General features: G+C 40.8%; 1 protein-coding gene across 1 annotated transcript; it reads left to right on the top strand.

Moving 5' to 3' along the window:
• Positions 1-31,269: 31,269 nt before the first annotated feature.
• On the top strand, positions 31,270-61,747 carry cdh3 (cadherin 3). Its single transcript, XM_002935998.5, has 16 exons — positions 31,270-31,467; positions 34,050-34,164; positions 47,438-47,649; positions 48,632-48,778; positions 49,418-49,573; positions 49,678-49,822; positions 50,150-50,325; positions 51,217-51,345; positions 51,518-51,700; positions 53,844-54,088; positions 54,438-54,580; positions 54,770-54,994; positions 55,316-55,534; positions 56,444-56,574; positions 56,751-56,894; positions 60,491-61,747. Exons 1-16 carry the CDS (start codon positions 31,405-31,407, stop codon positions 60,701-60,703), a joined length of 2,646 nt encoding a protein of 881 aa, XP_002936044.2. The 5' UTR covers positions 31,270-31,404; the 3' UTR covers positions 60,704-61,747.
• Positions 61,748-72,089: the final 10,342 nt, after the last annotated feature.

Below are 72,089 nucleotides of genomic sequence, written 5' to 3'. Positions count from 1 at the left end.
GGCGGGTTTATATAAATGTAAAATCATAGTTCACCACAATAAAATTCCATTTATCTCTTTTCATTTCTAAGGGTTTTTTTAGAGGCGTATTTATCAATGGGTGCAAGTTAGTGTTCACCATTTGATAAATATGCCTCGAAAAATCCCATAGAAATCAATAGAGATCAGTGGAATTTTACTGTGATTAGTTCTAATTTAACACTGATAAATCTGCGCCTATTTGCAGTAGTCAGCAGCTTTGCCTGTTAATAAATAAGATATGTTAGAATTAATTTCATATGTAGTATTAGCATTTTTTATACTGATTCAATTAAAATCTAATTCCCATGGCAAAACATGACACAGAGCAACTTGTAGGGACAGCTGTGAAAGATTAATATTGATGGAATTGTTGGATATAATAATATAATAAGAAGAATAGAAGCATCTAATTCTAATCCTTTTAGACGTTGTGTTTTGATTTATATATAGGTCAAAGTGCCAGGTTCTTCATGCAAAATGTTAGTTCATAACATCGGGACAAGTTTTAAATCTACATTGAAGTATTTATAGTATTTAAATACATATTTAAATCATACAGATTTATACCACATAAAAGGTAATTATAGAGCCTGGTTAAGCATAATATGAAATGTTGGAATATTACTAACTCTAATCATTGCGCCAACACCACAAGCAGGATAGCTAAAGCTGTATTTGTGCACCAACTAGAGAGAGCAGAAAGCATATAAACCAAATTCATTTCTCTGCTCCTCCCTAATTAGTTCATGTTTGTTTATTGTTCAAACATGGGTAAAATTTGGCCTTCAGGTGGCAGATTCTTAATGTTGGTTGGCATCACTGAGTCAGCCAATAATGCTGGAAGTTGTAGCTCAATTGCCAGAAGAAATGATCTCTGATTATTTGTACATAAGCTGTTTCTTTCCTTGAATGCAATCAAACATCTGTTTTCTTAATATTAATGAAGTTGTGCAGAGGTGCTAAAAATCACGTTAAAGATCATCTACCTGAAATTAACTCCGAGTTCAGGTATTCTCCTTAGTTAGGGTTTTGTGCCACCTTGAGGCAGAAACAAGTCATTTATAATAAAAACTTTTTCCAGGCAGTGGTTTAGGAGGCAGATGCTGACATCTAATGGTAGTGCTGGGGACTACTACACCTCCCACCAGAGGCTCTTTTTTGCACGTTGAAACGAAAGACTGGAACCTTCAGTAAAACTGTTTATTGGTACCCCTTTCCCCAGTCCTCCAAAACATATTTATAATGCAAATGGATTAATTGATGAAAAATTTTCCCATCTAGATTTCTCCAGTGATTTTACTGCTATCTAATCTAGGGAGGCTGTACAAAAACATAAAGACAAGTTAATTGACTTCTGATAACACTGACAGAGCCAGACTAATTTCCTTTCAGTCTGTGAAATCAGATGTGGCTGTAAGAAAATATGTTTGTATTTATTTTTGGTAGTTAACCCCCCCCCCCCCCCCCCACTGGGGGGTTAGTAATTTTCCTTTTAAAAGCCAAACGTTTTTCCCCCACAAAGAACAATAGGTTCTCTCCACCATTATCAATATATATGGGACATTAAGACATTCTGTGCATTAAGCTACCAAGAAATGCCATTGTCTTTAAGCAAAACAGGGATTGTATGTTGCAATATACTTCAAGCTGGCCAACTATGTCAAAGTCATCCCCTGTCTGGCCAGTCCTACACTCACTGTTATTTGATTCATAAAGGAACTGGCCACTGCTCCTGTAAAAACTATAGCAAAAAAGGAAAAAGTTGTGCTCACTATTACATTTTAAACCATAAGGTGGGGTGAGTACAAAGGGCCCCTTGTTCTTTGCATACATATTTTGGTCACAGCTTCATTGCACCCATAGCTTCATTGCACCCATAGCTTCATTGCACCCCTGCCTAGTTTAAATTTAGTGGTGGGGACAACTTCCCATGTTTTTGCCAACCTTTTTTCCCCTTTAACTGGAAAGTCCAGGAGTTGATGGGTGGTGAACAGACTCTGCACAGGCTGTACACAAGAGAGAGGGAAAAGGACACAGAAATGATCAACATAAATAAGAACACCAGCCCTATCTTGCCAAACCAATGCCAGTCACAGTGAATAACAATATGCTTTTTTGGGGTATTGATCCTTATAACTATTTTATTTACAGACATATCTTCTTTTAAAGCAACTTTATATACTCTATTCATACGCAACATTTCACTCCTATAATTCTCCAAAGTGGATATTTAAATATTAGCTGGTCACTGTGTAGGATCCTGACCCTATTTTTGTATGAAGAGGTCTAAACGCTATGACTAGTGTATTATGAAGGCAGGAAAGAGCTGCAGAATGAAGAAGCTGGTGAGTAAGGAGTAGAAGTAGTCTTAGGTGTTGGCTGGACCAGGAGTAATTAGTAGCATGAGCATTTGGTACCAAATGAAAATGACTATTACCAATACCTACTAGGTGGTCTTATGCAGCTCCCATCATGCTCTGCTCTGTCAAGCATGTAACTAGATCAAGATTCTTCAAAATAGGGAATGGAAGACAGGATAATGCAGATTATCCTGCAAAGAACAATATATTTACACATTTGTTAAATTGCACCTTGCAGTATATTCTGTGTTGTCCTGTCTCCTATTGTCTATTTTGAAGCATTTTGGCTCAAGGTCTACCTGTCACCGCTCCATGTGCTTTTATAACCATATTACTTTGGGAGGGATTGTTCCAATATCATGATATGGGTAGAAAAGAGTGGGGCAGCTGGGAGGACTCTGCCCATGCAAATGATCCAGGAGTAAGGGATGGAGGGATAGGAATAGGCTGTACTAAAGAAGAAGACTATGGAAATTATGTATGGAATAAACCTTATCTCTAAAGATTTGAAATGGAAGGAGGAGGGAGAAGTAGCAGGAAGGAGGAGAAGAAAGTCAGAGACAGAGAAAGAGAAAACTCAATGTTTTTATTTCAAATTTATGATCAGCCTGACTACAGTAAAGGGTAGGGAGAACTGGTGTTCTGCAGATACAAGTGCAGAATGGAAGAACTTAGTCTGCGCTTGACATTGATATTTAGTTACAGAAAGTAGCTGAGCTGACCTTAGTGGGAAAAATATATCATTATAACATTTTATTTTATCAGCATTTATCTACCAAGATCTATAGTGATACAAATATTGCTACTGTTTCTTGTTTAAGAATAAGGCTGCAAATTGCATGCATCAGCTTGTGGCTGTTGCTGCCATAATAATGTGAAGAATAACCTAGGTAATAATGTAACAAAATTCTTGCTAATGTTATGGGGTAGATTTATCAAAATGTTAGTTTAGAGCTTAATACATTAAGGTTCATTAAACCACGATTTTTTGGTGGTTAAAATCATGATTGGAAAAAATTCGGTGTAACCACGATAATTTCTGATGTTCGAAAATGTCACGAAAATTCTATTATCGGTCGTACTGAAATATTGTGGTTGCATTCTGAAAGTCATGAAATTTTCAGATCTGAACATTCATAAATGGCATGAAAACCTTTCTGGCTTTGAAACCTTCAATGCATGATTTTGGAAGCCTTCCATAGGACTCAATAGCCCTCTGCAGCTCCAACCTTGCCAAAAGATAGTCATGATACCAAAGCTTGATTGAATTACAAAATGGTCGTTGTCTTTGTGAAAAATACAACTTTTCTGTGGAAGTTAACGAAAACCACAAAAAAGTTGTGGAATTTTAACAAAATTATCATGGACATTACGAAAAGTTCTAAAACTCACCCATGTTCTATTTATTTCTGTGGGATCTTTAGAAGCGTATTTATCAATGGTCTAAAGCTAGCATTCACAATTTGATAAATACGCTTCTAAAAATCCCACAGGAATGAATAGAACATGGGTGAGTTTTAATGTATTAAGCTCTGAATGCACATTTTGATAATTCTGCCCCTATATGTAGTAATACAATGTGAAAATATGTTTTTTGAATATAACCCAGTTACACAAAAATGCCCCTTAAAGGGACTTCATCTAAAATTCATCTGCCCCATTCTAATCTACTGTAATATTAAAGGCTTCCTAACATATTGCCTTTCTCGCTATGTGAATATAGATTTAATATGTCTGCTGCACCAGAAAACTTAGAGAGCACTTCTATGCACTTGCGCAGACCTATCATGGAGCTAAGGGGTTTGTATACCAAAGTACAACTTGTGCATTTATCAGAATATTCTGAGAAAATAAATGTCTCTAAATCTCTTTAATCTCTTTAAATGTCTCTAAATCTTCTGTAATGCTCTATTTCACACAAAAAGAAAGCAGACACTTGTACATCACTCTTAAAAACACCACAAAAAAGCATCCTCTTATACACATAAACCTAGAATGGTGACAGGCATATCAAGCAAAAGACTATCCAGTCAGTGCTATCTGTTGTCAAAATCAATCCACTAGCACAGTGGGCCCCCAGTGAGGAGCACCCAGAAAGATGAACCTTCCAGAAGCCTTACTACTAAACATTTTTCCGGCTTTCAGGAACAAGCCACTTGAAATTATTGTATTTCACATTGTAACAGCTAGTAAACTTGCATTAGCTAGACCAGGGGTCCCCAACCTTTCTTACTCGTGAGCCACAGTCAAATGTAAAAAGACTTGGAGAGCAACACAAGCACCATGGAGGTGCCAAATAAGGGCTAAGATTGGCTATTAGGGGCCTCTATGCACACAATCAGCTTACAGGAGGCTTTATTTGGTAGTAAATCTTGTTTTTATTCAACCAAAAGTTGTCAGGAATTCAAAAATAACTACCTGGTTTGGGGGCACTGAGAGCAACATCCAAGGGGTTGGTGAGCAACACGTGCTCATAACCCACTGGTTGGGGACCACTGAGCTAGACTATGGCTATGGAATAGCTAACAACTTGTTCACAGGTCATAAAGGAAGTATCATCAAATTTTGAGCCAGAACTGCCATCAGAATGGAACAGAAAAATAAATATACACAAAGCATGTGAGATTCTTGACTTAGAGAAACATAAATAATAGATGTAAAATGTTAAATATAGGAATACCATTACGTCATTTTATTTTATTCAATTTAATTTCTTTCTTTTTTCCCTCTTTATCTGCTTCTGTTGTATCCATGTTATTGGCCATTGTCTACATGACAATATGTATCAAGGTTATTCTTGTTGAAAAATATACTAAAGATAATGTTTTTATTTTTTTTTTAAAAAGAGTGGGGAGCAACACAAGCATGAAAAATGTTCCTGGAGTGCTAAAAAGGGCTGTGATTGACTATTTGGAAGCCCCTATGTGAACTGACAGACTACAGAAGGCTCTGTTTGGCAGTACACCTGGTATTTGTGCAACCAAAATGCGTTCAAGCCAGGAATTCAAAAATAACCCAGTTGCTTTGAGGCAACTGGGAGTAACATCCAAGGGGTTGGTGAGCATCAAATATCACCAAACTACTGGTTGAAAATAAATATCTTTTCAGATTTTAATATTTCTGGAGACGGAAACCCAAACACAAAATAAAGAAGAGCTACTGGTTCCTCAATGATGAAATATAGTTCAGTTGTTACCCCTTGTGGTTAAACTATAAAGTTAGTCCTTATAAATATCATAAGATAAAATGAAAGGTGACCAGTGATAGACCAGTGATCCCCAAGCAGTGGCTTACAATAAACATGTTGCTCACCACCTCTTGAATGTCGCTACCAGTGGCCTTAAAGCAGGTGCATATTTTTGAGTTTCTGATTGGAGGCAAGTTTTGGTTGTGTAAAAACCCAGTGTAATGCCAAACATGCCAAGTCTCCTGTAGGCTGCTAGTCCACATAGGAGATACCAAATAACCAATCACAGCCTTTATTTGGTACCCCCCCCCAGGGACTTATGCTATGCTTATCTTGCTCCCCAACTCTTTTTACATTTGAATGTGGCTCACGGGTAAAATGTTGGGGACCCATAAATTAGAGGGTGAGTAGACTGATTTAGAGAAGGAGAGTAACTATTATGCATGAGGATTTTCAGTACATCGGCAATTTGCATATGCCAAAATACAGAATTAAATACATCAACACTAGGAGACATGTTAACAGGTATTATTTAAAATGTAACTCTTCATTCAAATCTCAAAGTGCATTGTTTGGGGATGCTACCAGTCTTTCCAGTGACAATGGCATTACAAGGACAAAATTTTTTTGGGGACTCTAAACCTTCCGAAATTCTTTTTCTTTGCCTCTGCCTGTATTCTTGATGAAATGTTGCTGGAAAAGGGTCTTTGTGTGTGTAAGTGCTGTTTACAGATTTAAATGTAACTGATTATGTATCAGAGGAAAAATGGCCACCGGGTGAAAGCTGCTATTTGCTTTAGGAAAATGTAATGGTGCTGGCAAGCGGAGGGGATATATGCAGTACAAATGATGCCATTTGGGTGGGGGGAGACTGAGACTGAGACTGATCCTATTTCTGTAATCCTTATTTGTTAAAATACTGTAAGATCCTGGTGTGTTATAAATGATTGTTAAGCTCTGGGTAACTTAAGCTGGCCAAACACATTCACATTTTAGTGGTTGTACAAATAATGTTTGTATAAAAATCATATGTTTAATGCAGAGATCTAAAACTAACATTCAGATTAAAATTGTAGGATTAAAGGAGAAGGAAAGGTAAAAACTAAGTATGTTTTATCAGAAAAGTCTATGTAAATACAGCTGCTTACAGTAATGCGCTGAGTCCTCTATCAAAAGAACAGGATTTCTTTTTTTATAAACATGATGTTCCAGTGTCTGACTTCCTCTCTCAGAAACATCCTTAATTCCCGGGGCCAGAGTCTGCACAGTTCTCTCCTCTCTCCCCTCTCCTACTCCCCCTCCCACCAGAATGCGCAGAACTCCCTCCCCTCTCCCTTAGGAATTTGTGATCTCAGCTATAACGGCTAGAGTTGGAGCAGGAAGGAAGCTACTTAAAATGGCAGCTGCTATCTTAAGCAAAGGGAGAAAGCTACTAAAACTGTTTACACAGGAATGGTAATGCTTTCTGCAGACTAAATATAGTGTTCTAGGTGGCACTAATGTGGCAAATCTATTGGCAGTAAAATGCCAAAATTACTTTACTTCTCCTTTAAAGTCTGAAAAATAATAAATGGGCATTAATTGACAGACAACAACCATGGTAAAGTTATGTCCTGGAAATAGTAGTGATTTATGGAAACTTTATCCCAAGCATAGTGCGTGTTTATACAAACAAATGTGCTACGATTTATCATGTGTGTGATTAAGAAATGGCTTTTATAATCATCATCTTTGACACACGTACATAAAGCCCTGACTGCAAGCATTAGGAGAACAGACTCTATGTAAAATGAGTAGTTTATCAATGAAAATGTTACTTGTTTAAAATGTGTAAAACCCTTAGGTGAGCATAGCACTGTACAGTGCTTGTTATCTTTTTAGTACACTGTAATACTCTGTTTATGATCAGTATTAAAAGCCACATCCCTTCATGCTTCATGAAAACAATCATGGAATAGTAACATTTCTGGATTATTCTATTTATTTCCCATTACCAAAGCTGTCATAGGTCATTATCTGTAGCTGAAGTAATAGAATCCCTGACCTGGAAGCCATACAGCAGTCATTAGCACATCTAACCTATTCCTTAAAGCCATGTGTCATCCCACAAGAGATTCCCTCTCAGTTCCATCTCCCTGTGCTGAGGCCAATTGTCTCCCTGCTAGTGACGGCCAGCAGAGGCTCAGACACCTTCTTTATCAGTTGTGATAAAATCCTGCTTGGCAGTGCTAACAGTTTCCGCTTCAAGAGCCCAAAGGGCTTCTTACAATGACAAGGTTAATTAAACACGGGGTCGATTTCCTTCAGTGCAACATTTAATGTGTGTTTCTTGGCATAATCCAGCCCTACAGTTTGGAGACCCAGGTGACTATGAGCTGGGCCTGTGGATGGATTTCCCTCATCAGAGAGAAAGAGAAAACATTAGGAATTATAATTGGAACATTTCAGTCTGATTAGAAATCTGTTTTGACTACAGCAGAAGTTTGTTTTCACTTGTGTCACATGTACCAGCCATGATTAGAAAGTGCTCCTAAGGGCAATCACACATGGGGAAATTTGTAGCCAGTGTTAAAAAACCACTACTTCTGGCGATCTAGATTAAGGCTGATGACCCACTGGGAAATAAGTCGCCCACAGGGATGCCCGGAAAATTCCCAGTGTGCCCAGGTGTCAGTGGGCCCTCCTGCTTCTAGCCATTTGGCTTAATTCATGGTCATTTCTTATTTTTCTATGGGAATAAAGCAACTAAATATATAGAAGAACAGATTATAGTATGTAAAGATAAAAAACCTAGTAAATATATATAGAGAGTAAGAAGTAGATGAAAAATAGTTTGAAGAGTGGGCCCATGGCCTAAGGTTTTCTGGTGGGCCCCCGGCATCCCAGTCCGACATTAGCTACTGCCGGCAACTAATCACCCCAAAATGCCTTTCCACTGTCAATAATGTGTGAAAATATGCGTTTCTTCCTTTTTTCAGAGTCACGTAAAGTTTCCTCATGCAGGCTACTTTGCATGATACCTGCGATTCACCTTATTGGCAGTGGAATGGCAATGACTGACTTTTGCAACAAAGTTTTAAAAGTTATAACCAGGAGTTAAACAAATGCTGCTTTCAATAGCAATTACATTTACAAAGCACTGAAGGCAGTAAAGCACTACAAAATTTTTAATAAACTTATTTTGGAAAGTTGCTTAGAATTGTGTTTTCTTTAATTAGGCAAAAATTATTTTTGTGTTTGACATGTCCTTTAAGGCTAAATAGGGCCCTAGGCACCATCCTCTACTTTTTTGTAGTCCAGAAGGTCTGCATTATGATAATGGTGCACACTACAGGTCAAGAAACAAACAACTGCTGGCATAATTCTAGCACCAGGGAGTGACCCTCCTCCCTCCATCCACCTCAGAAGCATACACACAGTCCATGATGTCTTAATGGAGCAGGTAGAGATATGCAGGCAGCATGGACAAGGTACACCCTGGAGGTGAAGGACACTGAAATCTAAATAAAGTGATGTGATTGACAGGGCTGCCAGGAGAAACTTTGGAGCCCTGCCAGTTATTTATATGGAACCCCCCCCCAATGAACACAAGGGCGCAGTACCAAAATTTTGGCCATTCCCCTTGTGTGTGCAATATAAACTAAACGGCAGGGTGGGTTAAAAACTTTTATACAATTGTATAAATATCCCTCTCCCTCCTACCCCTCCCCCCAATATTGTTACGAAAACGCTACATAATGATCGCCCAGGCAGATATGTAATTATGCAATTCTCAGCAATTACTGAACCTGGTCTGTGTAAATCACCCCCACCTGCTGACCTATCTATCATGGATGATATTATGGGGAAAATTCTTACCATGGACTGTGCGCCAACATTAATTACGGGGGACACCAGGGCCGTTGCTGGCCAAATGGGTGCCCTAAGCTGAAATTTACTTTTGTGCCCCCTCCCCCAAATATTATGGAAGTAAAAATAAAATAACAAAAAAAAACACCTACTATAGGGGCCCCACACACAGTGCCCCCATAGACAATGCCCCCAATAGCCCCCATAGACAATGCCCCCATAGTAAGTGCCCCCAATTGCCCCCATAGACAGTAGCCCCCCAAACACAGTAGCCCCCCGCCGTACACAGCCGCTACTTCTTCTGCAGTTCTGCTCCTTTTGCGGCAGCGACAGGCGCAGGCCCTTTTATAAGGTTGCGCCCCATGCGTATGACGTCACACATACCACGGGGCGCAACCTTATAAAAGGGCCTGTCACCGCCGCACAAGTTGCAGAGCAGCAGAAGAAGCCGACGGTAGGGTACAGCCGGCGCATCTCGCTGTGCTTGATAGTTCAATGAATGTCCCGGAAATGCGGGACATTGATTGAACTATCCGGGACAGCGAGATGCGGTATAAAACCGGTGGGACAGTGTTGGGGGGTATGTTATAATATATAAAAACGATTTTTTTGAGCAGCTGGGATGGTGCCCCCCTGGGAGTTGGTGCCCTATGCAGACTGCATACTCTGCTTATAGGGAGCGGCGGCCCTGGGGGACACATAACATAAACATGGTCCTTAACTTTGAATTAGATCGCCGTCCCCCGGGAAACACAGGGCCTACTTCCTTGCTCAACTGAAGCCTTTCCTATAACCTCCAAAAGCCTGCCATCCAAAACCTTCCGCCATGGCTCCAGTTGCGCAACTATAGAGGAAGCAGACCACGCAATGAGCTAAGGGGATAGGGAGGCCTGAACTGCAGAGTCTCCTTACTCTACAGCTGCTCTCATTGCAAAAGTTATTAGGGGGGGTGTGTGCTATGCGTGCTGGCACCCAGCGCATTTTGGTATTTTGCTGTATGACTCCATCATTGTGACTACTGCTACTTATAAATAATGAGGGCACGGGCCAAGTTGACCATAAACCCATCCCCTAAAACATACAACAGCATAGGCAACTTCCCCTTCTTAAAAATGCCAAAAAAAACCTATGCACCTCACAGGTCAGATTCAAAAAAAGTAATAAAGCTTGGAAACCTTTGGCCTACCTCTCCTGAGAACTGAAGCCCTCAGCAATTATCCCCAAAATTAAATTTGCGAATGGAACAATGACCGAAACCACTAATGGTATTAATGAAGCCTTTCATAAATACTATGTACAAAATTATAATCCCCCTCCATCTGTTCATAGGCTCCAACCTACCAACATTCTAGGTGACTTAGTGCTCTCCCGTCTAACACAAGCAGAGCAACAATTTCTAGACCATCCCATATCCATAGACAATGGTTAAAGTGGCAATATTTTCCTTTCCAACTGGGAAAACCCCAGGCCTCGATGGCATTGAGTTCTACAAACTTCACCAGGAGAGTATAGCACCTAAGGCCATCACCCCCCAACTATGCAGAAAAGCACTTATAATTGTAATTCCCAAGGCAGGAGGCGATCCTGAAGACTAAGCTGCTTATAGGCCAATTTCCTTACTTAACTGTGACATCAAAATTCTGGCCAAAATCCTTGCTTTGAAAATCCAGGTCATTGAAACCCTAATCCACCCAGACCAGCAACCTGTACTAAGAACACCAGTGTTATAGCAGAACTTGATATTAGAAAGGCCTTTGACTCCCTACAATGGGATTTCCTTTGGGCCACCATGGAAGGCATGTACTTTGGACCCAACTTCCTTAAATAGACCAAGTTACTATACACAGACCCCATGGCTAGAATGCAAACTAACAGTAAAATATCCCCTTCCTTCCTGTTAAGTAGAGGCACGAGACAGGGCTGCCCCCTTTCCCCCTTTTTATTTGCTATCACGATCAAGCTGTTTGCCTGCATGATTTGCAACCTTGATTTGCAAGGTTGGTCGATCGATGCATTGGAGGAGAAAACCTCTTCTATGTAGACAAAACCTTGATATAATTAAAAGATTACCAAAAGTCTCTTGAGAGGATGCTGTTACCCTGCACAGTATGACACTGTCATCTGGCCATGAGATGACGTCGGGGTGCTTGGTTATTGCAACCACAGGACGCAGTTCAGAAAATTTCTGCCAGTTTTTAGAATGTTGAAATTCTGCCCAGTTTTCAGGGACAAATTTACTTGTATTGGAATCAATAGGCGTTTTTTTTCCTGCACAAACATTTTTTTTTTTTTAATCAGGAAAAAATTTGCTCAAACCTGCAGGCAATTATTTCTGATGCCTGAGAATGTATGCTTTTTATGCTTGTTGCTTTGCTTGAAAAAAGCATACACCCTCAGGCATATTTATGATGTGTAAAAAGTTTTTTCGGGATCATGTATGCTAATGCCAGTGTACACATTAGCAGTTCTTATTTGGTTGTGTAGTAACCCATAGCAGCCAATCAGCAACTGAATTTGATTTAATTATTTCGGGTAGAACAATGAAAGCAAATATATAATTGATTAGTATCACCTATTACAAATGTGCCTATTGTTAGTACAAGAGCCCCACTTTATTTTAATTTCAGGCTTTGTTCCTTTTTCCCCATGGCCTTTAGATGGCAGTGCTGTATAGATTTTCTGTGCTGCAATCACAAATGCTAAAAGGTGGTGATTGACAATTGATGGGAAATGTTGCCATGTTCCCTTTAAACAGCAGCATTTCCTGCAGTGATAGACAGCAGTAAAATTAAAAAGAGATAGGTAATAAATTCTAAACTGATTCTCAAGTCCAGCTATGGAACATGGGTCCCATTCGAAATAAGGTTAATAAACCCTGAATGATGCTACTTGTGCATGCCTTTTAAACCCCGAATTGTTTGTTGTTCCATGTACCTATGATAATACGTGCGCAGTCACATGAAACACGTTAGGTTTTTATCTTTAGTAAAGTTTTTTTGAAATTTTATCTGCTGTCCTGAAGTCCGACGAGTACCTGCTGTTTTGTGCCGGCTAATAAACCCTTAGGGAGATGGCACACAGTGATTTTCAATGCTTACAGCAAGGCCATCAACAGGGGGGACAGTTAAGAGTCCCGTTGCAGTGGGACACTATTCACTTACCACAAAAAAAAAGGGGGAAGGGGTTACATGTGCGCAGGGCCCTATGGTGGCAGCTTTAGGGGGAGCAGCCCACAGCTGTCTACTGTATATTTAAAAAAAAATGTTTTCTAAAAATCAATTCCCCTATCAGCCAACAGAGGGTGGCAGAGCTGGTTGTTTTCTGTTGCACGCAGCAATCTTATCATGACCAGGCAATTGGGGATGAGCAAAACTGGTACATTGCATTTTGCTTAAAAATGTACAAAAGCTCAGAATTTCACAGAAATAATGCAGAGTGCATTGGAGTCATTGGGCATTTTTCTTGTACCAAATGAATGGGAATCAATAGGCGTGTTTTTTTTCCACTTTTCCTGCACAAAATTTTTGTTTCCTGCGAAACAAAACACATGGTGAAATTCTAGCACAAATTTGTAGAATTTTTTCTCCACTCACAAAAATTTGTATAATTTGCTCAGCCCTGCAGGCAATTATATCTGATGCACCCACACCTCCTCCAAAACAACAAGCATAAAAACCATACACCCTCAATGTACGAAAAAAAACTGTGTAAAAAGGAGTTTCAAATAAATGGAGAATATCACCATCTGAACCCCAGATTTTATGCTGTTATTTTACATAAGTTAAGGCAGAAGAAAAAATATGTAATATATGGTGAATTTTGTCACAGCATAATAAATAGGCCTCTTAATGTAGCCAAATGAACCCAAATTTGGTTGATGAGATGGATCCTTTGTATGTACTATTAGTGTGTGAGCCTGTATTTAGTTATGCAAAAAATGGATACTCTTGTGAGCAACCTTCAGTACAGTACAGAAGCTGCTATTTCTACAGTAGGACTGTGAGGGGTTACAGGTCTCTTCATCATCCTCATCATCACAGCCTTGACTAATGTTATTGATGTCACACTATGTTTTTCTCTTCCTGTCCACCAAACCATTCAACCCACCCCCTCCTTTCTCCTTTTCTACATCATCTAACCATCCCCCTGTAGCACATTATCTTATTATGGGTGGAAATAACGATCTGGGCTACAAGCAGTTCAGCTTTAGTTTAGTCTAATTACAAAGTACGTACATGCATGTTGATTCCCATCAGTGTAATGGAAATGCCAGCAAATAGTGTGTTTAACTGAAATAAGAAAGCATAATTACTATACATTGTTTTCTAAACTAATAAAATTATTCTAAATATATGGCCCTCATCATCATTTGCTGGGTCTGGGAATATTTATGATAACAGCTAATCTATTCCTGCATGCCAGCAAACTGGGGTAAAGGTAATGCATCTTTGTTAACCCATAGCAAAGCTTTCAAGGGGATACGGCTAAATGCCATACCGTCACATTTCAATGACGTGTGTGACATGCGCCTACACCCCCCCCCCCAACTTAGTGTTTCTGTGCCCTGCTAACCCCTCAAATCCAGTACCTGAGCACCAAATAACACCATTATTCTGCTCTGTAAGCAGTGGTGGAAGGAAATAAGCAGAGTTCCCTGGCTTTATCCTATAAGCAATCAGGCTAGTGTCATATAGGGACCTGGAAACCCCATAATTTTCTGTGCTCCTAACTTTAGCCTTTACATATCTATCATGCAGATGCAGAACTACAGTAAGTCAAAAATATTTGTAATTAAAATATATACAAAATATATGTCGACCTTAACTAGTTTTTTCAACCTTTGGCCCTCTCTGGGAGCTGCCATTATTTCATATACAATTAGTCTCAGCCGTTATATCCTATTACAAATAGCCAGAGCTTATAAAATGTTGTACCTAAGGCACTGGTAAATCATTTGCCCATGGTCAGAGAGAGAGAGCTCAAGGATATTATGCAGACTTGACCAATTTGTTTGTCATAGTTTGTTAGCCACTGAGCCAGAGTGTGCTTTTGGGGTATGGAAAGTAACTTGGTTTTTCTTCTCCTGCAGTGACAGACAGATTCTTCTGTTATGAAAGTGCCTGGACCATCCCACATATGAACATTGGCACAAATCAGTCACAAATACAGCAATGGAATAAATAGATAAATTATTTCATTTGGTTTCCTAAATAAATGCTATCTGTGTAGAGCATTGTCTTTATAACTGTCTAACATGCAGCATACCCTTATTAGTTACAAATCCCGGCATTCACCAACAGCCAAGGGCAGTCAGGGAGTGTTTGTACTTCAATAACAGCTGCAGAGCTGGAGGTTGTGTTGTAAACAATGAAACCCAACACAGGGTGTTTTGTTCAGGGATACACCCCTGCCAAGGTTCTGTTAACAGCATCATCTCTACTTAATGAGGGCTCATACTGGAAGGGACACATCAACAGCCAGAAAGACTGTCTGTTTAGTGCCATACAGGCAAATAAGCTAGTCTTGGTCTGACGGGCCAGGGTAGCAGCTTATATTGGCCTCCATATATCCAGATTTTATATAATATATACTAATAACTTTTAAGCTAGTAGCTATTCTTAGGAGAAACTTATCATTTTAGTCTTCATACCTTAAGGCTAATCCCAGACGGGGCTGATTTTTGTCTTGCGGATAAACGCATGCTGAGAATCTGCAACTACGCTGGAATCAGCCTTTCTCTGGCCTTGCACCTGAAGCTATTGCATTTGCCCAGATGCAGGCACGCAGAGTGAATATCTTTGCCAAAAACCTCAATGCAATAACCCCAGTTGCAGGCACAGACTAATACCAGCAGAGATTGAATCATGTATACTTTTAATTATTACATATACACCTGACTTTCTATTGCTATATAATATGAGCTGCGATGTTTCTGTTCAAGTCTATATAACTGCCTATAAAACACTATTCATTAACCTTTATATTTAGTTATCAAGATGCAAGTAAGATAAAGAGAGTAATTGAAAGAGGCTGTGCAGAGAGATAACAGTACTCTATATAGCGATGGCAGCCATACAGTAGCACAGTGCATTAGGTATATAGAAGGTGAGGGGGGGGAGCAGACCGTGTATGTTTCTCTGTGTGTGTTCAGCTGCAGGACTGGGGGAAGGGATAGGTTTCAGTTCATAAAACATCAAAGCATTTCCAGGGGGGAGGAGAGGCACAGGTGAAGATTTCAACAGGAAGTCTGCTGGACTGGACCTCTCTGCCAACCATGCATTTACAATTGTTGGGGGGTGGGCACCGTAATCAGAGCTTGGTCAACAAGAGAAAAGCAAAGCAAACACCATAGTGTTTCCCAGAATTGCTATTAACCATATCCTGGGTTATTCCATGTAATCTCAGTTAGCTGACATCATGCACGGACATCAGCTAATCCATGTCATAAGGGTAATAATGAACCACTCGGGGGGAATTTAGGAGACCTTAAATTTTAACTTATTTTAGACCATGATTAAAAGTGGCTATATATGGGCCACTAAAACTGCCAACTTGGTCATTCCAAATCTTACTGGCCCGTGTATGGTACCAGCAGATGGGCCTGAAGGACTGATATCTGGGCAAAAACTGGTAGATATTGATCGTCCAGATTTGGTTTTGATGCACTCATGCAGCCCTTTATGCAATGGCCCGCGTAGCTGCAAGTATGATCCAATCGTTGGCTTGAGGGCCAAATAACTGGATTGACCTGATATTACCCACCTCAAGCTGGGCATATCAGTGCTCATTTGTTAGTGGTCCTTTGTTAAGCATTTTGCTATGCTCTACATTGAGCGCCAGATGAAAAATACGTTGCTCAGTGCAAAGAGCAACATCAGGATGCACAGCTCAGTCATGTCCTAACTGCCTAGGCCAGTCCTGCCACTCCCTACCTAGTACCTCTGAAAGACCGGCAAGCAGGGCTCACAAAGGGACACCTACCTGCCACCCCCTGCCCACTTTTCTTGGATCCTGTGCTGTAAACCACAGTAGGCACTGGTTATTGCACTAGGTTATTTGCAAAAGGCTGAATGCAACATGCAAAGTGCAAAAAACGGGCAATTGCAGCCTTTTTTTACACTTTGCATGCTGTGTTCTTCTTCAGAAATGAGGTCTTCTGTTTTTGTATAGCATGAGCGAGCTGAAAGTAAATATTAGATAAGAGGGGTCATTTATGACCACAAATGCAGTGTGCAAAGTGCAATTGCGGGCTTTTTTTCTTTTCGCACTTTGCATGCTGTGTTCTGCTTCGCAAATGAGGTCTTCTATTTTTGCATAGCATGAAGGAGCTGAAAGTAAATAATAGATAAGAGGGGTCATTTAAGATCGCAAATGCAGTGTGCAAAGTGCAATTTTGGCAGCAAATCAGTGCATAAACCATAGGATTTTTTTACCTAGAATACACCTCTTTTTCCCATAATTCCTGCGTTATTTGCTGCAACAAGGGGAGCTGTGTCCGATGCAATTGTGCCCAATGCATGAAGACACAATCAGAAAAAATTTGATGACAGGATTGTATCATCCTGCTGCATCTATTTTGCAGATCTCAGTGGAACCCTGGAATTACCACACTTTCACATGATTCAATCAAACAGACTGAGCACAAGTGCTGGGTGTGAATTTAGGTTCAAGTACCTTTAGGGTTTGTACTCACAGGCAGCGTCGGACTGGGGTGCCAAGGGCCCACCAGAAAACCTTAGACCTTAGGCCCACTCTCCAGACCACCTTTCCTTCCCTGTTGACTCACTAATTTCTTAATTACTTATTTTACATACTATTATCTATCCTTTCCTCTATTTCTTCTGTTCCTTCTCATATAGAATTGAGTAATGGCCATAGTGTAGGCATTCAAGGCAAATGGTTGGGTGAGCAGGGGGGCCCACTGACACTTGGGCCCACTGGGAGTTTTCCTGATATCCTGGTGGGCCAGTCCGACACTGCACACAGGCATTTTGCCCTGCATTTTCCTGTGGTGGAATGCACCTGTGTTCCACCGTAGAGAAGCGTAGGAAAAAATGCAATTTAGTCATTCGAATAAATGTGTCCGTGCTCACACAGGCACATGTAAGTACCAAACGCAGGTGGAATGCAGCATGTTGTGTTCCACCGCAGGAAAACACAGGGCAAAACGCCTGTGAGAATGCCTCTAAATTTAGTGGATGTTCCCAACTGCTCAAATGAGTGAAAAGTTCCTGTTGAAAACAGTTGCAAGAGGTAGTTGTCTTCCACCGATGGTATAGAACAGAAATTTCACAAACTGTTCAATTGAGAGTAAAAGGGAGATTAGGTAATAGATGCTGCGGACAAAACCACTGCTCATAGTGGAAATGAGTAAATCCTAGACATTTTCATTGTTAAGTTATATGTGAATTACACAACAATTATGCAAACAGCTTACTTAATCTGTGCTTCTTTTAGGGCTCTGGTACATGGGGAGATTAGTCGCCCGTGACAAATCTTCCTTGTTGCGGGCGACTAATCTCCCTGATATGACATCCCACCGGCGAAAATGTAAATTGCCGGTGGGATGGCATACACGGCGGCGCGATTTGCGGAAAGGCAACTTCGGCGATCGCACCGCCGTGTATGCCGTCCCACTGGCGATTTACATTTTCGCCGGTGGGATGTCATATCAGGGAGATTAGTCGCCCGCAACAAGGAAGATTTGTCACGGGCGACTAATCTCCCCATGTACCAGAGCCCTAAAAGAAGTACAGATTAAGTAAGCTGTTTGCATAATTTTTGTGTAATTCACATATAACTTAACAATGAAAATGTCTAGGATTTACTCATTTCCACTATGAGCAGTGGTTTTGTCCGCAGCATCTATTACCTAATCTCCCTTTTACTCTCAATTGAACAGTTTGTGAAATTTCTGTTCTATACCATCGGTGGAAGACAACTACCTCTTGCAACTGTTTTCAACAGGAACTTTTCTTTTTGCTTCTGCTACAGGGAACAACAGAACAACTCCAGTGAATTAAAGCACTAACTTTTTTTATTCACAAACCTAATGGGGATGGCAATCAAATATATAGTCATGGAAGCAAGGTGTCAGTATTTTCCTCCCTTACATAGGGATTACTCTGTAAAATGTGATCAAATATGGAAAATCAGGTTAGAATTAAAGATACCTAAATTGCAGAATTTTGCAGATATAAAAAACATTTATAGACAATGAAGAGGAAAAAGTGATTGTGCACTCTTCTTTTTCCATTGTGGCTACTTCTGTCTTTGGTTAGTTCTGTTCCTCTTTCATAACCTTTTTTTATTGCAGACATTTTCATTTTGAGCTTATTGCATGTACTGTGTTTCCATTTATAAGTATTTCAAAACATGAGTTGGGTATGCTATATTTAAAGCCTTGCTGAAGCTTTCTTCATTGATATCTACAGACGAGCACTGTCTAGTTATGATAATTTGAAGTATTTAATGGCCAGGTAAAAAGTTTTATGCACACACATTAAGGTTGTACTTATAAAGGTAGTACAAATACACACCCAATCACTACTTATCTATCAGCCTAAAAATATTAAGGCTAAGGCCACACTGAGCGTATGGTGAATATTTTCAGCAAGCGGAAAAATGCTTGGCGAAAATATAGCCATACGCTCCTACCTGTGCCTGCACCCAAGCGTATTCCATTCATTCGGGTGAAGGCACAAGGTAGGCGAAAACTACAATAGGAGGGCATATTCATACCTCCCAACATTTCATTAAGACAAAGTTTTGGCCACGCCTGCTTTGTGACCATGCCCCCACATGCACACATACGTTAGGGGTGGAAAGGTGAAACTGTCCAGCACACAAATAAAGACAGCAGCCTCTTCTGCCTGATAAAAGGCAGAGAGCACCCTCAGCCCCTGACCCGATGAGCAAGACCAAGGAGAGGAATGTGAGCCAATGCCGATAGTTGACCCTTGCCAGTCACAAATGCTCCTCCCAGGACAATTAAACATCAAGGTAAACCTGTTAGCTTGAAGTAGCAGGGGAGATTCAAGAGTTAAGGGGGCGGCCTTTATTCCCCGGAGCAGAGTAGGCACAGAAATCAATTAAATGGCAATGCTGAGAAGCGGGACATCTAACAATGAATCTGGGACAGTGGGCAATGCTATAAATATCGGGACTATCCCGCTTAGTGGGACAGTTGGGAGGTATGCAATTTCTCGGCAAGCGGTTTTCAGCTTGCCGAGAATACGCCCTTGTGCTTGCTGAAAATATGTGCCATACACACCATATGTTCCGTACCTGTGCCTGCACCGGAATGAATGAGATACGCTCAGGTGCAGGCACATGTAGCCGATATCCGGATAAAAACGCGAGAGAATGCAAAGTCTTGCACTTTTATGCATATTTCGGCTACATGTGCCTGCACCCGAGCGTATCTCTTTCATTTGGGTGCAGGCACAGATAGGAGTGTATGGCGATATTTGCGGCAAGCGTTTTTCCGCTTGCTGAAAATATACGCCATACACTATGGGGCAGATTTACTAATCGACGAACGTCCGAAAGCGTCCAAATGTGGTTTTTTTTCGTAATGATCGGTATTTTTGTGATTTTTTCGTCGCCGTCGCAATTGTTTCATATTTTGCACGACTTTTTCGTCACCGTTACGACTTTATCGTATATTTTCCGCGACTTTTTCGTCGCCGTCGCGAAAAATTCGGATCGGTTTTTCCACCGTTTACTATAGCGCAATAGGAAAAAATCGCTACGGTGACAAAATAATCGAGCAAAATACGATAAAGTTATGACGGCGCCAAAAAAGTTGCGACAAATACGAAACAATCGCAACCGCGACGAAAAAAATCGCAAAATATTCGTTTACAATCCGTTTTTTCCCATCCGGGATTCGGATTCGAGGATTAGTAAATGTGCCCCTATGTGTGGCATCAGCCTAAACATTTCAGATTCTGATGGAATAAATATTTTGGCCACATTTTTATTGAATTAACATAGCAATATATTATTAATAATGAAAATCAAACTTTTCAGTAATAGTACAGTATTACATAACAAATATTACTGTAACATACAAGTCCCTGGCAGATATACCACAGTCGTACCAGGCCACTAACTACTTGCCATACTCTAGCATGGGGAGAATACAAGGTTAGAGCCTTGCCATCTGCAGTCTTACCACCATCCACAGACACCTGCTCTTGAGGAGGAAAATAAAATGACATTTTATGCCAAACAAAACTGCCTAAGCAAGTTTCTGTCAGTGAAATTCATTTCATTGCCAGGGACTTTCTTTGCTGTGAAAGGAATTATCATACAACAAAAAGAGTTCCACCAGCACACCCTTACCTCCTCCAATACTTAATACTCTGTGCACAGTCCAGAGAGTCGGAACTGGGTTACCTATCATTTGTGCTCCCACTGGAGACCTGGGAAATCAGCCATTACTTAGAGGACATTTTTTTTAAAAAACAAGAATGTGCCAGTGCATTATAGTCCTGTAAATGTAGAAGGAATGTGATTTAAAAAGTTGTGTTCAGACTGATTTATTAAAAGATTTTCCAAAAATAGTCCCTCCCATCAGTGCCACTTCCTGCTGTCCACAGAACTCACCAGACTGCACAGTAGGCTAGAAACCAATCAGCAGCTAGACAGACCTCATAGGGAAATGAATCCTGTCTTTGCATGGCTGTGATTACCCTGGTATTTATATAGCGCTGACACATTTCTGCAGTGCTTTTACAGAGATTATACATAATACACATTGGTCCCTGTCCCATTGGAGTTTACAGTCAAAGGTTCTCATAACATCCACACAGTGCCAATTTTATCAGAAGCCAATTAACCTGCCGGTATGGGCGGAATCTTGAGTACCTGAAGGATACATACAAACTTCTTGTAGACAGTGCCCTGGCTGGAAACTCAGGACCATAGCGCAGAGCCACTATGCTGCCCTGGGTTTGAAAGGTTATAAGAAGGTATTATGACAAAATTTCCTGTGTATATGAATATTCCTTTGGTCCTTTGGTCACTTACTTAATATACTTACTAGTTCTTATTGCCTAAAGTAATTGTAATTACTCAGTTAAATCTCCCTTGTAAACCCCCCTAAAGATAAGGCGCTGGTGTAAATCTAGCTATTACACTCATGATCACAGAACCACCAAAGTGTATTTTTGACTGTATTCTTTGTACATGCTATGGTAACTATTCCCAGGGCCGGAACTAGGGGTAGGCAGAAGAGGCAGCTGCCTAGGGCGCAACGATTGAGGGGCGCCAGGCAGGAGCCTCTCCTGCCTACCCCTAGTGCTACTTTGTCATTGCCTCTGCCGCTTGTCATTAGCGGCGGAGGCAATGACCGATCTAACCGCCCGCCCCCCCTGCACCGCCTCCTGTGCTTTGGCACGCGTGCACCGTTCGGGGGGGCAGGGAGGTGGGCGAGTTGGCCGACCGGGTTGCCTAGGGCGCCCGGTCGGCTTGGCCTGCCTCTGACTATTCCATATACACACTCAACACCGAACTAGTTATCACGGCACCCCGAGGCCGCCCCTTGCCACAAATCCAGGCCTGTACACACTTGTGTGTTCTTTCCAAAGTTTATTTAATGTTGTGGGACAAATATACACTATACAGTATGCTTTGTCACCAGAATTTCGTCATATGAATAAGTCTATGGAGCCCTTCAGCTAGCAGGCAACAATAAAAATTCCTTGGAGGGTCACATCCCACTCAAGTGTTTCCATCTGTCTAGAGCTGCATGAAATGATGCCCTCATGCTGTTTATTGAGGACACATTAAATAAGATAAGCTCTTCTTATAAACAGGGTATATTCCCATCTCAATATTGATCAACAGCACATAAAGTCCTGTATATATTATTCTTTGTGTTAGCAAAATGCTAAACTTATTTTACTATGAAATTAAACACGGAATGGACTGCGCAAGAAGCTGCAGCTTAATTTACTGTTGGAAGAACGTTAAACATTTATAATCTATTCTGTCTGCACTATACAGTACCTATTTGTGTTCTTTCTTCTTGCTGTCCATAGCAAATGAACTATGTATCAATCTCTGGCATATATCTGTTCTGCTATTAGAATATCAAGCTCTCTCAGTTGTTTGCGTTCTGTTTAAATTATGATATTATCAATAATTTTCCCAGAGGTCTGTAAAACATTAGGTGATGGATGGAAAGTTTGCAGTGTTCTTTTTTTTGTGAGGCTACTTTGGAATATACTGCAGCCCAAGTTATTTTCAGATGTTAAAGGAATACTGCCTTGATTTTTCTAGTGATGTTTTTAATACTATATTACCCTGTGTGCATTCCAAATAATGCATTCTCTAATTTAACAATATATGCTCAAACACATAAATGTCTATATTTTTTTAGTTTTAATAATGATTTGACAACAGCCATCTCAGTTTATTATGCATTAACCTGTTCTTTTAGAAACAGTAAGCACAGCACAATGCAAGTCCTTCAGGCAGCTGTTGTCTCACCATTCAACCTTCAGTTGAGTATGACTAAAGGCGACTATACACGGTAAGATTCACTCATTTGGCAAGTTCTCTAAACAAGCAAATCTTTCCCCCCCGATATGCCCACGTTTGGCCCTAGGGCCAAGTGATTGCATTACACTGAAGGGGATACAAAAAGTTGGAGCAAAGACCACATCAATGAGCCAATGTGGTCGTCGATCTAGAAAAATTAAGCCTGCCCAATCGACATCTGGCCGATTTTTGGCCAGATCTACTGGGAGCTGCTATTGTGCTACCTTCCCATTGTTCTGCTGATCGGCTGATGGGAGGGGAATGATATCACTCCAGCTTGCAGTTGAGCAGTAAAGTGCAGCTGAAGTTTATCAGAACATGGGTCACATGGCTGTGGCACCCTGGGAAATGAAGAATGGCTAGCCCCATGTGAAACTTTAAAATTAAATATAAAAAAATATGTTTGTTTTGAAAAACGCATTTCAATGCAGGATTCTACTGGAGGATCTCTATTAACTGATGCATTTTTAAAGTATTTCTTTAAGCTGATGATTTAAGGTGGCCATATACTGACAGATTTAAGGTGGCCATACATGGGCAGATCCGGCAGCTTATCTGCCATGTATGGGGACCCCTGACAGACCTACCCAACCGATAGTTGGCCTAAAATTGGCCAAATGATGATTGGGCAGGTTTGATTTTCCCCTCGGATCAGGGACCATATAAACTCATTGATGTGGCCCTCGCTCTGGCGGGTCCTATTCCCATCTTTTGTAATTGGATTGTTTGGCCTGAGGGCCAAACGATCGGATAACTCTGATATTGCCTTAGGTGGGCATATTGGTGGAAAGATCCACTTGTTTAGCGACCTCTTCAAATGAGCGGATCTTACAGTGTATGGTCACCTTAAGCTTTCTTATATCTACCACTAGGTGGATGGGAGCAAGGCACATTGCTTAGCAATGTGAATGAGTTCATTTCGATCTATACAATGCTAAAACCTCCTGCAGCCTTCAGACAATCCACTTTTTGGATTTTTCCTGTTAGTCTGGATCCATCCAAAGTTTGACATCACTCCAACTTGCAGTGCTGCAGTATATAGAGAGTGACGTTTATCAAAGTGCAAGTCTCATGGCTGAGGGCAATTGGGAAAGTAATAAAATGGCTTGCCTCTTGTCTAAAATCAAATTTAAATATAAAAAAAAATCAATTTTCCCTTTTGAAAACAGATTTTAGTGCAGGACTCTGCATGTAGAGCATTATTAACTGATACATTTAGAAGAAAATATTATGATTCCCTGTGACAAAATCCCTTTATTAACAGTAACCAGAAATTAGGGATATAGCACCGGAGGAGTAGGAATGTGTGACCTAAACGTTGTTTTCTTTATTTAGAATTTATTAAATATGCCTGTTTAACTGGAAGGTGCCACTTTACAGCTGACAATTTAGGAAATGAAATTACAGTTATAACTCACTGTGCATCACCTAAAACTTTCACGAAAAAGGGGTATTTAGCCACACATTCAATATGTGGCATGCAAAAACCTGTAAATAATAAACTCTGTTGTGTTTTTGGTATGTTATTCCTATTACTGTTTACAAAGCAGAGAGCAGACATAAACAAATTTTTATGTACCAGCCTGCAGGGTTAAAGACAGCCACAAACAACAGTACAGGACAATATGTTTAGCAAGGATTTGGCAAATGGGTGCTGAAATTAGGAGTTTGCCAGTTTGGTGAGATGTCTCACTAAAAAGTTACTGGAGAAAAAATGTACACTACTCAGCCATGTAAACAGTGTGGTAATATGTACTGTAAATATAGGCAAAGGGAAGAAGGGGGAGTATAACAATGAATCAATACATTTTGTGTGCTTCCACTTGTGCTGTCTGACCAAAGTTGTAGCAGATAGTTGTTCCACTTGTTCTTGAATTTAAAACTGAGATGTGCACAAGGCTGAGGGCTTCTGCCCAGTAACACTGACCTAAGCAGAGAAGACAGCTGCCGGTAAATTCCATCATTTAAACGAGAACGCAAACATCTCTTTGCTGACTTGGTTTGCCTATAGAAGTTTCTAGAAGTTACTTGGCCCATGGTAAATCATTTAATGACCTTAAATATTTAAAGTAAAACAGGCTACTAGTCCTTTCTATAGTACCAAGAAAATATGCAAAACTAATAACCACCCTAATCTACATGCAACATTTGGTTATTGATCACTTTAAATCCAATAATCTAAAACGTCATTGTCAAAAACTATTAAAAATATTAGGACCAACTGAACATCCCTTTCAATAATATGTTGGCTATGATCACTTGGTGCCTGGGTAATATAGGTGGGAGTCGAATCTCAGGCCTTCTTTTTCCCCCATCCATGATATACCCCAACATGAGTGTTTACTTAGCGAGACCCTCTTTGGTTGTTCTTTGTGCATAAATAACTAATAACAAATATGATTCTCTTATACCCTAATCCCCCTCTCCTTGTTTAAACCCTTGTTTCCCTCCCCCGTTGGTAGAAGATAAAGACATGTACCCCAGAATAGGCCGCAGGCCACTCTCACCCAAATACCAACATTACTGTTAACACATGACCGCGGTCTCTCCCTCAAAGGACAAACTGTTGCAAAACTCAAGTCTATTTATGTGATATGTAAACTTTATTTAAATCGGTATATTTGCAATGTATCCATACAATCACAATGTTTATTGAAAATGTTCTGTTTGCATATACACTACTCAATAAAAACGGTATTGTTAAAAAAAAGAAAAGGCTAGAAGACCCCAAACATAGTATATTAGGTTGAAAAAAGAGACACAAGTGTTTCAAGTTCAACAGTTTTGTCTTCAACAAACCAGTCTAACTGGATGAGCAACAGACCAAAAGTAGAGTACAAAATTTAGGCAAAGGCAGCTCAGTACGAAGAAGCAACAACATGTAGTGACAGACTGGTAGGAAAGAGATATGAGCTAACTTTTTCAGCAGTACAGTCTCGCATACGGTCTGTTTTGGCAAAAAAAATAAATAAATAAAAATGCGTAGTATCGGATCCCTCCCCAACCCTCTACTTTACAAAAGTAAATGGGGGTTGTCAACCTGATTTGTAAAATTTCTGACCTGAGCAACTGAGAGAAAGGATATCAATGTGTTGCCATGTTTAAAGGACAAGGAAAGGCAAAGTCACCCAAGTGACCTTAATCGCTTACCTTGTACCCCGGGCTGGTGCCCCTGTTAGGAGAAAACAGCACCAGCCTGGGGTACCTGTAGCGAGCGCTTCCTCCTTCCTATTCACGCTGCTGCTGATTGTCTGGGACAGGCGCATGCGCAGTAGAGTGAAAAGCCGACTTCTCTGTTAAAGTTCGGCTTTTTCACTCTACTGCGCATGCGCGCACAGTGACCCAGGAAGGAGGAAGTGCTGCAGCTACCCTAGGCTGGTGCTGTTCTCTCTGAACAGGGGCACCAGTCCGGGGTAAAAGGTAGGCTATTGAAGTCACTTGGGGGTGCCTATCATTTTGGCACCCCCAAGTGACTTTGACTTTCCTTCTCCTTTAAAGAGCAAGGAAAGGCTTCTACTATAGCCCCTAATATATTGTAGAGCCCCCTTGCCTGTAACAAATCGCCAACTTTATTTTTTAAAATAATGCTAACTTCTCCCAAAAATTGCTGTATAACTTTGTAGTAATTGCACAAACACCTGCTCTTGCCAAACCCCACCCCCCCGCCCAACCCTCCCCCCTGCCGCCGCCACTCGCAGCGCTTGCCTGTCATTCTGTTCGAGTTCCTCTTCTGTGTGCAAAGTGGCAAGGGTAGGGGAGAGGAAGGGAGCGAGCAGTGCGCATGGAACCATCTGCTGTGTCCTGGTCATATAGTCAGTGCTGGAGCGATGCATTATGGGAATCCTCTTTACCCAGCTCAGCGTTTTTTCTTCCAGTTTGGCTTCAGATCTTCTGAACAGGTGAAATATGGGGAGACTTAAGGGCACTATTGAGACAACTGAAGGTATGCCTGCAGCTTGAGATTAACTCTTTACTAGCCTTTCCTTCTTCTTTAAACAAAACATTTTGTGAAGAACAGTTGTAGTATAGTGAAAAGGAGTCTCTCTAACTATGTAGGGCAGTGCTGTCCAACTTCTGCGGTGCCGAGGGCCGGAATTTCTCTTGCATACATGGTGGAGGGCCGCTAATGGAAGCCAGTTTTGGCCACTCCCCCATTTTAAACCACACCCACTTCAAACCACACCCATTTAATGGTCGCTGCAGGGATATCAACCATCATTAATATGTTAAAGAATTATATTATGTCATATTAAGACACACCCTTAAATCCATATGCCTCCTCCTCCCCTGTGGATAGCACAGCAACCCCCAGTATATAATTACACACCTTAGGGACCATTTAATGGTTATTTCCAACTGCTAACAAACTCCCAGAACAAACCCCTGCCAGGTTCACCTCCCACAGGCAGCATAGGGTAGGCAGAGAATGGCACACACAGGCAGCACTCTGCCTGCCCTATGCTGCCTGTGTGTGCGCCATACTCTGCCTGCCCTACCCTGTCTGTGTGTGCCATACTCTGCCTGTCCTGTGCTGCCTGTGTGTGCCATACTCTGCCTGCCCTACCCTGTCTGTGTGTGCAATACTCTGCCTGTCCTATGCTGCCTGTGGGTGCCATACCCTCCCTGCCCTATGCTGCCTATGTGCCATACTCTGCCTACCCTATGCTGCCTATACACAGGCAGAATAGGCCAGGCAATGCATACAATGTCTGAGGTGTGAAGAGGTGAACAATGTGGATGATTACAGCCTGAGTTTGAGGTGTGAACACTGCAGGGGGTGAACAATGCAGAAACTAAAAGGTGTGAAAAACACAGGGGATTACATGTTTAAACAATACAGGGGGATTAGAGCCTGAATCTGAGGTGAGAACCATGCAGGGGGGGCAGTTAATCTCAGTACTGATACCATTTAAAGCTTACACAAAGGTAAGGCATCAAAGCAGCCAGACAGGTGGGGGGCCACACAGAGGGGGGTCGAGGGCCGCATGCGGCCCGCGGGCCGCCAGTTGGACAGCCCTGATGTAGGGCAATGCATAAGCTGTTGTTGAGCAAAAATGAAAGAGAAGGAAACGTATAATCACTGGGCAACCTCCTATGATTGTAATCACTTATCTTATATCCTGGGCCGGTGCCCCTGTCAGCAGATAACTATACCAGCTCAGGGTCCCTACGTGTACGGGATCCTCTTCCTTCTGTCTTCTTTCATTGCAATCCCAAGACCCACGTATGCACAGTACAGTGTGCATTTTAAGAGCCAAAATTCCAGTTTTCAAATCAGAATTTTGGAGCAAATGGGTCTAGAACCAGAGGGATTGGGACTGAAGGGGATGCAAGTTCATTCAGGTCATGAAAAGCCCAGGTGCCTTCCAATAGCCTTATATTTTACAAAAGGGGGAACCTTATTTTATAGAACACACAGGTTCCAGTAACTCAAGAAAGTAAGCTGGGACAAGAGGTATTTGCTCTCTAGGCAAGGGTGCCCGCCAAATACTATTTGCTCACCAAATCCAGCTACAGCGACAGTGGTACAATAACAGCCAGTTATAAAATGCAGAAGAGGCATATGTGTAAGCTACTAGCACTTCTCTCCAGCTGCCTACACCTAATTCTAGCCATATGTAGCAGGTCCGGACTGGTATTCAAAATAGGCCCTGGCATTTCAAGTACACTGAGGCCCAAACAGCCCATCCACCAGCCTACAAAATAGCAGGGGTGGGCCAAGCCTACCAATCGCCCTAGACAACCCTGTCACCTACCTCTCCTCTGCAACCTTCCTTCTCCGTGAGCGAGCATTCGCAATGCCGGCACTGGGGGCAATGACAAGCGGCAGGGACAATGATAAGGGAGCAAAGACTAGGGGTAAGCAGGAGATGTACCTGCCTGGCACCCCCTCATCATTTCACTCTAAACAAGTGCCTCTTCTGCCTACCCCTAGTTCCGTCCCTGCTATATATTGACTGTCTATTGCAGGGGTCCCCATTTTTCTGGCCCCCCATCCCTGCTTCCTCCTCCCTAGCTAGTACCTGGGTTGGCGTTCTGCTTTGCCCCAGTACATCTGCGCTGGGGCAGAGCAGAACACCAACACAGGTGATGCAGTTTGCCTGGATCTGGCTACTCTTTCCGAGGAGGGTTATTGCACATGCAAAATGCCTTTTTAGGGCTATAGAGATCTACATTATGGTAAATGCTTGTCTTATGACAGATGTCATAGTGATAGACGGACCAATACACACCCCAGAAGCTTTCCTGCAGTAAAGCTCTGCTAAATAACTTTGCTGCTTCCATCATCCTGTTTATAAGTGCAGCTGCCTGCTTCTCCCTGGAGACTAGCATAAGGGTGATGGCACACAGGGAGATTCTTCCTCTGAATAGTTTTGCTGCGTGACTCCTCAGCCACTGGGGACCTTGTGTTGGTGCCAAACAATGAACCATTGCTCCTCAATCCCTTTTGAATTCCAAGGGATTACTCACTGCTCAAACTCAGATCCTCCCTAGCTAGTACCTGTGTCAGCTTTCTGGTCTGCCTCAGCGCGGCCGCGTTACGTGTTGACGTGCTGGGGCAGAGCAGAACACTGACATTCACTGAATGTTTCTTCCTGCAGGAAGGTGGAGTGCTACCTTGTTTTTACATAGTTAAACATCTGCTGTTATTTTTCATTATAACCCCCCCCCCCCTCTAAATGCTGCATTGACAGAGAAATCTTCTCCATGCATTTGCAACAACATATAGTTACATAGGGTTGAAAAAAGACCAGAGTCCATCAAGTTCAACCCATCCAAGTAAACCCAGCACACACAAACCTATACTTACCAATCTATACACTCACATACATAAACTATATATACAACCACTAGTACTAACTGTAGATATTAGTATCACAATAGCCTTGGATATTCTGCTTGTTCAAAAACTTATCCGGGCCCCTCTTAAAGGCATTAACAGAATGTGCCATTACCACATCTCTAGGAAGGGCATTCCCCAACCTCACTGCCCTAAAGTATAGCATCCCAAAAAATGTTATATTGGAAAACTGCCAGCCAGCCCAGCTTCACATATCCCCCCAATACACAGCACCGGATTTCTAAATGATGCGCCCCGAGGCCGCCCCCATTCGGCGCCCCCACCCACCGTGCGAGCACGCATGCGCAAACCACCTCCTCCTCCCCTGCCGCCGCGCTAACGTGCATGCGCCACAGTTAAAACTCCCATAGGAGCAATGGGGAGAGGTCCCCATTGCTCCGTATGGGAGCAAAATTTTTAAATTTGCGTGCGGCGGGGCGGCATGCCGCCCCTATGTTTATGCCGCCCTAGGCCCGGGCCTTTGTGGCCTCGCCACAAATCCGGGCCTGCCAATACAGAGGCACAAACCTCTTTATCACGTTTTTTCTCTTCCTTTGTTTTCAGTTCTGAACACTGACATTTTGACTATCTTCTCCTTTCAGTTAAAATCTATTTGTTCTGCTGTCTCTAAAAGTAAATAAGTATGCATAAAATACAACTAGCAAAAGTACTGTGATCCTGAGACTATTGAATTAAATTGTTGTTCATTTTAAATATTGTATTGCTGTTTCTTGTTTCTTTGCACTACAAATAAGATATGTGCAGTGCGCATGGGAATTCATTGATGTTCTTTTTTCCAAACTATAGTCTGGCCCCCCCATCAGTCTGAGGGACCTGTGAACTGGCCCCCTGTTTAGAAAGTTTGAGGACCCCTGGTCTATTGCATCTTACAGTAGCCCCTCTGCCATTTGCCAATACCCACAGATTGCCAGCCCAGGCCTAATATATAGATAAGGAAGACTGAAAAGTTGGAATAACAATAAACTTTATCTCTTTTTCAACAAACGTCTAAGCTGCTTTATACAACATTCTAAATTACTTTTTTGTGGCATGCACCCATGCATTTACTCTAATAATAATATATTTACGATATAGATATATTTTATTGGTACATAAAAAAATATATCTAGTCCATATCTATCATTCTTATGTGGCGAAACGAACCCATCGGTATCAACTTAAGCCACTCAATAAACGCAGATAAAAAGCAAAAACAGATTCTTATTAAAAAAAAAAAAAACAAGCGTGACACGGTCGGACACTATCGCAGACAAGTGATAGCTGATGTAGCAAATAATGCACAACCAGCGACCAGAAGTTAATGGACAGTCAACGGCTGCTCCACCAAGTTCAGGAGCCGAAGAGGCGGCGTCACGTGATCTACTTTATGTTCTAATACAAATCAATGGGCGGAGACGTTAGAGAATATCTAAGCCAATGAGAAGAGCGCACCTGTATGTTCCCCGCCTAGCTCGGCACACCTGGGTCCGGCCCACAATTAAAGGGCGTAGCAGGCACACGCTGCGGTTTGGATGCGCTTAACGGGACGCTAGAGTCTTCTGTTCGGGACGGTAGCTGCACAGAAACGGGCTCACATGGGGGGCACCAGGCTCGGAAACCCGAACGTTTGGGTGTGCGGGCTGCTTTGCTTGTTACAGGTATGTGCTAAATCTTTCCCCCTGCTCGCGTAGGGTGTTATATTTCCCCGCTAGCCCCCGGGCTGTGGGATGCGCTCCCCCCTCTTGCGTTGAATTTAACTCACAAAAAGTGAGGTTCGCTGAAGTTTTTCCTTAAGTTGTCACTAGCAAGTTAGCCACCTTCCTTCCCTTGTCGCTCTGTTGCGTTTTATTAGCCGATACGCCTGTTTGCACTGGAAGTCTAGCGGCTTTCCTTTTATTCTTTTAGCGTGTATCTATGCAGCACATTGACTCGCTTCAGTGCCTTTCAGCCTAGGAGTTCCTGGAGGGGATATTAGTCTACAGTTTGTAACCCCGGCGCCGCCCTATTCCCATTAAAGTTTATGCATCCAATGTTTATCCCCATGGGGGGCCTTTATTCCGGACCCCTTAATTAAAACTAAAAACATACCTATGGTCTAGATGTGTTTATCAGCCATGAAGTCGGGTTCATATGATAGTGTATGCCCCTCTTATTCAAATTCGAAAATGAATTGCTTGAGAGGTATGGGGTGATGTGGTTATTATAGCTCGAATGTATTGAGTTTTGTTTATACTGAAATTAACATTTTATATTTAGAGCATCCCAAATGGATCTTAAGTCCTGTGTGTTTAAGCCTGTTTCTTTTTTTCTTTATACATGCCTAGTGTGGATCATTATCGCCCTAATGCCAGGGGCAAGTTGACATTTACAGATATAGTTAGATATAATGCACTGGTACCACACTTTTGTACTTATTTTGTTTGCTTCAGAAGCTATTTTGGTTATATCAGTAAACTCCTTTGTAGTATTGTATTGTGTACAACTATACTGGGCTGTACAACCCACTTCGCATAGTGGGTAACAGATTTGCTTATTACAATACAATGGTTGAAGTAATAAATGGAGTTCAAATGCTTTCTTAACATCTTTGTACACAATGGGAGTGCTGCTTGATCAACAGATGTAACTTTATTTATAAAGTGCTACAAGTGTACACAGCGCTGTACAATCTTACAAAATTACACACGGAGCACAAGTGTTACAATAAATACAATTAATATGTATAAATACAAAGGGAATAAATGCCATGTGGTATGAGACACAGTAGGAAGGAGGTTCCTGCCTGGTATAGCTTACAGTCTAAGTGGTTGGGTAACATACAGGCGCAAACTGGAAGGTAAGAGTGCACCAGGTATGGGCATTTGCCATTAAGAGCAGGACTAGGCAAAATAATGTTTTAGTGCTCCAGAAGGTAACAGTTTTTTTCTTAAAGAGTTAATAAGTCTTCCCAATGGAGGGATTCAGGGATAGAGTTCCAGAGGTAAGGAGCAGCAAGAAAGAAAGGTTTAAGAAGAGAGAGTGAGAGCAGTGGGTGTGGATGGTTTAAAAAGACGGAGGCTCTGAGAGGAGCGGAGGAGACGACCAGGAACGTGCAGGGAGACCAGTGAAGAAATGTAGTGAGGAATGAAGGGCTTTGAATGTTAGCAGAAGGATTTTGTATGCTATCCTTTGCTTAACAGGCAGCCATGCTACAGAGCTTAAGTGAGGCTGAGCAGGTTCCCTCTTAGGTGAGAGCAGGAGGATCCTGGCAGCAGAGTTTAGGATTGATTGCAAGGGAGAGAGGTGGGAGGCCGGCTAGTAGGACATTGCAGTAATCTAAGCGGGAAAGGATAAAGACATGGATTAGTGTTTTAGCTGTTACTTGTGAATAAAAAGGGGGGCATATCTTGACAATATTGCGGAGGAAAAAGTGGCAGGTTTTTGCAGTATTATGGTTAGAGAAGGAGAGTGACTGGTCAAAGAAAACCTTAAGGCAGCATGCTGGATTAACAGGGTTAATGGTCACCTAGAGTTCCAGTATTTCCCATCTTAGGTGTGTGGCTTTTAGGCCAGTGGCAATCAAAACAAGTTCAGGCATCTTGCACTCCATGTTAAAATACTAGGAGGAGGCTCAGGCAAGATGCTGAAGGTAGGTAGGTTCAATTTAGCCTCAGTTGCTGCCTGAGTGACTGGCAGAAAGATGCTAGCCTAGGAAATATTTGAAAGTGTCTTGCTGGCATGAAAATCATTTACATAGGCAGAGAAGAGGATATTCTGATGTATTTTTTAATGGTGGTACATAGAGCTGGGCGGTATGACCAAAAATTTATATCACAGTATTTTTCAAAATTATATCGGTATCACGGTATTTTACGGTATATAAATAAAAAATAAATAATAAATATTGGTGGCCCCCCCAGCCACAACCCCCCAGCAGAACTTACCCAACTTGTGGTTCCTCCAGCTCCAGCGATGCGTCCTAGCGATGTCGCGTGCGCACGGGCGCAACCCGTATGTGATTGGAGAAAAACAGCAGCAGTTTTTTAAAAACCGGTATACCGGTTAAACCGGTATACCGCCCAGCACTAGTGGTACACATTGGCAAAATGCCCATAATGTGTGTTCCATGGTCCTTAAAAAGCATCAGCCATCTTGTTTTTTTACCCTCAAGACCTTATACCTGATAACTGTTGTGCCTTTTTTATCCTTTACACTGTTTATGCTATACCAGCTGCATTGATCCTTTCTTTTTTCCTTTAAGGTTGTGCCTTCCATAAATGTGGATGTTTCTGGATGCCAGCCTGGATTTTCCTCTGCAGACTACACTTTTTCTGTAAACCGTAGGGAGCTGGAGAGGGGCAGAAAGCTTGGCAAAGGTAAGAGTACAGATAGCCTGCCTGTTTTGTGAAATGGTTCTGGGTACATGCTGGGTTTACTCCTATGCAAACTTGTAGCCTACTTCTTAACTAGAGATCTAAAAGACCCATACAGTAGTGCCCTTTGGCAATGAAACCGTTGTTCTGGTTGTTTTGCCACGCAAATGCAGTGTTGGACTGGCCCACCAGGATACCAGGAAAACTCCAGCTGGGCCCTCTTACTTATAACTATTTAGCCTATTTCACGGTCATTCCATATTTCTGTATGGGGCCATGGAAGCTTGATAGATGGAAGAATAGAGTATAGTATGCAGAGAAAGGAGAATTTGATATTAAAGAGTTTGAGGGAGAAGAGAAGGAATTAAAAAATGTCAAGGGTTTTCTGGTGGGTCCTTGCCATCTCAGTCCGATACTGTGCAGATGACAAACTATTTGAATTGCTCCCTATTCACTTTGATGGCAATAGTCTAAATAGTGATGTGGCCTACAAGTCAAATCTGACTGATACTGGATGTTGTAGGTTTTGACACGAGAGCTATATGTTTGAATCTGGCTCTCTACAAAAATGATTTATGTAGTGCAGGGACATGACAGGACCGAAGTTAATTCTGGTTGTTGTGGGGTACTGCTGTAACAAAATATTGTGCGTTGGAATTTCTCTTCATTGATGCTTCTATGGGAAAAGCATGCTTGTGCTTATGCTGTTACAAGTGACTGCAATTTTTGCCAAAACATGGGGGTTGAAAAGCAGTTACAGGGAGGGCTGTGGCTTTTAGAAAGTGCATACTGAGAGCTCATGCTTGGTCACAAATTGCTGTTCTTGTGGAAAGCGGGGAATCAGCAATTTATAATTTATATCCTAAACTGATGGGCAGTAGCTGTGGAAGTACTATAGTGCAATGTGTAGCATATGTTTAAGCTACTGTCCCCCACCAGAGCAGCTTCTATGCTGTACCTGTGTACATACTGAATACCATCTCTTAGAAAAGTAAGGGGTGCTACAGCATCTAATGCCAACTGGTCATCCTTGAACTAAGCTAGGTGACTTTAAACTGTGCACTGAGAGTAGGAGAACAGGTTGAGAACTAGTGGCACATTGCTGCTGTAAGATTTGGGGTGTGTGTGCTCAGTTTCACCGGTTTGCTAACCTGCAGGGCTCTCATGAGCTGGGCGTGCTTGCGTGTGTGCTCAGTTTCACCAGTTTGCTAACCTGCAGGGCTCTCATGAGCTGGGCCCACCCTCATTTTCCTATTAACATTCCAGGGCTCATGTTACCTGTTCTCAGGAACGGTCTGAGGTCCTGTTTTGTTGCCTGTTTTGCATATATGTCTGCTGTGTGATGATTTATAATGTGACTTTTCTCTTGTAGATTCTGTTTTGTGCTTTGTCTCTCTTGCCTATGTCTGCAGGGTATATAGGCTATTTGTACGCATCCTATCTGTGGGATGGCTGGGATCTAATCTGCATTCCTTAGTGTGTGGTGGGGGTTGGCCTTGTAAGCAGAGGTGTTTATGCAAACTACTTTATCTGCTTTGCTCTCAAAACCCCATGCTTTAGTGACCTCAATGCCTAAAATTCTCTATTAACTCCCACCCCTCACTCACCACTAAGTCCTTAGAATGCACTCATTGTGCTTGAGCCTCTTGATATTCACTAGAACAGCCAACAGTATTTAGGTCATCTGCGTTTTGTTTCCTAAATCTTGATATGCGCAGCAAATTCTTAGTTTTACTCTTATGATTATCATGCTCTCTTCCTTGCATGCTATAACTTTTGATCACACTATAAAGGACCTTTCTAAATACTGTACATTACACGCACACTGCATGTTTGTAAGTATGTGCCTGAGGCAATTCTGCCAGTGAGCCATAAGATACAGCATAGTTCTGCTCTATTCAGTGTGGTTGATCATATTTGCTGACTAACTCACACTCAAAAAATCCTTGGGGGAATAAAGTCTGGGAATTGACAAATGTACATTGTACTATTTTATCATTTGTTCATTGCAGTTATAGTTTTCAGGGCCATCTGAATTTACATTGGTTCTGAAACATTTTTGAATTGAATATAATTTGAATTTTAAAGGAAAATATGCCATAAATTCAAATAAAACATGTTTTCGTCTAACTTTAAATTGTGTAATTATTTAAGCATAATTTTAAACTAAAATGTCAGATTTGTTCCTTTGACTCTAAGGAACTACAGCTTTCAACATTCTACAAAGCAGTGCACAATCCTGAGTAAAGTTTTCAGTGCAAACAACTAGATACATTGAACCTGGGTTGTTAATATAATTTTAAGTGTATGTATTTGTTGCCATACTTAAGTTGGACAGCACCGATTTAGCACAGCTCCAGTTAATAACATGTTATTACATGTAGTGGGCTGATTACTCCTATAGCTTGTTTGAGGGCTGAATTAAATTTAAAATATTGTTCAATGACAACTGTGGAGCTAAGGAATGGGAACCATAAAAGCCTCTGCAGGGCCACATCTGGCTCACGGCCTCCAGTCGGACAGCACTGGACAGTAGTGCTAATCTACTGGCTCATGAATTGCTCCTATTTGGAAATACAGTGGGACTCTTGCACAATGAATTACAATGTATGCTGATAAGTACCTTCTTTAATCTCCCTTCCCTCCCCCAGTAGGGTAATAAATGCCACCTTCACAGCTCTTCCTTTGTCTCCCTGTTTGTACAAGGCTCTTGTTACTGAAAGTCCAGCGAAACTCCCCCAAGTATCTTTGTCTGCACAGCTTTTATTCCTCTCCTGTATATAAGGACAATAGAGTAATTGTCTGTCTGCTCCAGGTGTAGAATGTTTCCAGTTTAATTCTCAACCCATTCCTGTCTCCTCTGTATGTTCTTGTAAATCCTATTTATATTATTGCTGACCTTTTCAAATGCAAGTTGGCTTTTAGCGCTATTGTAAAGTTTTTGTTTAGCGCTATTATACAGAGTCTTCCCATAGATCTAATACGAAGGCAGAGCTAACATTTCACGAATTCATTGTTAGGACATTTTTTGTCAATTAAGCACAATTTTAAGGGAGAACTTGATGAAGTTGATGTAACTTGTCCAGTATTTTTTTCAGTTCTCCTTAAGTGTTAAGTGCTACTACTGAAGTACAGGGCCACGGGGAACTAAAGTGAATTCACATTAAAATGAATCTTGTAGAATCTCCTCTCTGTGCATAATGCACCACAGAGCCAAAAACACTAAGTACTACAGTCTGCAGCGCACTCTAGACAGGGGGGTGACTTTACCTTCTCCCCTACTCCTGAATACAGCATGTGGCCTCATGACTGGTTATTGGGTGTTTTTCCAAGTAACAAAAGAATGCAGTGTCTTTGGTATAAACAAAACAAAATGGCTTATTTTTAACAGCTGAGGGAATGCTATGCATTCTTTTGTCAGAAGCCACATTTTGTCATTCATGTTAAAAAGCAGCACTCTCCTAATGTATTTTTGCTGGTGATGACTGTAGAAATGGATAGTTTCATAGTGTGCCCACAATTCCCCAGTGTTTTTCCTGTTAGTGATCATTATCTGGAAGCTTTACCAGCATTAGTGCTGGTGACCTCACACTGACCCAGCTGAAAATAAACATGGACCTGACGGCAGATATAAACGGGAACATTTTAATGGCATTTCTATACCTATAACTTAGGTTATGCTTGACAGATTCCTTGCCGCTGTTCACTTTCTGTGGAAGGCTTGATTTTAAGGCCTCTGGTCACACAGAGTATTTCCTCCACTTATTACCGCTTGTGAAGAGAAGCGGATCTGCTCTTAATATGCATCGCCCTATAGCCATATTGACAGTCACCGCTTTGGCATGAGTGCAGCTACATGCAGCACTGCTGCACACGGGGAGATTAGTTGTTGCGCAGCAGATCTCCCTTATCGCGGGGGACTAATCTCCCCGAATTGCCATCCCACCGGCTAGAATGTAAATCACTGGTGGGATGGCATGCGTGGGAAGGCAACTTCTGCGACTTCGGCAAATCGCGGCGCCGTGTATGCCATCCCACTGGTAATTAGTCGCCGCCTGACAAATCTCCCCGTGTGTCGCAGCCCTAAAGGAGACACCATAAGTGAAAACCATCTCTAATCTTGTGGGAATAATTAATACTATGGTGCAGCTTTCATTCTGAGCTAAAAATTATCATTATCTTTAACAATGGCTCCTTTATTGGAGTGACTTATAGATCTCCTATTGTCCCTGTCTGTGTTTTGCATAAGGGGTGGATGGATTCTAATGGCCCTGCTAGAAGCACAGTAGGAAGGGGAGTAGCCACTCGCAGCCTTGCAGTCATACAATCATAGACAGACGTCGGTTTCCTATCAGGTCAGTCTAGCTGCTGACTTGTTCCTATACTACAGTTCAGTGTTCCCTGTGCAGCCTGGGAAAGGGGGCAGCAGGAAGGGAAACAGATGGGTGGGACTTGCAGGGATCTGTAGAAATATTCAATAGCCCAAAATTAGCCCAAAACACATCTAGTATATAATTCACTGGCACATTCTCGTTTTTACAATATATATCCTCTTTTAAAGGGCTGTCCACCTTCACAAATATTTAAATATATATTTATTTAAAAATAGATTTTAAGCATTTAAAAAAGTTTTAAAAAGCTTTTATCAACAGAAAATGTGATACTATACCTTTTAGAATCTCTGCAGTGTTAAACATGGCAGCTGCCTACATCGTTGGCCAATCTATTGGGGCCTATGGACATAACAACCACATCAGTATTTTGATATGCTTCTAGTCTGTGGTGGTTATTCATTCATTCTGGTCTGAGCAAGTGCAGTAGAGTAAAGGCAAACTTAGATGCAAAAAGTTAGCTTTTTCACTCTACGCCCATGCGTCAGCCCCAGGCCATGGAGAAGAGAAATAGAGGAAGTAGATTGCATTGAATGGGCTTCTACCGAAATACCCCAGGCAGAGGTGCATTTTTCTGCTAACCGGTGCAATGGCCTGAGGTAATAGGCAAGCCATTATAATTGTCTGGGGTGTATAATATTTGGCACCCAGGTCACAGGAATTCTTGATGATAGATCTTATACCTGTAAGTTTTTTATGACCTTAAGGGCTCTGGCACACTGGGAGATTAGTCGCCCGCGACAAATCTCCCTGAAATGCCATCCCACTGGCGAGAATGTAAATGCCATGCCATCAGTGATTTACATTCTTTCCGGTGGGATGGCATTTCGGGGAGATAAGTTGCCCGCAACAAGGGAGATTTGTTGCGGGCAACTAGTCTCCCTGTGTGCCAGAGCCCTAAGTCTACTGGCACACAGAGCTTTAGCAATAAGCCTTATTTTTGTTTTTTCACTTCTGAAAGCTACTCTAGTTCCTTCCTACACTCCAAAAACATGTAATTGATTCCTGACTCTGTCTGCACACTAGCAGATCAGGAGATTATCACTTGAAAAAAACGGCAGTGAACATTTTTAAGTGATAATCACTCGAACTGAAAATGCACCATTTGTTGGTAAGAAATAGCGGTTTGTATGTTTAAATGTAAAAACCTGTACTGCTTCTGAGCCCTGCCATTCACTGTACTTATAACCTACTAAGCACACAGCAAATTTCAGCCCAAATGCTTACATGAGAATTTTAGGCCCTAAATTTGTTGTGTGCAAAGTAGGGATGCACCAAATCCAGGATTTGGCTCTGGATTTTGCCAAGATTCCGATTTGGTCCTGGCTGAACTGAAGTCGAATCATAAAAATCACGCGGCTTTTTGGCACGTAAACACAGAATATGAAAATTTTCCGCCACATATGCTAAATACAATTCAGTTTGGTGTTCGCCCGAATCCGCAAAAGTGTATCCGGTGGATCACTTGTCCAGAGTGATAGGTGGATGTAAAGTTTTTTGAAAGGGCTGTCTGGGTCAAAAACTTTTGCCCGGTTTTCCAAAGTAGGAAACCTGGGCAGGACTTGCTGAGACTGATGCATCATAGCCTGCCCTGCCTCTTACCCCACCCCATGACGTCACCAGAGAAAAAAGCCAGCAGAGGTGGCAACCCTAATCAGGAAGCAGTATTGGGAGGGCACTGATGTATAAATGAAAACAAAACTGCTGTAGGATCTGCTACCTGTGCCTTTAGGCAGTATCAAAAATAACACAATTAGAACTGAATGAAGATATTGTATAGTAAGGGTTTTTTGTTTGTTTTTGTTTTTTTTTTATTATTTGCATGTTGCCTCTAACTGCTTAATAACAAATGGTTATATATTATTCATGCTGGTACAGGTGGAATGCAAGAAGCTCAATACCGAGCTCATTATCTGGCCATGTGCTCGGGAAGTGCATAAAAATGTATTCTCTCATTCCTTAGTGATTTCATTTATCACAGTGGAGGGATATCATGTGAAAAGGTTATTCCACATGCAGGAGAAATTTGTTTTTATTTTTGGGTTTTTCATGTTTGTTTGAATTCAACTGCAACAAAAGCATTTTTGTCTAAATTCATGTGTATTGTCGGTTAAGTGGGAGGCATTCTCCAGGATGGAAACCTTGATAAGATGCCAACTAAATCACCCCAGGTGCTCTTTGCAACAAGCAGTTTCCATGTCTGCAAATGGGCAGTTTGCTGATTTGTACATTTTGTGCGGGGGGGGGAAGTGTATGTCGGGAATAGATCTTCCATTCTTGCAGTGTCCCAAGTGTCAGACAAAAAGGTTTCCACTTTACCATTCCAGATTAATCCATTCTGTTACTAAGATTACTGGCAAAATAAGCTCAATATTTTTGTTGCATACAACAAGCAGGCTGTTTAACTATTAGTGTTTTTCCTGCCCCATCTGCATTGGCCAACACTTTGGACGGTCTCTCGTGGTTACTTGGCACTTTTTCTGCTAACCAGCCTGTGTATTCTCTTCCCTCTGCTTTACTGTTGCCATGGAAGAACTGTTAATTTTGTGCTCATATATACTAAAAGGCATCTTTGTTTTTTTTGTTTGTTTTTTTTAGCTCTTTACTCCCAGAAGGTGTTGAAAAAGGAAAGAAAAATTGATATAATTCTTTCCAGCTTTTTTGTTTACATTATATAATATATATGCTGAGTGACCAGATATGTTATAGGATCTATTATCTAGAGTTCTTGGGAGATGGCTTTTTACAGATAAGTAAGCTTTTAGTAATCTTCATACCTGCTGGGGAGAAAAAAAATTGAAGCCTTATATAAACACTGTAGGAATATTTTTGCATCAATATGGATTCAGGCAGCTTTTGTTATGATCATTTGATCCTGCCACAAGGTACCATTTCCCCAAGTGACTTTGCCTTTCCATGTCCTTTAATTACTAGACTGTCATAAATGTCTTTAGCCTTTCCATATCCTTATTTGCATATGCAATTTAGGGTTCGGTATTCAGCAAATCTTTCATGAAGGATTTGGGGTTATGCTTTTTTTGATTTGTAAAACGTAAATTTTTGTACAGGTTATGCATTACTCTGTATTACTGTTTCATAATGATGTGGTGTAGAAATGCCACTTGTGCCATAGCCCTAATAAAGCCTACCTGACAATCCTGACCACTTTCTGTGTATGGTGAGTTCTATTGTGTACCCAGGATGATAAACCAAGCCTTTGGCTAGTTATTGGCAGGATGTATGACCTCTAATGCTTCATTCAAGTGTGGTGGAAATGTCAGACAAGAGGTTTCACTTATATAATTCATTTCATTGCCTTGTTTTGCATCCTGTCTGAGTGCAGGCATTGTACCAAAACAAGAAGCTAAAATCTTTGACTGAAGTTATTTAGTGTATGTTTATGTATCATACATAATGTATGTTCCTTGACACTGTAAAGGACCGTTTCATCAAACGTAACCTCTGCTGAACAAAAAACTAAATTCAAAAACCATAAAGGCAGTTTGCAAATTCTCAAAACTATCTTCATCATACTAGTTGATTTAAAGTGGAATGTTTGTGAAAATGAGAATTTCATAAGCTTCTTAAAGGAACAGTAACACAAATATTTAAATAGCTTTTAAGTCACAAAACATCGGGTGCTTGAGTTCCTGTGTGCACTGACCCGGAATTCGCCTTTGTGTCGAAGGACCTTCTGCACTTAACTTACCTGTCGCCTTTTTGCCGTGCTGCTATGGAGCAGTTCGTCACTAAAATTCTACCTGAAGCATTTAAAAAAGGCAAGGGGGGAAAGGCTAGACCTAATGTTAGAGATGTTTTGTGACTTATATGGAATTTAAATATTTTTGTTACTGTTCCTTTGATATAATTCATAAAATTCTGTACTGTTTTTGAAATCCATGTACTCTTCTCCATCTCTGCAGTTTTTAACGGCAGACGAGATTTGTCGCCAGTGAGAGATCTATGCTATTTGGCGGTGAAAACAAAATGGGGGTAAAAAAAACCCAAAAACCTTTGACTAATATTGGGATAGTGGCATTCTGGCGTTATTGTGGAAAAAGACCTTCTGCCAAATCATTAATTGGCCATGTGCATGCTAATCAGTTTCTTTCTACAATGTTGTTGGCAGGGAACGGGAAAATTCTGCGTAAAGGTTTGAGAGTAAGGGGAAATGTGATTGTTGCATTAATTGCATGATACCCTTAGGGTATGTGTGTGGCAACACAAGTGACATCACAAAGCTATTCTACAGGTTTTTATGTACACATAAAGCTTGTAAATGTGAATTTCTAAAAGCATATTTATATACTCTGAGCCACATACAATTTGTGCTCGACATCACAGCTTTCAGCACTTTCTAGAAATCAACTGTTACAAAGCAGAACTTTATGAAGCATTATTAAACGTTGCATCTCTCATAAAGTACTCATCAAATGTTATATATATATATATATATATAATATATAATATATTATATTTTGGTAAATTCATTTTACTAAATTAGTGTGTGTAAAATTGTTCATTGTGTGATGGGGTTACAAGCTATGCAGGGAAAATCAGCAATCAAGCTGCTCATGATTTTTACTAAATAAAACTGATAAGACCATGTGGGACATTTAGTGGACTTCATAAAATGTTCAATTGCCTCTTGATTTTTTTTTTTTTTTTCCTGCTTGGATTTTAGAGGTTCTTGACAGAAGCTGCAATACTAGGAGGTATTGGATTGTGTTTCTATGGACAGTGCAACTCGTGTCAAATCCATTGGTTTCTTTTACATAACAATTGCAGAGAAGACACGTGAAATTAGCCATGCAAATAAAATATATGGTTAAGTCTACCTATCTGAAACCATTCAGAAAGTTCCTTCATTCCCAGCATATCTGTCTCCTAGTTTGAGACCACTCTTTTTACTTTCATATAATTATTACATTGTCTCTGTAAATAAAGAGAATTCTTTCAATTCACAAGTGTTAACTGGCACAGTTTAACTCTTCCCTAGGCAGGATCTGTACATAGTAGTTAACTTTTATTGGTTAAGTGGGCAAGATCTAAATGAAGGCAATTTTATGACTCCAGGAGGTTAACATTGGCTATTTTTTTTTGGAGCAGATAACTGTCCCTGTGTTGTCATGGAAGCTTGTCTGTGAAACATTGTTACTGGTGGTTTGCTCTCCAGCCATGGGTACAGTCTCTTCTCTGGGGACAAACTACATGAGCCTTTTAATTACAAAAAAAAGGGGGGGCAAAAAGTGTTTGGCACAAGCCCTGTTGAGCCTCTTCAAAAAAAAAAAAAAAAAAACTTCAAACCCATCTCATGTAGCACTTCCCATCTTGAGATTCTGGGATCTGAAAACTCTCGGTAAATTGCACAACACAATCAATTCTGTGTATCACAACATTCATACAGACTATTTCAAAGGCTGCATGAATCAGATTCCAAAGGCCCCTGCGGCTGTTGAAATGTTTAATCTGTGCGCAGACTTCTAGTTGGGATCTGCTGACCCCTTCATATCCCCTACAGGCAGGCATGTGATAAGATATTCAGAGCTCATGGGATACTGCATCTGTCTTACCAAGGAATAGGAAAATTGTAACAGGCAATGAAAGCTGTGCACCCTGTTAATTTTTTTTTTTCCATTTTAATTGTTTAAAACCCACATCAAAGCATTACTTGAAGTCTTGATATAGAAGTCATTATACATGTCAGGGTCCAAAATGGCAAATATGATTAATTTCTTTGCATAAGCAATGTAATAGTGTATTGTCACTGGGATCCTTTTTTGTATGTCCTATAAGTACAGTAGTTTTCTTATTAACAAAGTCCTAACTTAAATTCTTCAACCGCCCCGCCCCCAACTCATGAGACAACGGTTATCTCCACTGGTATATAAATAGCAGCCAAGCTACTTTCCACCTCCCCATACTCTCGTACATTACAGCAGTTATTATTATTATTAACATTTATTTATAAAGCGCCAGCATATTCCGCAGCGCTGTACAATAAGTGGTTTCATACATTGGACATACAGAGTAACCTATAAAGCAATCAATAACCGATACAAGAGGTGAAGAGGGCCCTGCCCAAAAGAGCTTACAATCTACAAGGAGAAAGGGTTGAGACACAAGGTGTGGGAATGGGCATGACCCGAGTTGTGAGAGGTGTGGCACAGGGTGTTGCTAAACTAGATTAGGGTAAGCTTCTCTAAATATATGTGTTTTTAGAGATCTCTTGAAGGCAGAGAGATTGGGAGAAAGTCTGATAGTTTGTGGAAGCGAATTCCAGAGAAGGGGGGCAGCCCTTGCAAAGTCTTGAATACGAGCGTGTGAGGAGGGAATGAGAGAGGAGTTGAGGAGCAGGTCAGTAGAGGAGCGTAACAAGCGGGTTGGATGGTACCTAGAGATAAGTTCAGAGATGTAGTGTGGGGCAGAGTGTAAGAATTTAAGAGTTTGAATGTAAGAGTCAGGAGTTTGAATTTTATCCTGGATGGTAGGGGAAGCCAGTGCAGGGATTGGCAGAGTGGCACGGCAGAGGAGGAGCGGTTGGAGAGGTGTATGAGCCTGGCAGCAGTATTCATTATGGACTGGAGAGGGGACAGTCTTTGGAGGGGAAGGCCAATTAATAGGGAGTTACAGTAGTACAGGCGAGAGATTATAAGAGTGAATAAGAATTTTGGCAGCATCATGGGTGATAAATGATCGTATTTTGGAGATATTTCTTAGGTGAAAGTGACATGATTTGATAAGTGATTGGATATGAGGAGTGAAGGACAGGGCAGAATCAAGGATAACCCCAAGTTGTGCAATGTCACTTCTGATGGTGTCAATTTTATTTTTAAAGTGCTCGGCAATAGCTTGAGCAGTGACTGAAGCACACTGAGGGGGCGGAGGAGGGGACAGCAGAGTTAAAGGTAGAGAAGAGTTGTGCAGGTTTTTTAGAGAGTTAATAAGTGCAGTGAAGTAGGTTTGTTTAGCTTGGCAGAGGGTGGTGTTGTAGGAGAGCAGAGCAGATTTGTAGCTGCAGAAATCTGACTCTGACCTTGATTTGCGCCAGCGGCGCTCAAGTGTAAGTGACTGTTTTTGGAGGGATTTGGTATGAGCAGTGTGCCAGGGTTGGGAGTGGTTTGGGCCTCATGCGTTTAGTCTTGGCAGGAGCAAGCTCATTAAGGGCAGTGGCGAGTGTGCTGTAGTACAGCGTTTTTCAACCACTGTTCCGCGGCACACTAGTGTGCCGCGAGATGTTGCCTGGTGTGCCGTAGGCAGGACACCAATGTACTAGGGGGGCACTGCTCTTGGCACCAATGTACTAGGGGGGCACTGCTGCTGGGCACCAATGTACTAGGGGGGCACTGCTCTTGGCACCAATGTACTAGGGGGCACTGCTGCTGGGCACCAATGTACTAGGGGGGCACTGCTGCTGGGCACAGAGTTAAATTTTTTAACATTTTCTAATGGTGGTGTGCCTCGTGATTTTTTTCATGAAACAAGTGTGCCTTTGCCCAAAAAAGGTTGAAAAACACTGCTGTAGTAGACAGAGGTAGCCTGATTAGTACAAGAGACTGTTAGGATGTTTTAGAATGAAGAGATTCAAAGGAAGAAGAAAGGTTTGACGTGTTTAGGGATTGCAGGTCTCGGTATGTGTATGTTTGGGGGGGCAGCAGAGGGTGTAGAGGGAGTTAGCGAGAGTTGAAATGTGAGCAGATTGTGATCAGAGAGGGGGAAAGGGGAATTAGTGAACTTAGTGAAAGGGGAGTTAGCAGTTAAACAAATGTGTAATGTGTCTGTACTATTGTATTTAGTTCCCAGTTCCTTCCACAACAATACTATAAGCAGTATTTCCCCCAAAAAATCCTTGGGGCGTGATCCTTTTTTACCAATATACTAGTAATTTCCTCAGGGCTAGCCAGTGATAGGGTGGCTTAATTGGGGGCTGAGTGTAAGACTGGCTTAGTGCGGAGTTTCAAACAAATCCAAAATAGGCGCCCAATCCCTGCTGGAGTTAAGACTGCCAATTAGTCCTTCAGATCAATGTAAGTAAATGGAAACCTCCAGTGCCAAAGGTTATGTGATAGAAGCACATACAATATTGATAATATAGTGTAGTAACTTCTTCAATTATATATAAACCTTTAGTGCACAGAAAGGTTTTACCCTGAGACATTTTTCCTGCTTTCTATATTCTTAACGAGATCTGCAATATGCTAAGTGTTTTATGGCAAGCTGCAATTTGAGTTATACAAAGGGTCTGTGAGTTCACTTTAGCTCTATAACTAACATGGGATTTATAGATCAGCATCTCTTACCTAAAGTTATGTATGGTTGAAATGGTGTTTACATTTAAAGGGGTTTCTTTGGTTTTTTTTTTTGTTTGTTTTTTTTTAAATATTGGTTTTCTCTGCACTGAGCACAAGGTTATTCCGCTGCACTGGTGAGAGACTGAGAGAGAACCTATTAGATACATTCTTGGTAGTTAAGAGCCTTTTCCTGCCAGCAGGTATTAGATATTTGCTTGGCAGAAAAATGGTTGAATAAAATCATAATTAATAAATCTTTTGGTCCATGAGCCTACAGTTGGACAGCCTTGATGTAAAGTTTCAAGAACAGCTTGTTGTGTACTGCTTGTATGGAGTCAATTGAATCTGCTATTCTAATCAGTTCTGAGCTTAATGCTTTTTGTGTTGCCAATCTTTGTTAATCTATATAAATGTGGTAACTTGAAAAAGATGCTAGGCATCTAAATAAAACGATCCATCTCCTATATGTAGAAATTTCCTGCTGATTGGAGCCATGCATAATGGCCCCACTTATGCTGTAGTGGGAAATGTAGCAAGGTGAATGTCCAGATTATTTAAAATTTGATCCTTAATTTAATCTTTCATTATTTGTAGTGAACTTTGTCGACTGTACAACCCGCAAACATGGTTTGTTTGATGTGGGAGATTCACGATTCAGGGTGCTGCCGGATGGTACTGTTCTAGTAAAACGCCATGTGAAACTGCACAGCAAGGACACCAAATTTATAGTCAGTACATGGGATGCGCGTGGCATTAAGCACTCTACTAACATTGCTGTTGTGAACAAACGCCATCGATCCGGAGAGGTAATTATCTTTTTATACAATGCCAAAATACCTACATTGTGCTTCAGAAGTTGCTTATCCGCTCAGCCTCTGCTCTGGTTAAGTTGATACATTCAAGTTGTTTCATTCAATTAACACTGCTTTATGTCATCATAACACAGATTAGGGACAATAAGATAAAATGGTAAAATGATTTTTGCACATTCTTTGCATTTATTATAACTATTAGGCATTTCTGCCATTTCTTAGTAACTGCTGTTTGGCACACTAGAGGGGAGTACTACTGGCCCATTAGCCAGAGAATCAGAGTGGTTGGTTATGAACCTGTAGGAGAAAAGACCCATTGGGATTATAAAATCTATAGAGAAAATATATTGTAATTGGTAAATAAACTGCAGTGTAGGCCTAAGAGTAAATCTCAAAAGTTACAAGGTATAGTAAATCTTGAGGATTTTGACCTCTGCAAACTTAAAACTTCCAGTATCCCCTTCATGTCAAATACAGATTTACAGATTATTTTTGTTGTTCAAGCAGTTTAGAATAAGTGATTTGATCACCTCACCATTTTGATTCAATTTGGTTAGCAGCACTTTGGGGCCAAAAGTGTGTAGTGTTCAAAGCACTAATCCATGTACCAGAAGAGTGACACAGAAGGCATAAGCAAAGATTTTATTTATTATTTTTTTTAATTTTGTCTCTGAGTAGAAACAGCCCGTAAAAATCCTGTATTTTGCAAGCAGCTGCAGCGTTCAGTTTCAATGACTTTAGGCAGCTGCTATGAATGGCAGCTTTTTCCAGTTACATGCAACATTAAGCTTGAACTCCCTGCTTTACCCAGGCTGTATAATATACAAGCTCAGGAAAGCAGGCAGAGCACAACTTCAGCCTTGCAGTCTTAAGCCCTATATGAAATGTTTTCATCTGGCAGCTAGCAGGGGCAGACAGGAGGGTGTATTTGTCTGTAGTGTTTGCAGTATTACAATGTTACAAATGATATGTGCAGGAATCTCACAGGAGGTCTTCAGAGCTGCCGGTGCTGACTTTTCCAGAGAAGCGCACTGGTCTGAAAAGGAAGAAGAGAGACTGGGTCATCCCTCCTATTAAGGTTTCTGAGAATGAACGTGGCCCTTTCCCCAAACGTCTTGTGCAGGTAAATTTTTGTTAACTAAACTTTATTGCAAAACCAAAATCTTGTTTGTAGGTTTCAAACGACTGGTGTGGCCAGGCTGCCAGTTTAGCAGCTGGTCCTGCAGTGCCCATCTGGCAGTACACTGGGTCCTCAAATGCAGATGCTTTCTACATAGGATTCTGCATTTTGTCCTGCTCACGCTTACATTACTTAAGCACAGTCATTGGGTCTTGGCAACCGATTCAGCCAACTCTCCTGGCTTCACCCAGATTTATGTGCTGGGTTAGAGGCATGGTTGGGTGTTGGTATGATAGGGGGTTGATGTCAGTCTATGTAGCCTTGCAGGCTGGAGAGGAAGGTGGAGTTGTGGACTGTTGCAGAGAATTTAATGCAGCTTAATGTTTAAGGTGTTCAGTTTTGGCACGGTCTAATTAAAAGTCCTTTTTGTATTTTCATGCACCACTTTTATTGACAGCTGTGGGGACATTAGCCAGGTCTGTGATAATTCTAAGTTGGAGTTTTGTCTGGTTGTGTCAGTAGGAAGTTGATCTGCAAAGTGTAGTGGCATTGCACCATAGCCTGAAATCATTGGAATGAAGAGCTTTTTATTGTCTGCTTCCTTAATATCTGTTAAATTTCCTGTCCCCTTTCTTCTGACAGATTAAATCAAACAAAGAGAGGGTAACTAAGGTTTTCTACAGTATTACTGGGCAAGGGGCAGACACCCCTCCTGAAGGAGTGTTTCGTATAGAGAAGGAAACAGGATGGATGCTGGTTTCCCGGCCTTTGGATCGTGAAGAGTATGATAAATATGTGGTAAGGAATATATCATAAGGAACATGATCCAATTTGAATCTGTTGCTCCCTTGAGGATTGGCTTAGCAGGAAGTGACTATTTCTAACTTTTTTTTTTTTTGCAGCTGCTTTCTCATGCTGTATCTGAGAATGGTGCTTCTGTGGAAGAGCCGATGGAAATAACGGTCTACGTGATTGATCAAAATGATAACCGTCCCAAGTTCACACAAGAGGTGTTCAGAGGATCTGTCAGGGAGGGTGTGCAGCCAGGTGAGGTTTAAGAATATTTTTCTAGTCCTGTGATGTCTGCTCCCATGAAAACTTTACTGTCCTATAATAAACTGTTTAGCTACATTAACCAGTCTTTATTTAGTGTGAACTGTTGGGCCCCAGGAGTTTTGCTGCTCTTGATATGTAGAACTAGGAGGTATCAAACATGGGCTGAGATTATAAATGAGCACTGGCATTTCAAGACTGGCACACAGCCCTGCATTGGCCAGTGGGAGCTTGCAGAAGCTTCTCTGGCATTACTGGAATAGCCAAGTAGCCAGTTTAAGCCTGACTGGTAGATTTTAAAGTGTTCTGCTACTTCCACAGGCACGCGGGTGATGGCTGTATCTGCAACAGATGATGATGATGGTATAGAAACCCTGAATGGTGTCATTTCCTATTCAATTCTGAAGCAGGATCCTGAGCAACCAACTCCTAATTTGTTTACGATAAACCGAGAAACTGGAGTAATTAGCTTGATTGGGACGGGTTTGGACAGAGAGGTGAGGCACAACTTATTCAAGTATTCAAGTATTAACCAATGTTGCATCTCATAACTGAGCTTTATGACACTGGCAAGCATTTTTTTTATAGCTGACTTTAAGCACACGAACCCCATTGGAAATTCCATGTCTGAGCAACTATAAATCTGGTTACCCACAAAATTCACTTTCTTATATTCTAATGGAGAATGGTTTGCAAGATCCAGACATCCATGTGCCATTGCTTTTAATCTAGCCCCTTCTCTGTTAAAGGATCAGTAACACCAAAAAACTTAATTAAAATATAATGTACTGATGCCCTGCACTGGTAAAAATTTTGTTTGTTGCCATTCATGTTGAGGGGAAAAAATGAGAAAAGGCACAGGTTACATAGCACATAACAAGTAAAACTCCATTAAATTCTAGAGCGTATATGTTATCTGCTAAGTAACCTGCGCCTTTTCTTCTTTAAATGGTTGCCCCCATTACTACACAGCAGCTTTGCATATATAAACTATAGTAAGGATTTGAAGCAAACACACAACTTTTACCAGTGCAGGGCAACAAAATGATAGAGTATAAAATTAATATATTTTTGGTGTTACTTTTCCTTTAAGAAATGGTCCATGTATACCCAGCTTTACATAGTTGGCAACATATTCACTTCAGGTCCAAAACAAGGGCCACAACCTTAGAAATATCCATTCCGTGTTTTATTTTCAGTCATTGATTCTGGAACAATCTCACTGGGCAAGTGCCCACGAATGGGGTTTTTTTTTTATTGGTTAGCACAGGACCTCAGTTGATCCATTGTTTGTCCCAGGAACAAACTGATTTGGTGCCTTTGGCCTGTCATTTAGGTTTCTTTCTGTATTTGTTTTAGACATTTAAATTCCCTTAATTTTTGTTTAGAAATTTCCAGAATACATACTTACTGTGCAAGCTGCCGATCTGGATGGTGCAGGACTGAGTACGGAGGGGAAAGCTATTATAGAGATCACCGACGCAAACGACAATGCTCCAATTTTTGATCCAAAAACTGTAAGTTTAACCAGAACCCAGTGAGGTTCATCAACATTTTTACACATTTTACAGTTGGGATAATCTGAATTTCATAATGTTAAACTTAATGTTAAACTAGACATGACTTCCTGTGCTTCCTTTCACATCTGTGTAAACAAGCAGATTTGTTTTTTCCTCCTGACCCTTACAGTATACAGCACTGGTCCCAGAGAGTGAAGTTGGTTTTGAAGTTCAGAGACTGTCTGTTACAGACTTGGATCAGCCTGGAACTGCTGCATGGCAGGCAGTCTACAAGATTAGGGTTAATGAAGGAGGGTTTTTTAATATTACCACGGATCCAGACTCTAATCAAGGAATACTAACAACTGCTAAGGTAAGAGCACCTTCTCTCTGTCTCTCTTCTATGGTTAGTGCCTCATCTGACCCCCACATGACTCTCAAGACTTGACCTTGCTGTTCACTTTTTGTAATTTCATTTTCTGTTATCTGTACACTGGGGTATAGTGTGCTGAGGGAAGAATCTCGCATTTACACTACCTGGCACTGACTATGCTAATTGGCCTTAAAGGAGACGGAAAGGCTAGTAAAGAGTTAATCTCAAGCTGCAGGCATACCTTCAGTTCTCTCAATAGTGCCCTTAAAGTGATACATACACTAAAAAACTACTTTTCAAAATATGAATGTACATAAAAAGTTACCTATAGGTCATGTTGATCACTTCTCACCGATATGGCTGCTTTTGTAAGTGACTGTTTTGCCGACCTGACTGTCCCTTCTCAGCCTGTCAGTTATAGCTTCTAATGCTAACGGCCTACTGCTGCACAAATATGGCAGCCCCCTCATAGAGGAACTTGGGAAATCAGATAAATAATGTAAAAGCATTGGGCAAATATTTTAAAGGCAAAATTATATGTGGCTTACAAAGACAATGTTATGATAGATGTAGAAAATGTATAATTTCTAGTGTCGGTATCTCCCCATATTTCTCCCGTTCAGATGATCAGAAGCCAAACGGGAAGAAAAAACACTGAGCTGTGTAAAGAAAGTTCCCATAATGCCTTACTCCTGCACCAAAAGCAAGACCAGTGTGCATGCTCAGAGTATGAGTCTGCTTCCTGCTGATTGGCTCAGATCCACATTCCTAAGGGGGGGGAGTGAGTTCTTAGCATTCTTGAGGATGGGGGGAGCAGAGAGCTGCATGTCTGTGGCAGAGGAAAACTGACACAACTAATCTTTTCACAGAGGACTCAGTGCAGCATTTCTGTGAGTGCTTATGGCTGTATTTACATAGGCCTTTCTGATAAAGCTTACTTAGTTTTTACCTTTCTCCTTTAATAGTAGGACATATTAAAGCAGTATTTTGCCTCTTAGGCTAACCTTTAGTATTCTGTGGGCATTAATCGTAAGACAATATGCCACTGATCTTCAATTTTTTAATCTGCTCTGTTTGCCAAGGTTGATCATGCCCAACAACCAGATAATCTATATTTTAGCATTTAAAAGACGGCAATAGAAAAAAAGGAATTCAAAACATGCCAAAAGCAGAGGAGGAACTGCAAAAAGTGTGTGCATTTTCTACCAAATGAATTCAGTCATAATTTTGGGATTTACTGTAGGAAGCAGTTGCTTTTTGTATAGCCTGCAAGTTGACTTGTGCCTCTGCCTTGCTGTCTAGAACAGAAACACTAGGTGGAAGCCTCATTTTAAGTATAGTGATTTGATAGTCTATCTATATCTGAGAGATCTATTTAAAAGCACATATCTCATTTTCATGAAATGAAATATGATTCCGCTTCTTATGAATTTTGTCTGTCAGGTTTGCATTATTTTAGGGTAAGAGCCAGCCTGAAAAGATGGCAAGATCAGATTGCTGCATACTCCAGTCTTAACTGTCCTGTCACTCATTTATGTGTCATTTAGCTTCTATTAGGTCTCCATAACTCCCAGACAGAACACTGTTAAGTATGTCATTGGTTCTCTCCTGTCACTCATAAATGATTGTAAATTGGTACTGAGATTAACTGATATAAACTGATGTGCTAGACCAAAAAATATACCTTATAGTAATGTATAGAGAAAATATGGTTTAATTGTCAAATTTTGTTACCCTGCGCTGGTAAGCCATGTGCTTAAATAGGGAATACAGTGGTCAACTGTAATGACTACACGCCTAAAGGACAAAACTTAATACAATAAAATGCTATTGCTGGCATAGTAGTAAACTATTTTAGATGCAAATAAAATGTTTGACTTCATGATGTAACTGCCCCTTTTAACCAGGGATTCTAAATTGAGGACTGAAAAATGTTCCCAAATGACCACTAATTATGCCTATGATTGCCTGATTTTGAACCAGACGGCAGTGAAGCAAAGAGGATGCTGTCTGCACTTGAGTTATTTCCTCACTTGTTTCTAAGGAAAATAAACATTAGAAATGGGACTTAAGTTCTCTGTGCATCTTTTTCATTTGTGTAAAGAAAGCTTTATGATCTTTCCTCTTCGCTCCTTTAATACAGGGTCTTGATTTTGAGCAGAGGAAGCAGTATGTGCTACAAATCACTGTAGAAAATGCTGAACCTTTCTCTGTTCCGCTACCAACCTCTACTGCTACTGTAACTGTGATGGTGGAGGATGTCAATGAAGCCCCGTTCTTTGTGCCAGTTGTCAGCAAAATAGATGTTTCTGAGGACCTTACACGTGGCCAGCAAATTGTTTCTCTTGTAGCCCAGGACCCTGATAAGCAACAGAAACAAAAGTTAAGGTAATTTGCTATAAAAGAAGCAGGCTTTAATATTAAACAGTGTGTAATTGGTTGTAGCCTTGTTCCAAACACCCCTCACCCAACATTAAAGCATGTGCATGTAGAATAATGCAAAAGACCAAGATCCATATAGAATTGGTGCCTTTTTGATATGTATTTTCCAGTTATTAAGCCTCAAGTGGAAGTATTGGAACAGTCTACCCCTTCCCCTGCAAATCATAGCAGAAATTGCTCTCTGAGATCTGTTGCAAATATTATACTTAATATATGTAGAGAAATTGTTTTTGGAAATGTGTAGGTCAGGTGCTAGTCAACATTCAATTTTACTAATTTGTTGTTTTAACCACAGCTATGTCATTGGCAATGACCCAGCTCGCTGGCTTACTGTAAATAAGGACACTGGCATTGTCACTGGAAATGGCAACTTGGATCGTGAGTCGGAGTATGTCAAGAACAATACATATTCAGTCATCATGCTGGTAACAGATGATGGTAAGTTTAAAGGTGTTTGTTTTTTTTTGTTTTTTTTTTTTTTTTTTTTTTTTTTAAACTCCACATTTTGAGTGTACATAAACTATCTATGAGCCATCTTTTGGAAACACATCTTAGAAACATAGGGCAGCAAATATGTAATACATGAATACATGTGAAACTTTTTTTTTTTTTTTTCTCCCTCTTCAGGTGTTCCAGTTGGCACTGGCACCGGGACACTCATTCTGCATGTGCTGGATGTCAATGACAACGGCCCTGTTCCCAGCCCTCGAGTCTTCACCATGTGTGATCAGAATCCTGAGCCCCAAGTATTAACAATCACTGATGCTGACATCCCTCCAAACACCTACCCGTACAACGTTTCACTTTCGCATGGCTCTGATTTAATATGGAAGGCTGAACTTGACAGTAAAGGTACAATTTAGGCAGGCATATCAACTTATGATGTTTTTGCTAGCTTCTTTGCAGTGTGTCAGCACTCATATATATGCTGTTAATCTGTTTGATCCTTACAAAAGATGTCTTTGGTGTCACCTGGCTGAATTGTTTTAGAATCTGTTAAGTCTGCTTGTTGCTTTAGCTTTGCCTTCCATTAACGCAGTATCAAAGATATTTTTTGATTCCCAAACTCGTTGAGGCTGAATTGTATGCTTAAACAGTTCTTGAAACCAAACATTATGAAAAAAATAAGCTTTAAAGTCTGTCTAAATCATGTGACCTTGTTCTCTTGATCAGGAACATCAATGCGTCTCAGTCCAACTCAGCAGCTGAAGAAAGGAGATTACAGCATTTATGTGCTTCTGTCTGATGCGCAAAATAATCAGCAGCTGACTGTGGTGAACGCTACAGTGTGCAACTGTGAGGGAAAAGCAATAAAATGCCAGGAAAAACTTGTTGGCGGTTTTGATCTGCCGATTATCCTTGTGATCTTGGGCTCGGTCTTGGCTCTGTTAAGTGAGTATATTCATAATATGTCAGGTCTTGCTTAAGAAAAAACATTTTGCACTGCAATTACTGGCATGGGGTCATAATGTGGGAGGTTACTGCAGCTGCTGAATTTTCTTGAAGGAAAAAAACTCCCTTTTTGGCATGAGCACATTGTTAGTGCATGAACACTATCTGTACTTCCAGAGACTAGACAATCTATGAAATATGTATGTGATTAAGAGGAAACCAAGAAACAGACTATTTCCTAGCCCCCTATAGGCTCAGTCATGTAAGGGTGGTTGTCTTTATCTGACCCTAGAGATCTACAAAACAAGACACCTTAAATAATTTGAATATAATTTTTTTTTTTTCATTTGGAATCAATCTGCAAAATATGTGTAATATTGTCTTCACCATAATTGAAAGGTAATCGGGGATACTGTCAATTTATGTAGCATCCACAGGAACCCTTACAGTTGTGGTGGCTTTTTTTATTAGATGTGTCTTTGGAGCTAAAACTATCTGAATTCTAAGCCTGATACACAAAGATTTTTAGGAGCGGGCTACTGGTGCTTCATCATATTTGAAATTAGGGCTGCTGTATTCCCCCCCCCCCCCCAAAAAAAAAGCAAGTAAAATTAAACTGCATAATTTTGTGTGTTGACCAAATATAAGTGTAGCATATAGCACTTGGTGCTTTATAGAGGCTTGCAGATTTATGCCTTGTCACTCTTCTAAGTTTAGATTACCTGCTACCTCTGAAGCTCACTGCCCCTGGTCACTCTAGATAATGCATGATGTCTAAGTTTAATGAGGTTGTTGTGTAAGCCCCAAATCATTGGAAGAAGGCCTTTGCATGTCAGATATCCACATGCACCATTTACTCAACAGTGCATTCTTTTCTTGTAATTTGTATTACCCCCACTTTCTTTCAAGTCCTATTCTTGCTGCTACTTCTGTTCCTGAAGAGAAAGAAGGTTGTGAAGGAGCCACTGCTTTTGCCAGAGGATGATACCAGGGACAATATATTCTATTATGGAGAGGAAGGTGGTGGGGAGGAAGACCAGGTAAGAATGCATGAATCGGGTTTTCCAATTGAAGCCTAATTACTTTGGAATGTAAGTTTAAGACATTTGGGTTGTTCAAAGTTAATGATTAGTTGGTTTTAGAGTTTTTAGAGTATGAAACACAGGGAAAGTGTGTTCTCAAGTATGAAAGTAATTGTGAATATGCCATTGTGTAGGATTATGACTTGAGCCAGCTGCACAGAGGCCTAGATTCCCGTCCAGACATAATGAGGAATGATGTGGTCCCCACACTGATATCTGCTCCGCATTACAGAGCTCGGCCTTCAAACCCGGATGAAATTGGTAACTTCATTGAAGAGGTATGAGCTAACTAACCTCCATAAGTACACATTCCAAGTCTAGAACAATTGCTTACTGCTGCATTTGATTAGAAAATTAATAGGTTCTGAACTATTTGACACTTTTGACTAGGCAAACTCTTTTTTACATGTCTTTCCTGCAAGGTGTGGTACAAGAATTTTCACAGGAAAAATTGAAAAGTTGAAAGTTGATTAAGTTTTCATAATGTATGAAGGGTTTATTTTCAGCTTTCACTATGGATAAATGATACTGCAGCTTTAAATCCAACAGACCAAGTTGACAGACAAGAAGCCCTGTATCTACTGACGGGACCTACAGAAATTGTTTAGGCTTATGGTGTCAATACAGCTGTGACAGGTGGTTCCACACCTGGGGAATATTTATCAAAAGTATGAACCTAGGGTTTGTTCCATCACTTGAATGGAATTTTATGGACCGATTTATCAAAGGTTGAAAGGGAGTCTTTGAGAAATATGCCCCTAAAATTCTTGTAGTGGTAAATATATTGTGGCAGAATTTCACTCCAGCTTTTACCTCTTCATTGATATTCCTCAGTGTTCCATTAGTCTAAGCAAGTTACAAGGATTCTTATACAGTATCTAGTAGAATTAAGTCTAAAACAACTGGACTTTTCTGAGTTTTTTTCTTGAAAACGTTTCACCACTCATCCGAGTGGCTTCTTCAGTTCAAATGACTGGTAGGGAATTCCCCGGTATTTAAACCCTTAATGGTAGTAGAGTCACAGACATCCAATCACAATGGTTACATTGAACTTGTTCAGTTAGGTGTTAGCTGAAACTGATGGGTGTAAGAAGGTATGAGCCAATCACAATGGTACCAAGATTCTCATTGATGAAGGTGTTAATCCTTCAAAGTACATGACTGGAAGTGTGAACTGTTGTGAAACTGCCGGGGTAAGGATGTCAAAGCGGTATTGTATGTAGGTGACAAGTGGTGTCTCAGGCCCCCTCCTCTGTTCAGGGATGGTTTTTCCCGTGTGGCATAAATGGCCTCTTTCACACCTCTTTCAAACCATCTGTCCTCTCGGTCCAAAATATGCACGTTACTGTCCTCAAAAGAGTGACCTTTTTCCTTGAGGTGTAGATAGACTGCTGAGTCTTGTCCTGAGGAGTTCGCCCGCCAATGTTGGGCCATTCTCTTACAGAGAGGTTGTTTTGTCTCCCCAATATATGTCTGAGCACTCTTCACTACACTGGACAGCATAGACCACATTACTTTTCATGTGCTTGGGTGTAGGGTCTTTAGGGTGCACCAGCTTTTGTCTCAGGGTGTTGCTGGGTTTGAAAAACACAGGAATGCGATGTTTGTTGAAAATTCTCTGATGTTCCAGCAACATATGGAATGCTGTGTTCCTCCCTTCTGTTTGTAGGTCTGGTCTTTCTGTTGGTCTTTGATTTGTTTTTGATGAAAGCCCAGTCTGGGTACCCACAAGTTTTCAGAGCTCCTTTTAGATGTTTATATTCTTTCTCCTTAGCCTCTGCATTGGATGCCACAGTTTCAGCCCGATTATGTAGAGTCCTAATTACACCCAGTTTATGTTCCAAAGGGTGGTGGGAATCAAACAGCAAGTACTGGTCTGTGTGGGTGGGTTTCCTGTATACTTCAATATCCAGGTCCCTGAACTCTTTGATAACTATAGCACAGTCCAAAAAAGCCAGTTTGCGGTCTTTCACATCTTCCCTTGTGAACGTAATGTTTTTGTCCACTGAGTTTGTGTTTGGTGAAGGCTGGAACCTCGCGTGCTTTAATTTTGACCCAGGTGTCATCCACATATCTGAACCAATGACTTGGTGTTGTTCCCTTGAAAGTGTCCAGGGCTTTCTTTTCCACTTCCATGTAAAGGTTCGCTACAATTGGAGACACAGGTAAACCCATGGCACAGCCATGTTTTTGTCTATAGAAAACTTCCTTATGCTTGAAGTAAGTGGTATTGAGACATAGGTCCAGTAAGGAACAAACTTGTTCTGGGGTCAGCTTTGTTCTGCTGCTGAGGGTGGTGTCTTGTTTCAGCCGTTTCCTCACTGTTTCAATTGCCTCGGTAGTGGGTATGCATGTGAACAGAGATGTTACGTCATAGGACACCATTGTGTCATCGATCTCCAGCTTTAACTCCTTCACTTTTTTGACAAAGTCCATGAAGTTCTGAATGTGGTGTACTGTGTTTCCAACTAAGGGGGCTAAGATGTTGGCCACGTATTTAGCAATGTTATAAGTCACACAGTTAATGCTGCTGACAATTGGCCTCAAAGGGGCTCCTTCTTTGTGTATTTTTGGGAGTCCATATAGACATGGAGTGGCTTCACCTGGGTAAAGGCGATGGTACAAAGCTGGACTGATGACCTTTTCCATCTCAAGGTGCTGCAAGCAGTCTATAACCTTCTTGTAGTTGCTTGTTGTTCATATGTGTCTGAATCGTTGAGCAGTGTGGACACTTTGGCATGGTAGTCTGATGTATTCAGTACCACTGTACACCTTCCTTTATCTGCTGGCAGGATGGTGACACTTGAGTCCTTGGCAAGTGATGTCAGAGCCCTCCTCTCTTGCAGACTTAGGTTGGAAGGGGGAGCTTTTGCATTAGCTAGGGCTGCTGATACTTTTAACCGGATGTTTTCAGCCTCATCCACTGGTATCTTATTGTTGTGGATTGATGATTCTGTGGCTGTGATGAAGTCTACCACTGGAGCCACTCGGATGAGTGGTGAAACGTTTTCAAGAAAAAACTCAAAAGTCCAGTTGTGTTAGACTTAATTCTACTAGATACTGTATATCATGACCTGGATGAATGAGAATCTTCATAGACAAGGATTCTTATCTCTATTAAGAAGAGGGACCTGTCATATTTCTTTGCTCAGTATAGGGGGAACCTTTTTCAGTTTCCAGTAGCACCTCAACTAGCCATAAAATGATTGTGGATGATCCTGTCACATTTCTCACTCATCAGGATTGTCTGAAGTGACTTGCCCAAATGGAACACAGATGTATTTCTGCCTAGTGATATTTGCCTATTTTATTTAAAATCAGATGGCTTTAAATGAATAATTTGTGGGCAGCTAAAAGGAAATATAACATTGCTTATTTTCAAGAGCAATCTACCCCTTTTAATAAGTAATTGTGTGGAAGGATGTGACTGATAATGCTGATTTTGTACTATTTTTGGGGGTTTTAAAAGCTCTGCATATCGCAGTAGCACTTTCTTCAACTCCTGCCTCATTTGGGATATGCTTTATGCGTGTATATGGGAGAGTTACATTATCAACAGGCCAATTTCCTGTTAGTGGACATTAGAGAGCTTGTCCAGCTTTGCTCATGACAGGAAGCTACTTTAATGGATTCTCTGCATCATTAAAATCTGAAATTATCCCTGCAGAAGCTGAAAGAATGAAGCTAACATTGTTCTTCCACTTGAAAGAAGTAGAAAATAAAGGCTTCTTTAATTTTTTAACCTTTTATTAACTGGCGGTGTAACTGCTAACCAGTTTGGTTTTAGAATTAAGTGCAATCATTGTGGCTTATTTCTGTTGAACTGAGAGCTAGAATCTTTGGTTTCTAATGGCTTTATTTCTCTCCTTTTTAGAACTTGGATGCAGCTGACAATGACCCCACTGCTCCCCCATATGATTCTCTTTTAGTGTTTGATTATGAAGGCAGTGGCTCCGAGGCCGCATCGCTCAGCTCACTGAACTCTTCCAACTCAAATGATGAACATAATTACAACTATCTGAATGACTGGGGCCCTCGCTTCAGAAAGTTAGCAGATATGTATGGTGGAGATGATGATGACGAGTAGATTTAGGAATTAAATAGAACTTTTGGTCCCTCTGAATGGACCTGATTCCACACTTAACCTTTGCTGCAAGCTGTTTAAAGTTCTATAATTGCAAGCATTCTCGGATTTCTCTGGGGCCGCTGCTGCTTATAAGTTTCAATTTCTGGATGGCAAAGATCATTTAGGAGCCAAGTAAAGCCATGAAAGGGCTACAGAGGCTTATTAAGAACGGAATCCACACATGCCTTGACAGAATGTTCTGATGTTGTCTCAAGTCAAGATATTATCCCAGTGCCTTTTTGATGTGCTCTGTAATCTACCAAACATTTTGTGGACCCCTGTCCTGTCCCATTACAGGGTGCACTTTTTCATCACATCCCTGGACCTAAAATCTGTTTTTTGTTTTGTTTTTTTTTATCTCCTCTCCCCTGCCAAGTTCAGTTGACTTACAACTGTTTGGCTCTAAGGATGGCTATGAACAATGTTTTGGTTTTTAGATTTTTGAACTTCTTTTTAAAACACTGGACATGAACAGCCATACTGGTTTGTGTGAATACACTGGGGACATTAAAGTGTTGTAGTTGAAGCATATTACCACCTTTTAAATATGTGCCTTTCTACAGTCTCTGCATGGCTACTTCTGCTTATTTGAAAATCCTTGCATCATCCACTTGTGAGCATATGTAGTTTCATGTTGAGTAATGTGAAGCCTGAAGACCGCCAATATATAATAAATTGATTTGTGGCATAATGCGAAGGGTCATCAAAACTTGCTCTTTGCGATCTGCATTAGCATTTATGGTAAATTAATATCCACTATTTGCCTTGTGATGCGTGGGGCCAGTCTGAATAAATCTTCATATTCTAACTAAATCTGTAGCACTGGCAAATCCACTTATGCTTCTTAGACCACCTTTTCCGTTTGAATTTAGCAATGTCATTTTATTCCTTTCACTGTACTATTTTTCAGAATATTTATGAGAAATAAATAGTTTTGTACTTCATCACAAACAGCTGTATAATACCTGACATTTTTATTAAAGGTCTTTTGTTGTTTTTGGAAAAGTTTTTGATTTGGACAGTGTAGTATGTAGTAGGGCAGTTTCACATTTTTAATTTTCACATTTTGAATTTTCTAGTCTCCGTTCACTGACAAATATTGGTCATTCATGGGAGGGAGAGAAAAACCACATGCGTCTGTCTTTTTGGCTATGCCCATTGCTTTGGGGGAGTGTAAATTAAATAAAATTACTCAAACACTCTAGGGAGGGTTGAGCAGCCCATATGTGGATTTTGATGTTCCCTAGCCCCATAGCGATGCAGTCATTTGCCCAAAGGTCCCAAACCACAGACTGGGTGGCTTCAGTTTTGGTATTATAAACAGACTTATATTAGAAATGGACTTGTTTGGTGACAACCTTTCTGAACATTTTCATAGATTGTTGTGTTAAGAGCTACCCATGCCAACAGATATCTGCTATGGGGAACTAAATTAAATTCCCTCAAACCAGAGACCCCCTACTAATGTACATGTATGTGGAATGCCATTGAGTCAAAATTGGTTGTTTACATAGGGAGCTAAGGGCAATGACGCAGTGCTAATTGTTGCCTGCGATTTGTCGGGGCTACAAAATGGCAGAAAATACCCTACTACCAGGAATTGTCTTTGCTAAAACACGAGTAATTTAATCATTCAAAAATGCATATGACAGCAGAGATTATTTTTGCTTTAAAGTATGTTCAGCACAAGCCCTATTGAATTCATGTCTAACAAGAGTATACTGCATTGTATTCAAGTTTAGCTACTTTGCATGTTTTATTGCTACCACAAATGTACTGTGTGTGCTGTTATGGGTTTACTAATGGGGCGTATTCTAACTGCTTCTCCAGTCTTATGATGACCACAATCTGATCTCTTAAGTGCCCTTTTCTCAGTTGAAGGGAAGTGTTATTGAGTCAGCTGCAAATACAAAGTCTAATTTTCTTCCTTATGCCTATATCTATCCTTCTGTTAATTAATGGAATAGTAATACAATATCTTTTCTATCCATAGGCAATATGGTTAACAGCTCTGATTTTTAATAACAATTAGTTTAACTTTCCATTCAGCACTTCCTAGATATAAACTAGATGGCAAATGCATAAGATTTTGGGGTGATACAAAGCTTGCCTTAACTGTGTTCACAAAATTGCACCTGCCTGCTTACTGTGACTGTAAATTTCAATACTGAAGAGGGAGAAAAATGTAAATTTATATAGTGTAAGTAAAGTTTATTTTGCTCAAATAACATGATAATTATTTCTTGGGTGTGTCAGGTCTCCTTATCTTCTAGATCTACATATTTTTTGTAGACATTGGGCTTTCCAAACTGGTATTTTGGTTATAAAATTTACTGATGAAGTTACAACAGATGTGTTAAGTTACTGTAAGCCTTAGATGCTCATTTATCTAGTTACAACCAATCAGTTCAAACTGGACACCCTCTGAAAACAGCAAGATAAAACACTATACAAGTCTGTAATGTGGAAGCAGTTATACCTGTTCATGTCATAAGCAATCAAAATTACAGTACTGTAAGTAAATTTCAGATACGTTACCCCTTTTTTTTTTTTTTTTTTTTTTTTTTTTTGAGTCCTATATCTAGTTAAAGAAATGGAATTACACAAAGTTGTATGTGCATTTACAAAGCTCAAGTTGCCATGGAAAGAAAAATATATGGTTTTCCTAGGTAAAACTTTCAGAAAATGCTCCTGAGAGACAGCACAACATATTAAGTACAACTGCTTGCATGAAACACAAATTAAGTGTGAATCTTCTGGAGGTGAAAGGGTTAAATGCCCTGGGAAGAGAATGGAAAGTCCTTGGGCATTATCTGTTTCCTCATAACCAGGGACCAGTGTACTGAATTGCTAAGGGCTATAGAGTTAGGAACACTGTTATTGCTAAAACTGCAACACAATATTTGGTTTAATTAACCTGTAGTATGTAGAGGGTTTTTTTTTTTATCCGCGTTATCAAGCCTTTAGGTTTAATTAGATGCGTATGGGACCCCTGCTCTGTAATGATTGGGACCAAGGAGTAATTTATAAATGCCCCAAGTGCAAGAGCAAAGGACATATTTGCATTCTGCATCTCTAACTGTAATCCAAGGGGGAATGCAGTCCTGTCTTTATTGCCTGCCATAGGGCAAGAGCTAAATACCAGGGCTCATTTGTACCTGCACTTAAAAGAATACTGTCATGGGTGTTACAAATACATTTGTTGGTTCAAGAATAAAATTGTGGAGTGAATTAATTGCTATGTAAACAGTGTAATTTAGGAATAAAAAGTACACCATAACAATGAGTGAATACATGCCCTTTCCTGTCTGCCTCTCATGCAAATCACTCAAAGGGCAGTTTCCCCAGTGCAAAGTGCAGAGCAGGGTGCAAAAATCACAGCAGGTTGCTCCCATTTTTTTGCACCCTGTCCTTCAGTTTGTAAATGACTCCCCCCCCCCCCATTACCCCCTTATTTGTAAAGTTTTTTCCCCCAGATTTCAAAGCATTGTGCCTTAAAGGGGACCTGTCACCCAGACATAACGCTGTATAATAAAAGTCTATTTCAAATTAAACACAAAAAACCAAATTCATTTTTTTATTAACACATCCAAACCCATTATAAAGGCATTTAAAAATCCCAGCTGTCAATCGTATCTTGCCTGCCCTGCCTCTATGACTTTCCATTCAGCACTACCTAAATGCCACTGCAATTCTCCCTTTTACCCTCCCTCCTCACCATTTAATTGTGTAGGCAGTGCATTAGTATGGGCCTCTGGTCCTCCATTCTATCAAACCAGATTTTCGCTTGATGCAAAGCTGGTCATAATAAGTGTCCACACAATGGCGCCTGCCTGCTTGTTATAATATACTGATGAAGTTATTGCATAGCTTTTTAGAAAGGCCCTTCTTGATAAAGTTGACAAATCTGCTTAATTATTGCACACCTCTCAATTCGCTCAGAGCTTCTAAACCTTGTACACCATTTAAGAAAAATAACCACTTCATACACCAATCTCTTAGCTGGTGCCTCTACTGCCCTGCCATTCAACTCTAAGGGCCATGACACACGGGGAGATTAGTCGCTCTGCGTCAAATCTCCGTTGTCATGGGTGACTAATCTCCCCGCAATTCCATCCCACCGGCTAGGATGTAAATCTCAGGTGGGATGGCATACGCGGCGCCACGATTTGCCAAAGTCTTCTTAAATTGCCAAAGTGCTGCTGCGTATGCCATCCCACCAGAGATTTGCATTCTAGCCGGTGGGATGGCATTGCAGGGAGATTAGTCACCTGCGACAATGGGGATTTCTTGCAGTGCAGTGTGTCATGGCCCTAAAGGTGGCCATACAGGGGCAGAATGAAGCTCCTGATTCAGACCAAGTCTACAGCTTATCTGCCTGCTTATTGGGCTATCTGTTGTGATTTGATTGTGTAGCCCTTGGGGCCACCTTAAGGTTGGCAAATCAGGGGCAGATCCCTTGCCAAACATATGGACTTTATGCAAGTTCTAATGGCTTCACTAGCTCCTAGTGAGGAACACAGGATTGCAGGCACAGTTTTGGTATAATGGCATTGACTGGGGTGTGTCAAGGGCTTGGACATGTAAGTATGGACATTTTCTTTTATCAAGCCCCATTGTACTTTTTGCCAGGGACCTCCTTTAAGAGACTCAGGAGACCAAGTTTTCCATACATCATCTACCTGGTGCCAGCCAATGCCAGTGTTAGGGCTTGTTCCCAACAGCTTCTAGCTTGAGAGGGCTAAATGCAAGCAGAGAAAAGAATGCCACAGCTTGTCTCGCAGCAGCAATCAGTCGATAAAAAGAACCAGCCTTCTCAGAAGAACGTACATCTTCTATCTTGTTCCACTTTCCCATGTCTGTTTGGATCTAATGTTATCCTAACTCTATAGATCAACAGACCCTTAAACCACCTTTTAAAAGTCTATCAAGCATATACTATAACTACCACACTTACATCTGGGAAGAGAATCAAGAATGACCTATGTTGGGGTGGCAGTGACAAGATAGAGACAATCTCCAGCTGCCCCAGTTTTATGCACAAATTTGGTCAAGTGCACTAATTTCAGTCATATTGCTGGAATGCCTTGATGTGTATGGCACCTCACTATGGAAAGGATTCATTTAAACATGACATTGCAATAATAGTAAAATCTGCAGTAAAGGTAAAATGTCATCTGCTCATTGCCCTTAGTGGAGTGTGTGCATTTGCATTTGCAAAAGCAGAAGTGAGAGTAACTTGAAATGTTCACCATAAACCAAATAGAAAGGTCTTTTATAGAAATGTGTTATTAGGGTTGCCATCTTTGTCCTCAGCTAATACTGAACAAGAGAGCAGGACAACATCAGGAGCAAAGCAGTGACAGGAGGAGTTGATATTCTATTACATAGATCTCCTAATGCACAGATCAGTCACTCAGAAACTGATGAACAAAGAAGATTTGTTTTTGCAGAAGTCCTCTTAAATACAAGTTTGGAACATTTGCTGCATCTATGCCCCAAATAATAACAATTCTATGATTACCCAAAAAATCACTTCTTATAAACTGAGTGAATCAGCTTACAGTATATGACAGACAAACCTCATTTTCTGCTTGATAATTTGTGACAACCCCTAAGCTTAGCTTCTCAACAGCTGCTCAGAGCATACTGAGCATGTACACTGTTCTAACAGAATCCAAGATGAGGAGCTCCTGTGACGATTGTAAAGACCTATATCATTACTACTATGAAGATGCTGGAACCTTAAGCTAGTGCAGTCAGTTTATTATCAAAAATATGGCATTTCTAGCCATATTCATTTTTAGGGTTTAGTTCCCCTTTAACTTTTACAGGGCACATTGCAAGCAGGACTTTTTATCAAATCAAGTTCTGCCTGTGTAAACCTGCATTATTCATTGCATGAATTTTACAGTGCACATGTGTCAGAGGCAAAATGGGCACTAGTAATTGATTTTAGGAAAATGTGATGGTGCTGGCAAACAGAGGGGATATATGCAGTAAATACATTGTGGTTTAGGTGGAGAAGATGTGCTGAACTTACATACATGGTATGAAAATGTAGAGTTTACATATCCTTTAAGGAACTAAAAACTATTAGTAGGCATAAATATTCCTGATTTCAAGAAATGTAATACAGGTTTGGGATCCCTTATCCGGAAACCCATTATCCAGAAAGTTCCAAATTACAGAAAAAAAAATTGATTTCTCCTTTTTTGTCCTTTTTGATTTAAGTTCCTGTTCTAAACTTGAGTAGAACGTCCAGATCCCATTTTGGAAAAAGAAAGGAATGTATCAGATTAAACATATTGTTGACCCTGATTGTGGAAAACCGAAAACCTCTCCTTTGGGATTTTATCAAATCTAGACATGGTCTGAATGAATGTGATAAATTAACACATCTGAAATTGTTATGTGGCCTTGAAATGGCCAAATTAATTTTCCAACTTAAGCTAGAAACCTCTCATCATCTACAAGTCTTGGCCAATAAATGGTCATTATTTGTAAATGCCAATGCCTCTTCTCAACAATTAAAGATTTTATTAAAAATTTAATGTAACAAAGGTATTATTTGTGAAAGCTGGAGAGACCAACATCTCAGATTTATCCATCTAAGCGATAAGATAACCAATCAATTCTAAATGTAAAGATTGTAACATCACAATTCTTCAGTATTTATGGTTTTGCCCTAAAATAATTACCCTGTGGAATGATATTCAACCTCATTTTAAGTTGTCTCACCAACTTGTTTTACTTGATTTATATATAGAAACCAAAACTACTCGTGATACTAAGAGAAAACTGATTGACAAAATTGATGAATTTGCTTACCTTGTATGTGCTGCAGCTTGTAAATCCATATTTTTGTTCCGGATCAAGGAAGAATATCCTGACATGAAGGATATTTTATCCTATCTTACTTCTTTATATTTACAGAAGCAGTAAAGTGTAGATATGGCAATCCAAAATCCAGAAAACATTTTATTAATCTTTTGTCTACAGTACATATACAGATTCCCTAGAAGCCTTAGACTAGAAAACAATACAATAATGTATGTTTAACTCCAAAGTATAAATCTAATATTTTGCCAATTATTTAACATTCCATTGCCTTCTCCATAGCGATATTTTCCTCTGTTCTTTATCCTAAGGGGAGAGATGATTAGAGAAAACATCTTATACATATTTGCTTTAGTTATTGTTGAAATACCATGCTACTTTACTCACTATTGTACCTAATTGTACTAAATATACTGTAAGTATTTAATTCAAACTTATCTCCTTATATGTCATAATGCTCTTCCAAATCTTCAGCAATGTTTTATTTATTGCCTGGTTGTTTATTTCAAACCCTCTAATAAAAATGATTGAAAAAGAAAAAACAAACTGTTCAGGTCAAAACCAAACAGGTAGCAACCCTTTGTGTTATACAGTTCACTTTTTAACTAATTAAGCCTTTGACTTCCCCCTGGAAAATTAGTTCTGTATAAATAATCCCTACCTTCCCCCTTTTAGGTTTGTCTTAGCCTCTCAGGTGAGGAGGAGTCTCCTATGTAAGGGATGGTTTCTGAAAGTACAATTTTATTAAATGGAAACCATCATTCTGTACCGCTTTTAATATAATTCATATATTTCATTATCCCTGCCTAAGCAGTCCATTTCTCTATATGTAGGCCCTTCATGCCTCTACACACATACAGATATTGTCTTTAAATTTTTAGGACAATACAGACATCCTCATACCATAGACATAAGTTCAGTTGGTTTGGTGCCAGAGGATCGTCCACCAGTCCAGACCCAGGAATTTGCTGTTGTTTCTTTTCTTTCTAATATATGCCAAAGGCTTTTGGGAGAAAATGGGAAAGTAAAATATTGTATTTTATGTGCATGGTCTGGAAAGGGAAACCATGTTGTTTAGCAGAATAAAGTGTGAGAGAAATGCTGGGTTAGAGGTGGAAGGTGTTTATATTTCTCCCAGATTTCTCTCTTATGTATATTAAGCTCCAGGGCAAGCATTTCAGCAGTGAAAGAGTGTTCTTTCATTGCATTCGGCTTTTGGAAAAACCGGTAAAAGGGGCCTTGGAGTGAATGGAAGTGAGCAGGTGGGACTTCCATTCACCAGGTTATCCAGGCTTTGTTGAAGCCTTGTTAATTAATGGTCTCATTAGGCTTCAGGGGAAACCCCTTTTAACATGGTGTCTCCAGAGGTACTTATGGTGGAGGATGCTTGTTTGTTTGTTTTTGTGGAGATTTAAAGGGCCAGAAACCCAATTTCAGCTTTATATATTTTTTTATAAAGTGTTTTGCTGCAGGGCATTATGGACAACGTTCTCAAGGCCCTGATACACGCTATGGCAGCTCAGCAAGAGGCCACCAGAGTCCAGCAGCAACAGCTGATCGCAAACCGAGAGGAACAGCAACAAGACCAGGAGCTCCTCAAAGAGGTGGTGCAGCAGCTCGCTGCAAGGAGTGCTGTAGCATCTCCTACAGAAACCGCTAAACCAAGTGCTATAAGTGCTAGCTACTATCTTTAAAAGTTGACAACAAGTGATGATGTTGAAGCTTACCTTTCCATGTTTGAGAGGATAGCAGAGCGAGAGAACTGGCCTAAAGAGCAGTGGGCAGGCCTGGGAGGGTGGCAACCCACCCCCTTCAAAAGTGTCATTGAGCATATATGCCAAATGCAGGACAGGATAACCGCGATGATGCCCATAGTAAGAGAGCACATGGAGCAGGCGCAAGAAGCCCAACAGAGGGTGTATAATAGGGGTGCCAGAGTACCCAATTTTTCCCCTGGTGATCAAGTTCTAGTGCTTATACCCACAGTAGAAAGCAAATTTTTGGCAAAGTGGCAAGGACCCTTTGAGATCCTTGAAAAGATTGGTGAAGTAAATTATAAGCAGGGCCAGATTTGTAAGCCGGACGCCCCAAGGCCACCACCTGTCCATCACCCCCCCGTGCGCACGCAACCCCCCCCCATGTGCAAACTCACGATCGTGGGTCTTTACAATCGCATACGGAGCAGTGGGGGAGAGGTCTCCATTGCTCCATATGCAAGAAAAACTTTAATATTTTGGTGCGGCAAGCCGCCCCCCCAATTTGTGCCGCCCTAGGCCCGGGCCTTTGTGGCCTTTCCACAAATCCGGGCCTGATTATAAGGTTCACCAACCAGGTGAAAGGAAACCCGAGCAGGTTTACCACGTCAATATTATAAAACCCTGGATAGAAAGGATGTCATTATTCGCCAAGCCTACTTCATCTCTAAGTGCAGAACCCTTAGTGCCAGAGGTTAAGGTGGCAGACTCCTTGTCAGACTCTCAGAGGAAAGAAGTACAGACCTTTGTAATCAAGAATAGGGATGTTTTTTCCGAGAAAACTGGACGAACCTCTTTAGTGAAACATGACATCATAACCAGACCTGGGGTAAGGGTTAACGTAAAACCTTAGAGGGTGCCTGAAGCTAAATGAGAAGCCATATCTCAGGAAGTTAAGATGTTGGAGCTGGGAGTCCTTGAGAAGTCGCATAGCGATTGGTCCAGTCCCATTGTCTTCATATCTAAGCGGACAGGAGCTGGCGCTTCAGCAAAGATTTTCAAAAATTAAATACTGTCTCCAAATTTCCAAATTTGATGCCTACCCTATGCCTCGTGTGGATGATTTAATTGAGAGACTAGGGACAGCTAGATACCTGACAACCTTAGATTTGACCAAGGGCTATTGGCAGATTCCCCTGACGAACCAAGCCAAAGAGAAAACTGCTTTCAGTACTCCCAAAGGTCTGTTCCAGTATGTCGTGTTTCCGTTTGGGTTACATGGAGCCCCGGCTACCTTCCAACATACCATGGACCAAATTTTAAGGCCCCATAGGCAGTACGCAGCTGCGTACCTTAATGACGTGGTTATCCATAGCTCTGATTGGCAATCTTATCTACCTAGCGTATTGGCTGTGCTTGATTCCATACATATGGCTGGACTGACAGCCAACCCCAAAAAATGTAGCATAGGCCTGGAAGAAGCCAAGTATTTGGGGTATAACATTGGTAGAGGGCTAGTTAAGCCTCAGCTTAACAAGGTGCAGGCAATTCAAGACTAGCCTAGACCAGTGACAAAAATACAGGTTCAAGTTTTTTTTGGGATCATGGGTTACTACAGACGGTTCATAGCTACCTAAAACTAGAAACATGTAGACAAATATATGGTTGGCCCGGTTCCACTGCCTTTGGGAGAGAACTGTGATGTATTGGGGCAGGTGTACACATGTTTAAGATTAAGGACCCAACTTGCCTTATCAAGGTGTGCCATTCCTGATCTATGCTAGAAGTAAGGTACCCTTTGCCTCGGCTTTGAATAGACTTGGTTGATAAGTGTGTGCCCTGCGGTTGTTGAAATAATCACTGGAGTTAAAACATGTTTTATGTAGGGCACCTCTGATTTATGAATAAAACATATATATTAAACTCGCCATACAACAGAGACAGCAGACCTATCCTGGGATTTCACAAAAGTGTCATTAAAGGAGAAGGAAAGGCTAAATCACTTGGGGGTCCCTAAATTTTAGGCACCCCCCCAGTGACTTTAATTGCTTACCTTTTCCCCTGGGCTGGTGCTCCTGTTAGGGCCCCGGGATTCAGAAGAACGAAGGAAGAGGAAACACTCGCTGTAGCTACCCCAAACTGGTGCGGTTTTCTCCTAACAGGGGCACCAGCCCGGGGTAAAAGGTAAGCGATCAAAGTCACTGAGGGGTGACTAACATTTGGCACCCCCAGTGATTTTTACCTTTCCTTCCCCTTTAATAAATCTGCCATACAGAAAATCATTGAAAAACAAATTCAAAATTTCTGAATAATTTCTTTTAAAAAAACCTAAAATAATTAATTCTTTTGATCTTTTGTTATTAGCAATAAATTAATCAAAAATAGGTAGGCACAAAACCTATTCAGGTCTTTAAATAGTAGAAAAATATTTATTTCTCAAAACATATCCAATAATGCCTTACAACAGGGAACCCCAACCTTTCTTACTCGTGAGCCACAATCAAATATATAAAGGCTTGGGGAGCAACACAAGCACCATAAAAGTTCATGTGGATGCCAAATAAGAATTGTTTTTGGCTATTTGGTAACCTCTATATCTGTAACTGATTGGTTGGTGTTCCTTAAATGCTCACTTACTCTATTGTTAAGGTAGCCTATGACTAACTGTACCCATAAGGTTTTATTTGATGTGCTTTGTTAGATAAATATTTTTTTTACTTTTCAAGACCTGAGCAGGGAGATTATAAACTCAGTTACAGATGGCACTTATGTAATTGAATACATATTCTCTTTAAATGTCATGTAATATGCCA

The sequence above is a fragment of the Xenopus tropicalis genome, chromosome 4 (genome assembly GCF_000004195.4).
Source record: "Xenopus tropicalis strain Nigerian chromosome 4, UCB_Xtro_10.0, whole genome shotgun sequence".
NCBI lineage: Eukaryota > Metazoa > Chordata > Amphibia > Anura > Pipidae > Xenopus > Xenopus tropicalis.
This window is presented reverse-complemented; position numbering and strand designations above follow the sequence as displayed.

What these genes read in the sequence shown, in the direction of transcription:
- cdh3 (XM_002935998.5), top strand. Translation starts at nt 31,405, where the DNA reads ATGGGGGGCACCAGGCTCGGAAACCCGAACGTTTGGGTGTGCGGGCTG. An exon ending in AACGCCATCGATCCGGAGAG is followed by an intron (nt 47,650 to 48,631) that starts GTAATTATCTTT and finishes TGATATGTGCAG; the next exon opens with GAATCTCACAGGAGGTCTTC. An exon ending in GGACGGGTTTGGACAGAGAG is followed by an intron (nt 50,326 to 51,216) that starts GTGAGGCACAAC and finishes ATTTTTGTTTAG; the next exon opens with AAATTTCCAGAATACATACT.